Here is a 72089-nt window from a genome sequence, read left to right on the forward strand (position 1 = left end):
TGTGCCTTCTAATCCTTCTCTGTAGTACCACTTCCTGAAGAATAAGCTTTCAAATATATGAGCCATCAGAGTCATCCTCATTCAAACTACCACAACCATGTGCAGGTGGTTTTAGGAGAAGCAGCTATCACAGTCCTCAACAAAATAATCATATCAATTATTTCATGAATTTGGAAGTCTGATTCTCAAATAATAAGATATCATAGCCAATATTTCCAGGATACCCTGTAATGTAGCAAGTAGATATTGTGCAATTGTGCTCAGACTCATGATCTACTGCTACCCTGAGATCAAAAATAAAAATTGTGCTATCAAATCAATTGCTTAGTCCTTATTAATATGTCATTTTAATTGTTACTTACAGTATGATATCCTCAAGGATTTAAATATATCCAAATTTTTATAAACTTAGGAAATTTAGGACTAATTTTTTCTTTTTCTTTTTGACTGGCAGAAAACATACAGTTCTTAAAAAAAGAAAAAAGAGTGTGTTTTAAGTTCCCAAAGTTGTAGAATTCTTTTGTACAGAAATGTAGGGTTAATGCACATGGTGTATGTAACATTTGGAGCTTAAAGAAAATACTAAATTAGACACATATATAGCAAAAGACACATATACACTTTTATGGATAGTTGAAGCTTTATGAATTTAAAGATTTATATAATGAGTAGTCCAAAGATGGGTTATTACTTTCCAGGTGCTCCCCTAGGGACCATAGAGCCACCATATCATGACTGTGTGAAGATATTATTATGATTTCTAACATCATAGATTATCTTGACTACTCTATTGTTTATAGAATTAAAATCAAATGGTCAGAGCATCTACAGATAACAAATACAGAAATTCACATTAAAACTGGCTTTAATTTTCTATGACTGAGTCACAAGGGTAACTGGGTCAAATGCAGTGACTTTCTTAGATCAAAGAACATCATGAAGAGTGTGATTCTGTTATATTAATTGGTCTAAACTTCACTCTAGGAAATGAGAGTAAGCTATGTAAGCTGATGCTCTTAGCAGCCATGTGAGAAATTGACACAAAAAATTACTGTCAGTTTATAGCTTATCAAATTTCTTTAGTGTCCAAAGAAACTGGAGAATATATAAGAGCATTCCTATTTAGACTGTTGGTTCATTTTAATTGAAGAATATAAAATATTGACTATTTGAAAATAGCAGAATTCTTTTCAATAACATCTCTGAATGTTATAATGATTACTTCAATCTAATAATTTCTTAAAAATTAATAGCAATATTGAACCAAAATATATACAAATGATGGGATAAATTTTACCCTAAAATTAATACATTCTTGTTCTTGGAATAGACATTCCATTCATGAATTTTTAAGTTATGTTAATATTCCAGATATTCAAGTATTTCTTCATACAGCACAAACATTTTTTCATTTTACCAAGGGTCTCATTTGAAGAGATGTTAAGTAACAGACTTCTCTTTGTCATTTAAATTGTGGTAGGTGGCATAAAATTTCCAAAACTTTGCTTTTTCTCTGGGAATATATAATGTCTGCTAAGAGGGTAAGTTGTAAAAAAAAATTGAAGAGGGCACATGTTTCTATTATTTTTATTTATGTAGATTATCTTTCATTATCTTTTCATAAGAGAAAATTAATGGGTAAATTGTCATTTTAATTAACATTATGTATCAGTATTTTCTTTCTTTTGCTGCATACATAACAAAATAGTACATGAGATAATTGATTTATTGATTTTTTAAATATGTGATACAATCTTGTGCTTTGGCAGCAAAAATACCTTAGCTTTTAAATTACTCAAGGTTATGGGCAAAGTTAATATTTCATTTATCTTAAGAGGATTTATTTCAAGATTTAATTATTTTCTTCAGATTTTATCAGAAATATTTTTTAAATGAGAAGCACATTTTTTAAATTCTCAAAATTGTGCCTCTAAATTTTCAGTTCATGTCTAAAGCTATAGCAGTATAATGAGTCATGTATAGACCACTATTCTCTCTGTGCTCATGTGGTAATTTACTGATTAATACTAATTAATGATGTGTCACTGTTCATTTAAAATGAATGATGAAGATGGTTATTCAACCCAGATAGAAAGACACTCAGCAACTTGGCTCCAAATATGAATGTCAGGTGGCAATGCCAGGCTCAAGAGGACTCAGTGTTATTTTAACTCTCTCATACAGTAATCTGATGTTAAATGTTTGCTTTCAGGTAGCCTAGACCCCTGAATGGACTATTTAGCTTCTTTGTGGCTGCTGTTTGATTTATTTATAAATGGCTTTGGTTGAGAAATTAGGTACATTGCATATTCTCAGAAAGAGAAGAAGGATTTGCTTAACAAGTGATTCAGATATGAGATTCCCTCTTAAACATTACTTTTCCCCATCTTTATCATCTGCTGTAGTGTGTGTGTGTGTGTGTGTTTTCAAGGATTCAAGGATTCTGTTCAATCAAGATTAGGATTCTCACTATGCAAAGTTAAAACACCCAGAGAGGTGTTAGAATTATGCCAATTACCTTACCTGTTTCTTTAAACTTTTTTCTAATTATAATGACAATCATTGTAAATTTTAGAAGTAACACTACTCTTTGCAGTCATTCGTTAGCCAGGGCTGCAAAACAGATCTAGTTGTCAAGTGCTCAATGCAGGTCTATATTGTAGGTGACCCTTGCCATATTGATAGACATTTAGATTTGTACATGAGCTAATTTTTTTAATGCTGAGAATTTGTTGTGTTATTTTTGTAATTTAGAATCTTGGAGAATACCATTTCAAAACTGAAGAAGGATACTGGGAAGAATTAAGGAGACTTGAGTTTGACTTTAAGCCAGAAGTCACCATTAAGATCCCAGAAATAATTATAGTGACAATAATTTCATGGACATACCATAGTATTCTACTTGAAAGGACATTGCTATGTTTTGGATGAGAGTCTTGTAAACTTTCTGAATATCAAGTATCAGCTATTTAAATATTGTTAGTTATTTGAATGCATATTTTTTTGCACAAGAAGGAAATGGCAGAATAAAAAAGTCATCAAAAATTGTGTGGACAGAAATTATCTGTCAAGCAAGATAACATATCTCTCTTCAAGTTAGTTACACTATGTAGGTTTTGAGATGAGAATGCATGTCTCAATCTTGGCAGCATCCAAGGATCAGTTTGCCTTAAATATTGGATTGCTTCTACAAGAGTTGTTTGGTATGAAAACAGGGAATGATAATAAAGAGCATGAAGTGGATGTAGACTAGAAGAAAATGTGGTTAGATGGCTCTAATGGGATTTATGAAAATTAGGCACCTTGACTAATGCATTTCAGCACTTACTTCTTCATAAAAGTCTTTCAATGAATTCTCTATTACTATGTCAAACTCTGGAAAGTACCTCCTGGTTTTTATTTTGTTGTTATTTTGGTTTTTTTTTTTTTTTTTTGGTTTTTGTTTGTTGTTTTTTTTTTGGTGTGTTTTTGGTTTTGTTTTGTGGTGTTTTATTGAGAAAGAAAGTACCAATGTTAGAAATCATTTGACAGGGAATTTAGTTAGGTCTTTGGTCTACTGCAGCATTTGTCACTTAGTGTCTAAATACAAATACATAAATAACTAAGTGATAATATGCCTGGAAAAATAGAAACAGTTCACATTTAACTTCATTGTCTGTTTTGACCCAATTATGGCTAATAAATATCACACGAAAATCAGCTATTGGTTGAGCTATGATGAGATGAATGACAGGTATATTACTGGAGCAATAGTGAAGGAGATGTAACCATCTCAGCTATCTACAGCCTTAAATCAAAAGAGAAAACAAATAACTGTCTAGGACTGACTGAGTTATTATTCAGTTTAAGGAAGATTACTTGCATTCCTTATCCTCTATATTATATTATACAAATTTTGAGTAGAGATTGTTGAAGTCTCTTGATTTTTGACCAAAATATGAAATCCTATAGCCATTTTTATATAAAGAAAATTCTGGAGTAAATTGTCTAACTTAGGAAGTGATTTCTTTCTGGAAAATGACTGGTGATCCTTATCTTGAAGTCATCTCTGACTGTATTGAAGGAATCAGACTGCTGAGATTGTAGAGACTGGGCCAAAGTAAAATTTGTTGACAGTTTGATAACTGTATATTTACTTTCCAGCTCTTGAAAATATTTTTTCTAGTAAGGTCCCATGAAGCCTGTCTATGTTAATGTTCTAAAACCACTAAACATTTAGGTTGAAGGTTAGATAGTAACATACAGTAAAACTTGTGAGATCATAGCTTTAACTTATGGAAAACATTATTGTGGGAAAATTCTGCTAATTAAGTTAAAAGTCTATCATTTTTCAGATAGCCTTCTGGGGCTTAGTACAATGTGTAGGAGTCCATTCATTGGCAGGCTTCTCCTTCTCTGACTTTGAGGAATTCAACCCCCTTCCAAATGTGTCTACCTGCAGAATATTACTTAGCATTGGATTACAGGTTCAACTTCCTTCCTCCTGATAAGAACCCATTCAGCTAGCACATGAGAGTCCTGAAATGCTTCCTCATCCAAATGAGGCATTGCCAGTACCCTAAGCCACCAGCCTTGCCCATCCTGGATGTTTATACCCCATGTCCCCTGAAATTAAATAAGCCTTAGATCACTCCAAGTAAAGTTCATCTACCTACCTAGAGCTGGTTCTAGTGTGTTTTCATCACTGTATGTATTTACAAGGCTTCCAAACCCCCAGGTTGTCATCTCTGCTCCCTTTGTCCATATAAACCAATACTGGCTGACAATCCATGAGGGCAGGAAAAGCCACATATTATATAATAAATTAGCCTTTTATACTATTGCTCAAGTAGGTATGAAGAAGTTTCAAGGCCATGATATATGAGGTTATTTTCATTTGATTCACAGATTTTCTAGAATTGTTTTCATAATAGTAGCATTTTCTTTTCTTGATTGGAATTTCCAAGAATAAGTTTATATGTTTGCTTTATCTTGCATATGTCAATAGTTAAGTATTTGAGCATCATTAACCCTAGAGCTTATAGAATAAGACCATTCTCAATGAAGTGCTTAGAATTTGAAGCTGAATTGTAAGCCTTTATAGTGCATTCTGGAATATTACATAGATCTAGCAGTCATTTGTGAGTGACAGCTTTATGATTACCTATGTGAGAAGAGCTGGATTTTAATAATGATTATCCAAGATATTTCTAGGAGCCTTGGTGTCTCATATGTTAGTCACTAATCGCATCTATCCATTGAACACTGGCATTTGGCTGCTCTGAAAGAAACTATATTTTAAAGAATTATTTATTTATTTTAAGTATATGAGTACAATGTAACTGTCTTCAGATATACCAGAAGAGGACATCGGATCTCATTAGATGTGGTTGCTGGGAATTAAAGTCAGGATCTCTGGAAGACCAATCATTACTCTTAATTGCTCAGCCAGCTCTCCAGCCTAGAGTTTTCAGTTTTAATTCAGAAAATGAATTAAAAATGAATTAAAAAGAAATTAAAAATTTAATTTCTGCATTCATCAATGTAGAAATTAAAATTTTCTTTATATTTTTACTATTATAGTAGATTGGAGGTATGGTTTTAACTGGCACATTTAAAAAAACTCATTATATGACATATTTTTGGATGCTTCTCATTCATATAACTTTCTGAAGTTGTTACTGAATTCTTTTGATCTTTTTTACTGCATGATTATCTATTGTATTTTTCTTTTATGCTTTTGAGATAGGTTCTTGTGTACCATATATCTTACCCAAACTTCCTTTGTGGCCATAGATACCCTTAAGCTGTCAATCTTCTGTTGCCACCATGACCAATGCTGAGATTACAGCTCTGTACCACCATGACCAGGCATTGATTGACTGTGAGTTGTGTGGAGATGGGATATGGTCTTATATTTTTAAAAAATAATTTGAGGATCAGAAGTTTTATCCAAGATACATTTTTAAAAATTTCACCTACTCTGTAGTTTACCTTATCTTTTTTTTTACCTTATTAGTATTTTATAGTAAATTAAAGCTTTGATTTTGATAAAGTGTAGACTATTGATATTTTTGTTTACTATTTGTACTTCTGTGTCAGATTGAAAAGTCTTTTTGTGTACTCATGATTACAGTGGAATTCCAGTTACTTTTATTTTTAATTTTTGTTTATTGAAAAAAATATTCTTTTCTCATAAAATATATTTTGATTACAATCTCTCTCTCCCCATCTCTCATCCCATCCAGAACCACCCCTTTTCTATCTCTCATTAGTAAGGAATAGGCTTTTAGGAGATAACAACAAAACATAACAAATTAAATATAATAAAACAAAGTCATCACACTGAGACTGGACAAGGCAAACCAACAGAAGAAAAAGTGCCCCAGCATAGGCACAAGAATCGGAGTTCTACTTGTTCACACACCAAGAAGTCCCATAGAAATACTAAGCTCAAAGCTGTAATATATAAGTAGAAGGCCTGGTACAGAACTGTGTAGGCTGTTCTTATTGCTTCAATCTCTCAGAGTTTATATGATCCTTTAAGTTACTCTTAACTGGATGTGTTTTATAGTTTTTCTTTATTTGTTGTTCTGTGATTGTATTTTAATTTTGAGTTAGATCTCCTCTTGTAAGCATTGTTCATTTTGTATTAGTCTCCATTATATCCAGTTGCATTATCAATACTGTGGGAAATTTCCTTTCTGTATTTGTTTAGTAACAAAATTAGTTTGTGGTGTGTGTGTGTACATGTTGGTTTATTTTCATGCCTCCAAACTTGGTTTCATTGATTTATATGTTTATCTTCATGCCAGTACCAATACCACATTACATGTTGATTGTAAGGCCAGAGATTGTATAACATTTTTTTTTTGTTTTATTTAATTCCTCAACATTTTAAAACATTTTAAGGACTTTGAATACTTCTGTAAATAAATCAGCCAACTAGTAGCTCTGAGTTTTACAATTAGTAGCTGAGACTCCATGACCATGACAAGTTTTATAAGGAACAACATTTAATTGGGGCTGGCTTATAGTTTCAGAGGTTCAGTCCATTATCCTCATGGTAATTATCCTCATGGTAATGTCACAGCAATTATGCTGATGGAGAAGGATCTGAGAGTTCTATATCTTAATTCAAAGGCAACCAGGAAGCCTCTTTCTCTTCCAAAGAACCTTCAAATTCCACCTACACAGTGACATACTTTCTCCAACAAAGCACAAACATTGTTTCAGGTATTCTTGTTAGGGAAAACAAGCATTAATAACTTGGGTTAAAGGTCTCAGGTGTGCTTCTTTATTGTCCTTGGCTGGTTCAGAAGCAGTGGGGGAGAGTCCTCTTCTGCCACGTGGTAGCTGGATACTCTAGCAGAGAGGTCTCCTCTATTCCCTGTTTGTTTTTCTTAGCTAGTAAATCTTAAATGTAGAGAAGGAGAAGAAAGGCCAACCTTAAAGAACAGCTTAAAGGAAGAAGCTTAGAGGCTTGATAGGAGAGTCAGAGCCAGAAGGAGTGAAAGGCTGTGTAAAAGACTGAGCCATGGGGGAGACACGTAGAAGCTGGGTTGGAGCCAGCAGCTCCTGGGAGCAGTTCCTCTAGGTTCGGCCTGGGGTTCTCAGTGGTGAGAAAGAAACTGTCTCAAAAGAAAAGAGGATGTCTCACCCAAGAGAAAGAATCTTGGAATGGGGCACTGGGCCTGAAAGGCAGCTGTTACCTGTAAAGGAGCCCTGTCTGTGGGGCTAGGGGACGGGCAGAGAGTGGAGGTTAGGGAGTTGCTGTCATCTTGCCCTTGAGTTGGAGGCTGTAGTTAAAGATCAAAGGGAAGAAGCTGGCCAGGAATACAGAGAGAGAGAGAGAGAGAGAGAGAGAGAGAGAGAGAGAGAGAGAGAGAGAGAGAGAGAGAGAGAGTCTTTTGAATTAGGCAGGAGTTAGACTGTAGTTAAGAGTCAAAGGAAAGAAGCTGGCCAGGAACACATGGAGAGAAAAATAGAGTGGGGGACAGAGAGAGGCCTAGGCTTTTGAACTAGGCTGGGAGTTATTCACTGTCCTTGAGTTCCATGGAGTGGTTCTTCATGGGTGCCAGTAGGGATACACTTGGAGCTGGCTTTGTTCACATTCTCCACCTGTTGTAGGGCTGTAGCTCACGCATGGGCATGGGTCCTGTTGGTCTGAGTTGTGGTTCCTGTGTGTCTCTTGCCCCAGGCAGCTGGAACCATGGCTCAGGGAGCAGAAGTGCAGAAACTTGACTGAGTTCACTCCACATGCAGCACAGGGTGGGAGATGGGTGCTCTCTGTCCTTGGGAAGAACTGAGACACAGGGACATATGAGCTGGACCAGCCCACAGCCAAGAGGGGTGAGGGAGAGAAGCTCTGGTGACAGCCCTCAGGGTAGAAACTCTTGGTCATGGTGACTCACTTGGCTGGGTCAAGGCTGGCTCTGCTAGCTTGCTTGAATTGGCACACCTCCGTGGCTGGAATGCAGAAAGGTCCTACATGGGAGATCAGACAGCGGCTTGGTAATCAAAGGCCCCCCTTCCATGGTTTTCCAGGATGGGCCCCAATTACAGAAAGTCCATGGTTTTAAAAGGTTTATTGTCATGACAGAAAAATGGATATAACTGTACCCCATGTCCTCAGGGCATGCCTGAGGTTAAATACTGCTTGTAAGGAGGAGGGTCTGGGAAAGAATACTTAATTGGCTATGCCCTCTGCCCTTTAAGTACCTCATTAATATGGAGATCTTTTGAAGTTCTATGGCCTGTAGTCACGCCCTCTACCTGTGGAGAAGCTGGTAGGGGCATTGCCCTATGTGACTGAAAGGCACTGATCAATGAAGGTCTTTGGCTTCGTGTCAGGAGCCTGGAGTCTGGGAGCATGGCAAAATGTATGCCATTCCTTTCAGGGATACCTATTGGCCATCTCTAGCCAGTGCTCCACCAGAAACGATGCTATCCTTTCACAGTCCCACAGGTCATACCTATTCCAACAAGGTCAGACCTCCTAATAGTACCATTTACCATGAATCAAGCATATTCAAACCACCACAGTACCCCTTGGTTTTATGTATCTATGAAACTGAAAATGGTACTTAGGCATGAATGACTAGGGGGAAATGACCACCATAAGTAGGTAGATTTCAACAAAAAAATCAAATTGTCTTTCAATTAAATCCTAAAATATTCTTGAAGAATCAATGTTTGGGATGTTAGATGAATGGAGGCACAGACATTACTACATAAAAATTGTAGCTCATATATTTCTTGCTGGGAAGCTTTCAACAAAGACCCTAGGAAAAACCCCAGATAGTAGTGGGTCAAAAAATTGTTTTGAAGTACTAGAGATAGTCCAAATATAAAGAGCTCATTCATGAAAGTAAGATTATGAATAGGTCACAACTGGCTCTCTACAAAGATCACTAGGGAAACTCACCAAAAGCAAATGGGTTTTATTAATAGTCCTTACAAAAAAAGCAAGGGGTTTGGAAAGAGCAGTTACAAAAGATTTGTAGTACTAAAAATAACACACATTTGATCTGGGGTGATGTTTCTAACAGAGACTATAAGGAGGAACCATAAGCAGGTAACTTGAAGTAACTTTTACTTTTCTAGAGTTGGCAGAGCAGGGCATTTAAGGAGACAGGCTACTGAAACTTTTCTGTTCAAAAAATTTTTTTTTTCCAAAACAGCTCTGGCAATGGATCAAGTTAGGCTTGGTTTGCAATTTTAGTGAATTCCATTTCTTAGGTTCTTTAGATCAATTTTCATTACTCAGATTGTGTTGTTAGATTGCCTTGTATTTCATAGACAGCTATAAGACCATCTCCACACAATTTGCAATCACTCAAATTAACTGAGATATAACATTACAGCTTACTTAAAGTGATTTGGATATAGACTAAAACTAAACACTATTTAGAACCTCTGGAAAGTAAATTTACATTAATTTGTTTAGCATAATATACTAGCTAGAAGATGTAGATCCTTGCTAAAATTGATACAAGAACATAAAATCTAATGTTGAACTTATGCAGGAAGACATCTGTAGAACTTACCTGAGAACTCTGGGAGATATTTGAATATGGGAACAAAACTTGTGACCTGGTAGTTACACTAGGAAACATTAAGACAGCCACTTAAGAATGTTTGTATTTTCCCATGCTCCTACTATACTTGCTGAAGGCCAGGCCAAATTTGTAAGTCCATGGCAGTTAAATGCCAATACTATTGTTCTTAAAATCAGAAAGCAAAGGAAAGAAAATGGAATACAAAACACAGTAATTGTTGTTGCCTAGTTTTCAGAACTGCTATTATAACTCTATTTGGGTAAACACCATCATCTTTATAGTACTATAGCTTCTTGCAACTTATCAAACTTATTTTTCTGGGTAATAAAATTATATTTCACTTTTTTTACATGTATTTCAGTAGAAACTGAGAGAGATGAAATTACTTTTTCAAAAATCACTGGGTTGGGAGGCATGAGGTTTAGAATCAGAGCATATTCACTGCAAATTAGATTTTCATGTTATTATATAATAATATGAAACACAGCAAATCTTTCCTAGAGTAATTACATAAGCTCTATTTTTTCATTGAACAATTACCTGCGTTTGAATCATTTTACTCTGATAATACTTATATACATTAATCTTCTATCCTTAAGATAGAAGACAAATTCAATATTATTTTAAGATTACTCCACTGATGTTACTACTAGTATGACTCATCTGGTCTGTTATCATGTAGACTGTTGTTCATATAACTTTGACATACTTGGAAATATTACCAGATATTTAAAAAGAGACATACTATGAAATAAGCAACAACACTGTTTAACCTAAGATATTTGTCTTAGTTTGAGTAAGCTAGACAAAAATACTGTATACCATAAGAACACACTTTTTATAAACTTGGACTAAAAAAAAAAAATCAGAAAAATATTTGTCCTTTTCAAGGGAATGAAAACATATTTTTCCTGAAATGAATATTTCCTACAGCTGATAAAGGCATGGATTATGGGTACATACATGCATCTGAAATGTTGAGTTCAGAATAATAATTTGTGTGTTTGTATAAATTTTACTTTCCAAAGAGATTTTTTTTGTAACATAAGTAAAGGAGTTGCTTCATTCAGTGGCATGTGCTATAGTTACATAAGTTGCTTTGCTGCTTATTATACCCCCCATACTTAAATCAATTAATAAAGAAGTCAAGTACAATGAAAACTGAAAGTAACAGTATTAATAAGTATTTATACATGTTATTTACACTACGTGCCCATTGGTACTCTCTTTGGACTCAAGTTTCTTATAAATGCTATACTTATGTTGAAAATTGTGTAGACTGACTAAATAGAACATCCTGATCATGTAGAATAGTAATGTTTCCAGCAAAAGAACAAAATTATTTTGGGCAGTCTTTAATATTTTAAATAATAAATTATCATCCACTTTTATATTTGAATCACATCTTTCTATTTGGCATAATGATGTCCTGTCAAGAGTATATCACCTGATTTTTACAAGAAAAATGTATTAGGGCTTCCGGTCCCAGGCGCTGCGGAAGCCACAGCTTACCGTGCAGACATGGCCAAGTCCAAGAACCACACTACACACAACCAGTCCCGCAAATGGCACAGAAATGGCATCAAGAAACCCCCGTCACAAAGATACGAATCTCTTAAGGAGGTTGACCCCAAGTTCCTGAGGAACATGCGCTTTGCCAAGAAGCACAACAAGAAAGGCCTGAAGAAGATGCAGGCCAACAATGCAAAGGCAGTGAGTGCACGCGCAGAGGCCATCAAGGCCCTTGTGAAGCCTCAGGTCACCAAGCCCAAGATGCCAAAGGGCCCCAGCTGCAAACTCAGCCGCCTGGCTTTCATCGCTCACTCCAAGCTTGGGAAGCGGATTCGAAGCTACATGGCCAAGGGTCGTAGGCTCTGCCAACCAAAGCCCAAGGTTCAAACCAAGGCAGAGGCCAAAGCTCCAGCTAAGGCCCAGGCCAAAGCTCCAGCCCAGGCTCCTAAAGGTGCCCAGGCCCCTGTGAAGGCCCCATAGAAAAGGCTCCTGCCAACATGAAGACAGATGGACTGCCGTGACACACCTACCCACACACTATTTGCAGATAACCAGCGTCCTAGGCTGTTTTTACAAATAAACTCGAGGCAAGATCAAAAAAAAAAAATGTATTGGGTAATTAAAACTAATTTCTATATAATAATTAGCACCTCAGCTTCTCAAAAATGTTTGTACATGGGATTACGCTCTTCAAACTGGGTTACCTTGTCTGGACTCAGTGGAAGAGTAAGTGCCTAGCCTCAAAGAGCTTTGAAGTACAGGGATAGAGGGATTCCTGGGAGTTGGGGCGGGGGGAGCATGCTCAGGTCTTACTGACTAGCAGGATGGCAGTGAGCAGGATATAAAGTAAATAAGTAAAAAAATAAAAAAATAAATTACAAAAAGGAGAAAAGACCAATGAAAAACAACAAAGGCCGGTATTGGATCAGTTAGTGAAATTTGATTATGGACTATGATTTAAATGATGATATTAAATCAAAGTTGCATTTTATTTCCATTCTTATTTATTGAATTATGCTTAAATGAATGTTCTTGTCTTTATAACATGTTCACTAAAACAATGAGGAGAAAGTAGATATGGTGTCTCAATAATATTCTTTGAAGCTTAGAAGGAACTATGTGTGCATATGTGTATTTTGGTGCCTACTTATGCAGCCTGGATAAATGAAATATATGACTGAAGAAGAAGAAGAAATGAAGAGTGATAGTAATGCGAACACATTGAAAAAAATCACGATTGAATATTGGTGCAAACTGTGACAAACGTATTGTGCTATTCTTTCCATTTTCTTGTATGAAATTATATCAACATATAGCAATGTAGACATGCACATACAAAATAGGAAATACTTCAAAAAGTGTATTTAGGAGTAAGACATCTCTGTTGACAAATGTTTACTCCCATCTTTTCTCTTTACAGCTATGTGTTTTTTCTTTTTTAATTATCGATTTCATTATGTTAAGTATAATATCTTTTTTTGTCAGTCTATCCCAAATGTTTTAATATTCTTTGTCAAGTCAAAGTTGTACAATGTAATATTCCATATTCAAATTCTGGCAAAAGATAACTCACTAGGCAGGATGAAGGGATGAGAGTAAATACATTTGTGTATTAGCCACTGAATTCAAGCCACTATACTTTGCAGGATGCTCTAAAGGCTCAGAGAGTGACTACCAGTGATAAGGCATACAAGCCCTTGTTTCTTTAAGAAAGGGATGTAGGGATAAAACACTGCTTTGTCCTTCGCACATGGTTGAATAAGTAGATAGAAATTTTCAACTGGAAGAAAGGTTTATAAAAGAACCTTATCTTATTCTTTTAATGAATAATTTCAGTTGTTCTTTTATAGTAAATTATGTTCATTATTTTAAGAAGTCATTCGTTTTTTTTTCTTTTACACAAGTGCAAAGAAAAGGTTTTCAGGCTTCCATTTTCCCTGGAGAATTAATCAAACAGAAAATAATCTCGTTACTAGGGCATTTTATATTCAGATACAGAAAAATAGTCTAAATTAGAGATTCAAGACTATTGCTTTTTGTGATCTGATAGCATATATCTAATTCTCTAGCTTTGGCAATAAAAGTAATGAATAATAACTAGCTAAAGATTCTAGCTCTAATATTAAAAAAGCTCAAGGATTATGTGGTAAAATACAAAATGTAGAAATATATACTACTAAAACCTCTGTTCTAATTTTAAGAGAACAGTATGTCATATGCCATTATTTCAATTAATGATGTATCTCATATGTGACACTGCACACATGATATTGTAACATAGTGGGATTTTAATTTCTCTTGTCTGGTGACATCTCAGCTATCATAGTATAGTACGTTGCTCATATATACTCCCTTTATTTTATTTTTTAAATAGATCTTGTTATATATAATGTAGCCTTGAAGTTATTATGTAGTTCAGGGTATGTTGCCAGTTTCCATGTTATCCGGACAGGCCAAAACTCAAATTTAAGGTCCTCTCATCTCAGTCTCTGAGCACTGGAATTACAGGTGTTTACCACCTTGTTCATCCCTTAAAACTTTATAATATCAAAAGGTGCACTTGGCTATGGATATGGTTCATGGTAATGTGCTTACTGTACTCTGTTTTCTGTAATTACTTTAACCTGTTTATTTCTCTCTCTCTCTCTCTCTCTCTCTCTCTCTCTCTCTCTCTCTCTCTTCCTCTCTCACTCTCTCTTCCTCCCACTCTTCTTCCCCCTCTCTCTCTTGCCCTCTCTGTATATGCAGTGTGTGATAAGAGCAGCACACTTTATACATCTTGTACATTGAAATGTATAAATTGATTGTGTGATGTCTGAGTAATGATGAAAATCTAATGACCCAGTTCTCAAAAAGTTTCCCCAGCTGGAAGCAATTCATAACTATAATAATAAATTGATGCTTAGTATATTTTAATTGAAATTAGATTGTGTTAACTGATGTCTCAACTTGACTCTATAATTTATTATAGCAGAAAACACAAATTGGAAATGACTGGGTGATTATGACTGTGTATTAAAAGCTACTAACATTTAAATTATGCATAAACATATCCATGTGATTGTGCTATTGCATGTTGGTAATAATAATAATAATAATATAATAATAATAAATACTTTTACTATAAATGAGCTAGTAAATTTTTATTTCCTTATTTTCTCAAACAGTCCCTGTTCTTCTTTTTTTTTTCTTTTTTTTTTTCTTTTTTTGGGACAGGGTTTCTCTCTGTGTAGCCCTGGCTGTCCTGGAACTCACTTTGTAGACCAGGCTGGCCTTGAACTCAGAAATCTGCCTGCCTCTGCCTTCCAAGTGCTGTCCCTGTTCTTTTATCTATTATAATTTCTATATTGACATATAATGTTTGTTATAGTCTGATATTTTTATGTCTATACATAGGTATTTACAAGTATAGTGAATAGAAGTGTTTCCATAGAAACAAACAGTGAAATATGATTGTTTGAATCACAACACGATCATGTCTAAGAGCTTTACTTAGACTTATATCTGCCCAAGGCCATAGAAAAGTTCATTGCAATCAAGTGTATCCTATATCATTCAAGTCTAGGTTTTGAATACTTTGAATGTTGGAAGTAACCACTCAACTACATGTATTTCAGATTTGAGGAATGTGTCAATAAGAAGATCCTAAAAATGTCCCGAGAGTTAACTAAATCTTGTTGCTTTAGTGTGCTACTTTTCTGCGACATTTCTTCAGCTTTTTGGGACTAATGAGCATTTGAGCATGGTGCTTCTGTATCAGCTTCAGTGCTGCACAGACATTCCAAATTCATACTGTCTACCTTTCCCCTACCTCCTGAATATTCTAACCAAATATTCCACAGATTTTTACCATAAAAATTTTTCTGGGAACTTTTTGTTGTGTGGACATTTCAGTCTTAATTATTGCTAAAGAGCAACAAATATATATATATATATATATATATATATATATATATATATATATAACAATTTATATGTATAACAATTTATATGTAGTGATAAACTGTAAAGACATATAAAGACTATTGATATGACTAGTCTACCATAAATTAGGAAAAATTACTCATATATTTTGTTTATTGGTTATAATCCAGAATTTCCTAAACAATTGAAAATAATAACATTTTGGCTTCTGTAATTGAAAACACCCTAAAATTATTACAAGCATAAAGATATAATACTGTGAGCTATTAATTGAGTGTATATACACAATGACTTTCAATTTCTCTTCTTATCCTTCATAGTACATTTTTAAAGCCCTACATTGCTCAAGATTTTTGGAGATCAGAAATAATAAATTTTTATCACTTCAAGTAGTAAGTGGGTTGTTGGAGTTCAGAGGTTGTGTTAGTTGAGATTTTCTATAGGAATAAACATATCATACTAAGGGCATTGATTAGATTGGCTTGTTTGGCTGTTTGCATTATGGACAGACTGTGAACCCTTAGTCTACAAATTGTTCCATCCACTATCAAAATGCCTGTACAATTCCAATCTGATGCTGAGCCACATTTTTTTTTCAGCTCACTTTAGAAGGCTGATGACAATGAACTCTGGTATCAGGGAAGGGCAGCATCAGTAGCAATGCTGGTGCACTTACCACCAAGGAGAGTAGGCAAGAAGCACTGCTGCTCTATGATCTTTTCTTGGAATGCCTTACCTTTGGACTGTGTCTACAAGTGTCCCATATGGAGAGAGGGATGACCCTCAGTTATTATTGTCCAAGAAAATAATACCCTTACAGATCTGCTCCGAGCCTTGTGCCTAAACTGGTTTCAGATCCATGGAAGACAATGAACAAGACTAACATATAAGTGGGAGATATTTTGCCCCAGTTAGTTTCCAATACTGTAGCAGCAACAGAACTTACAGGTTATTGTTTGGTTCTTACCAAGAACTGGTGTCTCCTTGTAGAGCTCAACCTTTCTTTTCAACATGACTTAATTTCCTCTAGAGAAAGTTTTCCTGACCCATTCTTTTGTTTTTTGTTTCTACTGTGCCTTTCTTCTTTTGCTTATGAAAATCATCCAAAAGACTGCTGTGCTCTGTTCACTGTTTGGTGCACTGAGAACTCAGAAAATGCACATATTCATATGGTCATTTGTAAGATTTTCACCAAGATATAAAAGGTGATTTCTGTAATAATGATTTCTACAAAGTCAGTGTGCTCTTATGTTTAAAAAAAAAAACAATCATTTTTGGAGAAGCAACCGACTGTCTTTATACCCAGTGATTGTCATAGACTAAGAATATAGGACCCTCTTAGGACTATTTCTGTACTGCCTTCCTGATTGATGCAGGTGGAGAGATTTGTTTGTGTGTTGTAAACAGAAATACTTAAAATATTTTGGGCAAGTATGCATTTCCTGCACATTACAATATCTTAACATTATAAAATTTAAATGTGTTCTTTGAAAACAGGCCATACAAGTAGAAAGAAGTCTGGTCAAGAAGAAGAGAGAGGAACAGGAAAGAGGGTATTAGGAACAAATGTGATCTAAGTATGGTATGCACAGGTGTAAAAACAGACAAAGCCATGATTGTGTACAACTAACAGAAGTTAAAAAAAAATCTGATTCATTTTAATAAAGGTAATATGTATACATTTTATAGGACTTTGTTCATGCATGAGTATCATTAATATTTGGCTTTTGATACCTTTTTTCATCTTTCTAATATGTTTATTTTTATGTGAAGAGAGAAATCCATATAGAAGAGAAATTAACTCAAGACACTGATGTGGATGCCAGGAAGTGCATTTTGACAGAAGCCTGATATAGCTGTCTCCTTAGAGGTATGCCAGAGCCTGACATATGCAGAGGTGGATGCTCACAGCTAACCATTGAACTTGTGATCATGGGGTTCCCAATGAAGGAGTGAAGACTGAAGGAGCTAAAAGGTTTGTGGCCCCATGGGGAGAGCAACAATACCAACCAAGCAGAGCTCCCAGGGTCTAAACCACCAGCCTGGGAGCACATAGAGAGTAACCCATGCCTCCAACTGTATTTGTAGGGAAGATGAGATTGTAGGGCATAGGTGGAGAAGAAGTCCTTGGTCTAGTGAAGGCTAGATGCCCCAGTGTGGGGGAATTTCTGGGTGTGGAGGTGGGAGTGGGTGGGTGGGTGGGGGCACATCCTCATAGAAGCAGAAGGAGAAGGGATGGGATAGGGAGGTCCTGGGTTGGAAGGAAATGGGGAAAGGGGATCACATCTGAGATGTAAATAAAGTATCCAATTAAAAAAATAATGTAATAACCCCCATCTTTTGCTAGTTACACTGATATATATCCTGGTCATATTTTCCAACTTACCTTCTTTGATTCCAAGCCCCATTTTTGTCTCTCCTCACATCTCAGTAATGTATTACCTTTTATTTGAAATAGTTTTATTTGAAATATGGTTTTGTAATTATAATTTTGGTGGTATAGTTCAGTGGTAGAGCATTTGACTGCAGTGTCAACCTTTGGTGACAGCACATGGGATGAATACCCAGGTGGGACATTCTTCAGATGACTCCTCCTTCAGTTTCTGTCCCACGCTTTGTCTCCATATTTGCTCCCATGAATATTTTGTTACTCTTTCTAAGAAGGATCTAAGCACCCACACTTTGGTCTTCCTTCACTATGGGCTTCATGTGGTCTGTGAGTTGTATCTTGAATTTTGTGAGTTTTTGGGCTAATGACCACTTATCAGTGAGTGCATACCATATGTGTTCTTTTCTGATTGGGATGATATTTTCTAGTTCCATCCATTTGCCTATTTTGTGAATTCATTGTTTTTAATAGCTGAGTAATATTCCATTGTGTAAATATACCATATTTTCTGTATTCATTACTCTGTTGAAGGACATCTGGGTTCTTTCCAGCTTCTGACTATTATAAATAAGGCTGAACATAGAACAAGAACATAGTGGAGCATGTGTTCTTGTTATATGTTAGAGTATCTTCTGGGTACATGACCAGGAGTGGTATAGCTGGGTCCTCAGGTAATGCTATGTCCAATTTTCCGAAGAACCACCAGACTGATTTCCATATTGGTTGCACCAGCTTGCAATCTCATCAACAAAGGAAGAGTGTACCTCTTTCTCCACATTCTCACTAGCATCTACTATCATGTGAGTTTGTAATCTTAGCCATTCTGACTGGTGGGAGGTGGAATCTCAGGGTTGTTTTCATTTGCATTTCCCTGATGACTAAGGATGCTGAACATTTCTTAGTCACTTCTTGGCCATTCGAATTTCCTCAGTTGAGATTTCTTTGTTTAGGTCTGTACTCCATTTTTAATAGGGTTATTTGCTTGTCTGGAGTCTAATTTCTTGAGTTCTTTGTATATATTGGATATTAGCCCTCTAAGGGATGTGGGATGTGTAAAGATCTTTTCTCAATCTGTTGGTTGCAGTTTTGTCCTACTGACAGTGTACTTTGCCTTACAGAAGAAGCTTTGCAATTTTATGAGGTCCCATTTGTCAATTTTTGATCTTAGAGTATAAGCCATTGGGGTTCTGTTCAGGAACATTTCCTCTGTGCCCAGGTATTCAAGGTTCTTGCCTACCTTCTCTTTTATTAGTTTCAGTGTATCTGGTTTTATGTGAAGGTCCTTTATCCACTTGGACTTGATCATTGTACAAGGAGATAAGAATGGATCTATTTGCATTCTTCTACATGCTGACCTCCAGTTGAACCATAACCATATGTTGAAAATGCTGTTCTTTTTCCACTGGACCTTTTTAGCTTCTTTGTCAAAGATTAAGTGACCATAGGTGTGTGGGTTCATTTCTGGGTCTTCAATTCTATTCCATTGATCTTCCTGCTTGTCTCTGTACAAATACCATGCAGTTTTTTTAATCACTATTGCTCTGTAGTACAGCTTGAGGTCAGAGATGGTAATGCTCCTATAAATTCTTTTATTGTTGAAAATAGTTTTCCCTATCCTGGGCTTTTTGTTATTCCAAATGAATTTGAGAATTGCTCTTTCTAACTCTGTGAATAATTGAGTTGGGATTTTAATGGGGATTGTACTGAATCTGTAGATTGCTTTCAGTAAGATGGCCATTTTTACTATATTAATTCTGTCAATCCATGAACAAGGGAAATCTTTCCATCTTCTGAGATCTTCGATTTCTTTCTTCAGTGACTTGAAGTTCTTGTAATACAGATATTCACATGCTTGGTTAGATTCACACCAAGGTATTTTATATTATTTGTGACTATTTTGAAGGGTGCCATTTCACTAACTTCTTTTGAAACCTAATTATCTTTTGAGTAGAGGAAGGCTACTGATTTGTTTGAGTTGATTTTGTAACCAGTCAATTTGCTGAAGTTTTTTTTCCAGGTTTAGGAATTCTCTGGTAGAAGTTTTAGAGTCACTTAAGTATACTATCATACCAATTTTGACTCCTTCCTTTCTTATTTATATCCCTTTGACTTCCTTTTGTTGTCTGATTGCTCTGGCTAGGACTTCCAGTACTATATTGAATAGGTAGGTGACTGTGGGTGTGTTTGTGTTATTACTGAAGACCAGTCTTAGTCTGTGTTGATCTGATAGGATGCAAGGGATTATTTCAATCATTTTGTATCTATTGAGGCCTGTTTTGTAACTAATTATGTGGTCTATTTTGGAGAAGGTTCTATGAGGTGCTCAGAAAAAGGTATATTCTTTTGTTTTAGGATAAAATGTTTTATAGATATCTGTTAAATCCATTTGTTTCATACCTTCTGTTAATTTCATTGTGTCTCTGTTTAGTTTCTGTTTCCATGATCTGTCCATTGCTGAGAGTGGGGTGTTGAAATTCCTCACTATTATTGTGTGAGGTGCAATGTGTGCTTTGAGATTTAGTAAAGTTTTGTTTATGAAAGTTGGTTCCATTGCATTTGGAGCATAGATTTTCAGAATTGAGAGTTCATCTTGGTATAGTTTTCCTTTGAGGAGTATGAAGTGTCCTTCCTTATCTTTTTTGATTACTTTTGGTTGAAAGTTGATTTTATTTGGTATAAAAATGGCTACTCCAGATTGTTTCTTGGGGCCATTTGCTTGGAAAATTGTTTTCCATCCTTTTACTCTGAGGTAGTGTCTGTCTTTGTCACTGAGGTGCATTTCCTGTATGCAGCAAAATTCTTAGTCCAGTTTACATAATATGTCTGTTAGTCTATGTCTTTTTAGTAGGGAATTGAATTCATTGATTTTAAGAGATATTAGGGAAATGTTATTGTTGCTTTCAGTTATTTTTGTTTTTAGAGTGGAATTATGTTTGTGTGGCTAACTTCTTTTTGTTTTTTTTTTTTTTAAGAATACTACTTTTTTGCTTTTTCTAGGTTATACTTTCCCTCCTTGTGTTGGAGTTTTCCATATATTATCCTTTGAAGTGCTTGGTTTTTAGGAAGATATTGTGTAATTTTGGGTTTGTCATAGAATGTCTTGGTTTCTCTATCTATAGTGATTGAGAGTTTTGCTGGGCATAGTAGTCTTAACTGCCCTTCTGGTCTGGATCCGAGCACTGAGCAGATCCCGGACAGCAGCTTTGCCCCCAATCGCACAGAACCCAGAGGAAGTGGGGCTCCCAGGAGCTCTAACTTGGGAAGTATCTAAGGTAAACAGACAGCAACACCCGCCCCAAACAGGGAGTAACTGGGACCCACAAGGACCCAAGAAGTCACTCCTGGCCCAGAGCACTGGTTCCTTCCAGTCTGGGTCTGAGCACTGAGCAGATCTTGGGTGGCAGTTCTGCCCTCAGTCTCTAAGAAGCCAGAGGAAGCAGGGCTCCCAGGAGCTCTAACCCAGGCAGTATCTTGTTTGTGCCTGAGCACTAAGCATATTTGGGGCCCCAACTCTTACCCCAGTAGTAAAACTCACCCTACACAGTTCTGATACAACTAAGATAATAGAAAAGACAGGCTCCAGTCAGGGACAGGGCAGGTAGCACTAAGGTGATCCAGATGGCTAAAGGGAAGTACAAGAATATAAGCATCAGCAACACAGGGTACTTGGCATCATTAGAACCTAGTTCTCCCACAGAAGAAAGTTCTGAATTCCCTGTATTTCTAAGAAAGCAAGATTCAGATTTAAAATCTCTTCTAATGAAGATGATAGAGCACTTTAAGAAGGACATAAACAACACTCTCAAAGAATTTGAGGAGAACACAGGTAAACAGGTAGAAGCCCTTAAAGTGGAAACACGAAAATCCCTTCAAGAATTACAAGAGAACACAACCAAACAGGTGAAGGAATTGAACAAAACCATCCAGGACATAAAAACGGAAGTAGAAACAATAAAGAAATTACAAAGAAATTACCCTGAAGATAGAAAACCTAGGAAAGAAATCAGAAGTCATAGACACAAGCATCACCAACAGAATACAAGAGATAGAAGAGAGAATCTCAGGTGCAAAAGATACTGAAGAAAATATTGACACAGTTGTCAAAGAAAACGCAAAATGCAAAAAGTTCTTAACACAAAATATCCAGAAAATCAAGGACACAATGAGGAGACCAAACCTAAGGATAATAGGTATAGATGAGAGTGAAGATTCCCAACTTAAAGGGCCAATAAATATCTTCAACAAAATTATAGAAGAAAACTTCTCCAATCTAAAGTAGTCTGGGCTGACATTTGTGTTCTCTTGGGGTCTGTATGATATTAGTCAAGAATATTCTGGCTTTTATAGTCTTAGATGAGAAGTCAGGTGTAATTCTTATAGGTCTTCCTTTATATGTTACTTGGCCTTTTTCCCTTACTGCTTTTAGTATTTTTATTTGTTTTGTGCATTTGGTGTTTTGATTATTATGTGATGGGAGGAATTTCTTTTCTGGTCTAGTCTATTTGGGGTTCTGTAGGCTTCTTGTATGTTCATGGGCATCCCTTTCTTTAGGTTAGGAAAGTTTTCCTCTATAATTTTGTTGAAGATGTTTACTGGTCCTTTCATTTGGGAATCTTCACTCTCATCTATACCTGTTAGGAGCCGCGTGAGCGTGACAACATTCGCCATTACAAGATGGCGCGGGCACCCTGTCCTCCCACTAGTGAACAACTGACTGCGCAGGTGCAAAAGGCAAAAAGCACGCCAAAGTCACTGCCCATCCCGAGGCGTATTATGGGTAATGAGTGAACAGCCAATCAGAAGTGAACATGTCACTCTAGGGTGTATATAAACAGTGCCTTTCCCAGGCTTTGGGTCTTTCTGCTTCTGCTGATACAAGAATAAAGCCTCATTGTAGTAACCACCTGAACAATGCCTCACGTGTCTCTTTAGAGGGCGAAGGGAACTCAAAAAGGGGTGCGGAACATCTGGCGTCGAAACCCGGGATCTTCAAGGCGCCGTGGAAGAACCCCCGATACTCGGGGAGGGTTAAAAAACTATAGGAACGAGGTATGTCTCTGAGAGATATGCCTGGGGTGGAAGCCTTTGTTGTGAGCATACTTTCACTCACCACCACCGCTCCACTAGCTAGCCTCTTGTTTGCGTTGCTTTTGCTTTCAGCTATTAGTGCAAGTCAAGAGGTTTCAGGAGAGGGCCACCCTAGCATACCAGAAACAGAGCGTGTTAGCCGGCATCAGGCCAAGGAGCCTGGAGATTAGGCCAAAGAGCCTGGAGATCAGGCCAAAGAACCTGGAGAAACAGATAAGGCCAAACAGCCTGGAGAAAGAAAAGAGTACTCAAAAGAAACAAGGGCTACTGCAGAGCCTGTTAAGGTTAAGGACCCTCCACTGGTTGGTGGAGAGAGAGTGGAGGACAAAAGGACCCTCCTTTATGGCAGAATCTTTGGGGAACCAGAGCAAGCAATGCCAGTGATAGAACAGATGATCTTTGAAAATGCCACAGCTGAATGGTGTGCAGCCATTGTCCCTTATAGGAACAAGGGGCTACAAGACTGGCTGAGAGCCTGTTGCGGCCCAGGGAGGGGAGCTGTTTGTGTTTATTCCACAGGTGAAGACAATCCAATTTGGGTCCCTACGCGGCTGGTGCAGATTGTGAAGAATGAAGCTAGATTGCAAGATGACGGCTCTGATTCTCCTGATACTGATGTTCGATTTGGGGATAAGTATATCACTATGGGCCATAGTTAGATCTTGGCCTGTTCCCATGCCAGTACATTCAAATTCTGCAGTGCTGCCGTTGTTTATAGCTATTGAGTGTTACTTGGTTGCCCTGTCCTCCAGCAGCCTGAGTTATATAATGCTACAAGTTTTCCATTAAATTTTACACTTTGTTTTGTGGCAGCAAAACTTTATAGCATAAAGGTGTTGATTTTAGAGAAAATAGATTGCTTACATCATTAAAGATTGGTTTTGTTTCTCAAAAATATGGTTATACTCTAATATTACAAAAGAGGCTTAAAAACATAGTTAAACTGCCAATGTTCCATTGGCTACAGTTGGTAGTTCAACCGAGAGTTTGAAAATTTTTGAATTGCCTATGTTTATAGAGAAAAGATACAACACGTGTCTTTTAAAGTTTACAGTTTAAATTTAAGGTTTACAGTTAAAGTTAAAGTCAAAATCACACAATTCAGGCCTAGCCAAGCCTCAGAGAACAGGCTGGAGGGAGGTTAAGCGCATTTACATTTGAATTAAGACAATGCAGACTGAGCTCTGCAGCTCAGGCGCCAAAAGTTCCTTTTGTCCTGGGTCTTCAAGACCAGGTCCTAGAAATGTGTTTACCGGAATTCATCTTTTGTCTTCATTGTTTCTTGTGAGAAGAGGGATAAATCTAAGACCCAAAGACTTTACAACAGTCTGTGGGCTAAAAGTTATGATTAGGCTGGAGACATTAATATTATGCCTACTTACCTCCATGAGTATAACTGTACCTGCTGATAAAATATCGTTCAAATTGTTTTAATTCCTTTTTATTCAAAGTTGTTAAAAATGAGATGCTTTGGATTCCTCTAATATATGTAACAATTATTAGAGAATAAGGTTGGCTTTTATCCTATACATTCATTGGACTTAAAAAGATTGGTTATTAAATTAATCCAAAATAAAGTTCAAATTTAAGAATTATACAGCCTAACTTGCCTACTCCAGCTGCCATTTCAGTAAATGCTTATAGAATTATTATAGATATAAAAGATGTTTTTATACCATCCCTTTACGTTTCTGGTAAAGGTGAGAGGTTTACAGTCAATAAATTTATTCATAATTTTTAAGAGCCCATGAAGCGATATTTGTTAGAAATAATTGCTTCAGAAAATGGTTAATTGTTTTACATTTTATATATATAAATATTGTTGTTGCTTTAATACAAAAAATTAAGAGGTTAAATCTTTTAGTGTATATTATTCATTGTGTGATACTTTATTAGTGGATTTCTCTAAAGAAGTTTTTTTGGCAAGCCTTTGCTCCAATATAACGAGCTTTAAAAAATTTTTTTGAGTACTTGTTGCTCCAAAAAGATTCAAAGACAGTGTCTTTCAATATTTGAGACCTCAGTTATATCCTAATCAGATTGTGACACAGAAAATTCTAATAAAAATAGATAGTTGGGGCTAGAGAGATGGCTCAGCCATTAAAGGCTAGACTTGTAATTTAAAATATAAAAGCTGAACTCCCAGCAACCACATGGTGGCTCACAACCATTTGTGGTGGGGATCTAACGCCATCTTCTGGCTTGTGAGTGTACATGCAAAAAGAAAATGGTTTACTTTTAATCTTGATTTGCTCTTAGTGATTTTTAAAAGTTGTTTAGTGATATTGATTGGCTAAAGCCTCATTTTAAGCTTACCATAGGAGGATTTAAACCTCTGTTTGATATTTTCAAAGGGATGCAAGTCCTAATTCCCCTTGACAATTAACTAATAAAAGATAGATAGCTTTGCTGAAAATAAAGTAAGCTGTTAGTTATCAACAGATAAATTATATAGACTATAATACATTGTTGGCTGTTTGTGTTATTACTACTCATATGTCCACAACAGCCCTTTGACAAAAGAAACCATTGATATGGATTTGTCTTTCTTCATTTACAAATAAAGTTTATATGATAAAATCCTAAAAACATTTTAGATAAAAGGTTTATTCTTTAGTCCACATAACAATTAAATTGGTTATTGAATTATTAAATTTGGCCTATTACATGACAAACATTTTAGACAAATTTGATAATCATATGTTACAGTTTTTCTCTATACATGCTTTTATATTTCCTAAAATTTACTATGCATGCAGACCATAGAAAAGATGTTTGCTATATTTACTATATTTACAGATGCCTCATCTATTGAGAAGACAGTATATATAATTAAATCATATGTGTATTTTCTTTAGTTTACCCTGCTTCAACACAATTAAATTATGTGTTGTAGCCACTGTTTAGAATGTTTAAAAAAGGTGTATCTACCTTTGTCTTGTTGAATGGTATATTTCATGAAGTACAAAATGTTTCAGCTACACTATCTAATATCTCTAGCCATTTGAATAACATTAAAATTAATAAGGTGTTTAGGAATGCATCTGCACAACCGGTGTTGGTGTGTGTGGACCCCCCATTTTTCTTTATGTTATCCAACTTTCAAAATAATTCTGATATCTTGGATTATTAGAATGTTACATGCCTTTTGGCACAATGCTGGAATGGATCACTAGACCTAGATTGTGCACGTGCCTACCTTTGTGCCCATCCCAGTAGAAGCTGATCCTGAAACTTTCCCTACTACATCATTATTGAGACATAAAAGAGACTTTGGCATTACTGCAGCCATTATCACTGCTATTACCATTTCTGCAGCTGCAGCTGTGATGGCCGGCACAGGCATGGTTAATAAAGTTACAGCAGCTACTGTTGTTAATCAAATCTCAGAAAAGACCTCTGAGGCTTTGACCACTCTACAGAAAGTAGATGCATAATTGGCATCAGACATTCTGTTGGTCAATCAGAGAGTTGATTTGCTCCAAGCCCATGTGGAGGAGCTCACGGATGTGGTTCAAATGAGCTGTGTGTCAGCAACCCCACATCTAGGTATTACACCTCTGAGATTTATGAATGATACATTTATTCAAAGCCATAATCTTTCTGCTTATCTAAAAGGGAATTGGACTGGGGAGTTGGACCAGGTGCAGCAGCAATTGCAGATCCGGATCTTGAGCCTTGACGGAACACGAGTGGACCCTGTTACCCCTGGCAATTTTACTTCTTGGCTTACCTCTGCCTTTTCCTTCTTTCTTAAAGGGTGGGGATAGGCCCGTTTGGTGCAGCCCTATGTTGTGGATTAGTGTTCATGTTATGATTGGTCTGCAAGCTCAGAGCCCAACAAAAACATGACAAGGTCGCTATCGCCCAAGCACTGGTAGCCTTGAGCAAGCATCTCCCCCTGAAATTTGGCTGTCTAGGCTAAGAAAGTAGCTGATGACTGAGACCCTCAGTCAATGAACCCCAAGGGTTCAGCCCATTGCACTGGGTCGATGAGAGGTCTAAGTCTAGCCAGCCCTTGCCTGAATAACTGTGGTACCTGAATATCTAGAGATGTTGTGAGTAGGTACTCGACAGGGAATGTTCCACGAGTGCAGATAGATTTCCCGAAAGTATGCCTGATTGCACAAAGGTTTGATGCCAATAAACCTCCCCTGGTGGCGCCCCAGGGTGGATGCTCCCTTTCCCCACCAAAAGGCATCGAGATGGGTATGGGAATTATTCCTCATTGCACGACTATGAGAGAAGAAACCCATTACAATATCTCGTTTTGCACAGGGGATCAGGTCTCTGCTTTCCCTCACTGAGTTGGTGCCGCGCTTGATAGGCAAAAGGCTGTTCCATCTTAATAAAATTGATAGGGGGAGATGTTAGGAGCCGCGTGAGCATGACAGCATTCACCATTACAAGATGGCGCGGGCATCCTGTCCTCCCACTAGTAAACAACTGACTGCACAGGTGCAAAAGGCAAAAAAGTGCGCCAAAGTCACTGCCCATCCCGAGGCGTATTATGGGTAATGAGTGAACAGCCAATCAGAAGTGAACATGTCACTCTAGGGTGTATATAAACAGTGTCTTTCCCAGGCTTTGGGTCTTTCTGCTTCTGCTGATACAAGAATAAAGCCTCGCTGTAGTAACCACCCGAACACTGCCTCACATGTCTCTTTGGCGGGCGAAGGGGACTCGAAAAGGGGTGCCGGAACATATACCAATTATCTTTAGGTTTGGCCTTCTCATTGTGTTCTAGATTTCCTGGATGTTTTGGGTTAGGAGCTTTTTGCATTTTGCATTTTCTTTGACAGTTGTATCAATGTTTTCCATGGTATCTTCTGCTCATGAGAGTCTCTCTTCTATCTCTTGTATTCTGTTGGTGATGCTTGTATCTATGACTCCTGATTTTTTTCCCTAGGTTTTCTATCTCCAGGGTAGTCTCCCTTTGTAACTTCTTTATTGTTTCTGCTTCCATTTTTAGATCCTGGATGGTTTTGTTTAATTCCTTTACTTGTTTGGTTATGTTTTCTTCCAGTTCTTTAAGATATTTTTTTGTGTTTCCTCTTTAAGGGCTTCTACTTGTTTATCTGTGTTCTTCTGTATTTCTTTAAGTGAGTTATTTATGTCCTTCTTAAAGTCCTCTATCATCACCATGAGAAGTGATTTTAAGTCTTAATCCTGCTTTTCCAGTGTGATGGGGTGTCCAGGACTTGCTATGGTAGGAGAACTGGGTTCTCATGATGCCAAGTAACGTTGGTTTCTGTTGCTTATGTTCTTGTGCTTGGCTTTTGCCATCTGGCTAACTCTAGTGCTACCTGCAATCACTGTCTCTGACTGGAGCTTGTCTTTCTAGTTATCTTGCTTGTATCAGAACTCCTCAGAATCCAGATGTTTCTGTGATCCTATGATCCTGGGCCCCTGGTCGGAAGAACTCCTGGGTTTCAGGCTGCCTCTTAGATCCTGAAATCCTGCTGCTCTGATTGCAGTGGCTCCTTTAGTATGGCTCAGGGTATGGTGTCTTCATTGCAGCAGATCAGCTAAGAGCCTGCCCCAGCTAAAAGATGGAGGGAAGGGGAGATGTATTCCAGAGGGGTGGGGTTTGGGTGGCTGATGCATCCTGAGTGCCCTAGGCTCCCAGTTGTGGCTCTGGGGCTTATGGTTGTGCAGGAGGGTTCTTACCTGTTGCTCTGAGTGCAGTGGCTCCTCTAGGATGGCTCAGGATATAATGTTTTCTTGGGAACAGATCAGCTAGGTTTCTGCACCATCCAAAAGGACCAAGTGAGTGGTGGCTTTTGATATCTTTAAACTTCATTTTATATCACTAAAAAAGTTAGTGAAATGGGTAAGTTCAAATTCAGATTCAAATTGAGATTTTTTTTGTTTCATTGGTAATTTGATAATTTTTCTCTATTCAATACTTTAATTGTTTTTAATAGGTGATATGATAATCTATGGTTATTGTATCATAGAGTTCATTCCTGTATTTCATAATTTCTCTGTTGCAGTAATCCATTCATTTCAGGAATTAAACTCTTTTCTTCTTGATGATTTATATTACAAAATTTCAAGGAATTATTTTGTTTTCTGTTTTTCCCTACTATCTATATTGTAGGTATAGAAACAGCTTTTCTAAGGTTTCTGTCAGAGCAAAACCACTGAATTGGCAGTGTCTTTACAACATGTTTATTTCTTCCACATTTACATGTCATGTGTGAATCTATATCCTCTTAGCTAGATCTGCCATCCTGCATCCAGTGTGAAGTTGCCTGGTATGGTTTGGGTTAAGAGACTTTTCTGGATCAACCTGATGGCCACTGTGAATTCTTTTCTAGTGTGACATTTGTGCCTGCCTTTTGCTGAGGCACAGCCTGATATTTCCTTTGGAAATTCCAAGAGAGGTGCATTGAGTAAAATGCTCTCAACTATTTTATGTACAGGTCTCTCTTCAGAATATTCCTTTTACTCTTGCCATTGATGGCATAAAACTGGGTAACATCATAGATGTAGAATGGGTATATGAATAAGAGGGGATGCTACACACAGTGTGCAAACCCTAATTACTCTCCTGGTTTCAGAATTTCCTTTGAAACCCTGCTCATATCTGCCATGGAACATTGATTCAGACTAGACTAGCTGTTGATTGAAAGCTCTGGGGCATCTGCTGCTTTCTTGTGGTAGCAGGTGGGTGGAAATCTAGCTGTGCAACTGCCTAACTTTTAAATTACACTACTGTGTTGGGCATACATTGTTACCCCAGATGCTTTTGATAAAAATCAGCTTTCTTTACCTTATCCTTCCCCTACACTTTGCATGCAGGTATATGTCAGCTTTCTCCTGATGATTCTGAACACATATTTCCTAAAATAAAATGCCTTGATTTATAATAAATTTGTAGTTAAACTCTATTGTAAAGTATGTGGCACAGCTCCTTAGTTGATAATTGCGTATCAGAGAAGAGTAGCTCTTTGCTGTAACACATCTGTAACAGTGTTGCAAGTTGTTCTGGAGACTATACATTTCTTAATCTTTGTCCTCTTTTATTTTATATGACAATTTGGAGGACAAGATATTTGATCACCAATGAATATTTCTTTCTTTGTGTTGATTCTAAAACAGAGTTCTTTTTATTCTTTTGAAATTTAAACTTATCCCTGTGTCAATGTAATACACTTTAGAGGGCCACTGAATTTTTCTGTGACATACTTTGTGACAGAGATGATCATTAAAGTAATCCAAGAAAGGCTGCGGCTGATGAAAAAGGTGGTGTATGGTTTTAGCGTAAATGTAGTTAGGCTAATACCTACTATTTCCAGGTAGGGTATTGCTTTTCTAACAGCAAACTATGATTACACCAATAGTGTCATCATTATAAGGATTTTAAGGGTTCAATATTTTAAATGGGATACATATGAAAGACAGTTCATGTTATGTAAAGTATATTAAAGATAATTAAAGTCTTGATGCAATCCTTCTGTAAAGTTTTTCGGAACATGGAACAAGAATCCAGGATGAATCATAATTCTTACAAAAAGCCCCATTAGCTCCTTACTAAAATGGAACTAAACTGTGTACATACACACATGCTATAAACATTTCAGATTACAGGTCAGTTTGTGTATGTCCTTGCAAAAGCAAGTACAAAAAAAAAAAAAAAAAAAAAAAAAAAAAAGAACTTCCTGACTTCTGTTTTATATTTTTCACTAATAAGAGTCAAGAATTTTACAGAACTAACTGATCAAGTCACATCAAAGCAGACTGAAGAAGAACTACACTCTATTTTCTGAGAAATAGGGCAACAGAAGTATTAAAGCCGCTGTAGGCTTAGATTTTCTTTCTTTTTTCTTTTTTCTTTTTTTGTTGGATATTCTATTTATTTACAACACAGATGTCATCTCCTTTCCCCATTTCCCCTCCATAGAATCCCCTATCCCATTTCCCCTCCTCCTTTATGTTTTTATACCATTTTGATTACATGCATGTATTAAGGTCAGTTCTAGGTTGAGGGTCTAGCAATACAATAGATGCAAATAGTTGAGGAACAAGCAAGACAATAAACACAAATAGTCAAAGAAAAAGCAAGGCATTTAACCCAGTTATGTGAACACTCCTGTGATCACTGTTTCTAAAGGCTTATCAGGATGATCAAAGTATCTGATCCTTCTTCCCTATCCTAGCACAAGGTCATTTTCATGTCTGAAGCTTCCTTCCTTGTTCTAGCCTAAAATTTAGATTCCTGTCTGAGATTACTTTGTTATAGCCTACGATTTTGATTCCTACCTGAAATTACATCTTTGTTCTAGACTAATGTCAGATTCCTGCTTGGAGCCTATTTCCTTGTCCTTGGCCAATGTCATATTCCTGCTAAGGCTTAGATTTTCAAAACCCACTATTATTAAGGGTTCTCACATGCTTTAATCTTCCTCCTAGCCCACTACCCATCAGCGGTAGTAGAAAGAAAAGTTTAAGAGAGCAAACGAAGATGTGGACCTGTGTTGGACCCTGGTTCTGGAGGGTGTCCTACGACAGTCTCCCGGCTGGGGGCAGGGTGCGAGCAGGGAGGGGAGATTGCCTGCCCCTGCCACTGCCTCTGGCACCCTGTCTCTGACTAGTCTCTTCCAGGTTGTTTTCAAGCATTACAGCTCTCTGTTAAGCTGGGAAATGCTGGCTTGGTAGTGGAAGAGCCCAGTGGGCTCTGAAGCATTATAGTTCTTTGCCAAGTGCCAGCCAGGTAGCAGGGAAAGGCGGCGGGTCCATGACGGAAATTCTCCGACAACAGGATGGTTCTTGTGCGCACTTTACTTCTCAATTAAGCTCAATATACACAGTTTGGGGTGGGTGAAGGCTTTAGCAGCAGGTAACCTCATTGGCTTAGTCTGAGGTTTTTGGGGATGCCTCATATGCATGTGAGGAGAGCCTGGGGCACCATTCCTACTGTGACTCGATGGTCTACTGTCCCTAAAAGGGTCTCCGGGGTTCGGAAGCTTGTTCGACCAGACACCTGGTTGTCTCCCAGCTCAGTGCCGTACAGACCTGTTTATAAATAAACCTGTTTTTGGAGCAAATCCAGTATGTGTTGTCAGGAATCAGCAATGGCAGCTTGATCCACTCACAAACACCATTCATAAATCAACAGTAGAGGCTGATCCAGACCTATCAGACTGAGTATGCAGAAGTGGCAAGAAGCCACCAGAAAACAGAACAGAGTACTGTTCTTTGGTGGAGTTTCTCTCTATAAAGTCACAACAAACAATGACCAGCAAAGAATGGTAAGGCATACCAATAACACACAATATTGTACATTGTCTGTTGGGTTATATCTATATCATATCCATACATTATGTGTCTCTCAAGCATCTGTCAAAGCAAAACATCACATGCCTTTTTTCCAGGCGGCTTCCAGAAAAACACTGCATGTTCTTAGCAAAATATCCTCCCATGTGTCTGCTTTAGCAAAAACATCCTCTCATAAGACAGTTTCCAGAAAAAAAAATCACATGACACAACTGAGTCTCCAGAAATTTCTACTTCAAGCAGCACAATAACAAAAAAACCAACACACACACAAAACAGAACACAAACAAAAGAAACAAACAAAAAGAACAACAAAACCATTCATGCTTTACATCAAACATGTATCTCAGAGTTTGTGACCAATCTTCTCATCACTCTTTCCTCACTTATAAAATACTAGGGTGTACCTCATAAAATGTTTCACAATTTTATTTACAAAAGAAATCCTGTGAGATAAGAGAAATAAGTAACAAGCTCATTTTAAATTTAATTTTAACTTTTAAAATCCTTATACTTACATAATATAGATTTCATCCTTTGAATAGTGTGGATTCAAAAGGCACTGAATGAAGTAGAATAAGACACAGCAATATATATCTTTCTTCGCATCTGTACTCTGTTCTGTCTTCTTGAATCTACTCTGGTTGATAAACCACAACATTGTTTCATAATGATCCTTCCTAAAGAAACATTTCATTGCTGCCTTAAACTCAAATAAGAAACTTCCTACCTGTCTAGACATTGTTATTCTGGAGTAATCTATGCTATCATGGTACAGGTGATGTGTGTGTGTATGTGTGTTGTGTGTGTGTGTGTGTGTATGGACTATATATTGTATCTTCATAAAAGATGCATCTGTAATGCAAATCATGAGGATGAGTCTGCCTTCTCTAGGAGCAAACCCCACAACCCTGGTCCACTTCTGAAATTAGAGTCATTTAAGTTAAATACTTGTTGCTTCTGCTGGAGGTCAGGAGGGAAAAATTTATCTCTTCAGGGGAAATTAAAGCTACAACTGACTTAAAGAGCCAAGGACTCTGAGCTTTACAATGAATTTGAAAATGGTGTTGCTGTTTTCTGGAAAATTATGTCCTATTTTTCCAATACTGTGTAAAAATATAACAAAACATGTTTTACCCAGTACTGTGTTCTCATCAAGTGGGCAATAGGTAAACATATAGTTCTTGAGCATGGTAAAAATTTCTAATCGATGGTTTTGTTTTATAGAATCTTCTTTCTTTAGTACATAAAAGAACACATGGTCAATAATACTCTAGTGGCAGAAACCCTTGGTGATATCGTGGAAGTTTGCAAATATTGATAAAATAATTTCAACAGCATTGTAAAATCACTCAGGCAACAAACAGTTCCCAGAGACAACTTGGGGAGGTAATTGCAGCTACATGGTTAGCTGATTGTTTTTAACCAGAGTCTCAAACAATCTAATGACATATATTTTTATGCCAAATACTAAAGCAACCATCACCCATCTCCATTTTATATTAACACTAGTTAGACACAAGACATTTTCCAATTTTCCCTATAAATGACTTGTTAAATTTTTTTCTAGGAGCTTATCTCACGCATATTTTTTAATTATGAATATGCCTTATTATTTGAATATACTGGGCAAAATCCTCTGTGAATAACAATTGGTCATTTCATTTCATATGCTGGTCTGATTATATTTATAAGGCTTCCAGTACATCAGATCTGTGGCTTTGGCTGTCCTGGTTCTTGCATTTGTGGCTTGATTCTCTTGGTTAAACAGAGAATATGACAGAAGTGATCATACAATATAGGTATAATAATATATATAATAATAGTATATAATAATATATATTATATAGTATACATAACAATAATATATATTACATATAATAATCATTTTTGAAGAATGATTGTAATTGATGCAGTGTCAAATGCTATTCTCTCTATAGAAAAAGTATTTTTCTTTTTACTATTGCTGAATTTGAGAATTTATAAAAGAAAATGCCACATACATTTATAAGAATATATAAGTATGTATATGCATGTTGAAATATCATTAAAATCACAAAACATGCAGGAAAATGGATGACATTATTATAATATTATGTAAGGTCACAAAATCTGTGAAAAACTTCTATGTTTACATTTGAATATAGAATCTAGTCAATAATCTATGTATATATGAAAAATGTACGTGTGGTACAATATAACATGTAGAAAAGAGAGAAAGAAAGGCACAATATTAGCAGAGGAGGGAAGACTGAATGCAGTTATTGGTTATGAGTTAAATAACAATTAATATCAATACCTATTTCTGCAATGTTAACTGAGCACACAGTACATGCATGTGTGCTGTTTTGAGAAAACTTAAGACCTAGAAAGTTTTGCATTGGTAGAGGTATTATAACTCTATCACATTATTTTATCTTGTTGCAAATATTAAATAAGTAAATTTAGTAGAAAATTTAAACAAGGTTTATCTGTATTCTTCATCAGGCAAGGAGGTGAGATTTAAATTTGTCATAAATATTTTTCTTTGAAAGAATAAAAATAACTTCATCATAAAGCTGGTTGTAACCTTAAGCTTTGGTACCAGAAACACTTGATTTGTTTAAGTCCGGCCTGCTATATACAAGTTGGATTTGTGGAAAGTTTCGAAAATTTTGCAAATTTGTGTTATCTTATATGAACAACAGCCTCCAGTATCTCAGGAAGCGTCTGTCCTTGAGCTAGGGGCTTACAGGTAAGAGGCATTTTTGTCATATATATATATATATATATATATATATATATATATATATATGTGTGTGTGTGTGTGTGTGTGTGTGTGTGTGTGTGTGTGTGTGTGTGTGTGTGTGTGTGTATGTGTATATGTATACATATATATGTATATACATATATATGTATGTATATGTGTTTATGTGTATGTGTGTGTGTGTAATTAAAACTTAAAACTTAAAATCTAACTTTGGCTCTCACAGTTTGGGTTTTTAACTGATCAGTACTATTGATAACAACTCTCCACTGGACCCTAAACAGACTATTCTGGCCATGTCAAGGCCTGTCTTTAAATGAAGGAATTCCAGTTCAGTTTTAGCTGGATTGCTGCTTTTTTAAAAAATTGATTTTACATCCTGCTACTGCCTTCCTCCCCAGCCACCCCCTCCCACAATCCTTCACCCTAACCCCTTCCCCTTCTCCTCTAAGCAGGTGCTCCCCCCCCCCCCGTATCCCCTCACCCTGGCACATCAAGTCTCTGAGGGGCTAGTTCGATCCTCTCCTACTGAAGCCAGACAGGCAGCCCAGCTAGAAGAACATAACCCACATACAGGCAACAGTTTTGACATAGCTCCCACTCCAGTTGTTTGGGACCCACATGAGACCATGCTGTATATCTACATATGTGTGGGAGGCCTAGGCCCAGCCCTTTTATGTTCTTTGGTTGGTGACACAGTCTCTGGGAGCCCCCAAGAGTCCATGTTAGTTGACTCTTCATCTTCCTGTGGAGTTCCTATCCCCTTTGGTCCCACAATCCCCCTCTTTTCTTTCATAGGAGTCCCCAGGCTGCATCTACTGTCTTGCTTTGGGTATATGCATCTATCTGAGTCAGCTGCTGAGTGGTACCTCTCAGAGGACAGCCATTCTAGTCTCTTGTCTCCAAGTATAACAGTATCATTGATAGTATCATGGATTGGTGCTTGCCCATGGAATGTGTCTCAAGTTTGTCCAGTTAGTGGTTGGTTTGGCCATTTCACCAGTCTCACCTCCATCTCTCTGTCTCTGCATTTCTTGTAGACAAGATAAACTTTGGATCGAAAAATTTGTGAGTGGGTTAGTATTCCTGTTGCTCCACTGGGGTTCTTGCCTGGCTACTGGATGTGGCCTCTTCAGGTTTTATATCCCAAATGTTGTGAGAAATAGCTAAGGTTACTCCAATTGATTCTTGGGTGCCTCCCTTGTCCCAGGTCTCTGTCAGGTCCTGGAGATGTCCCCTACCTCCAGCCCCCTGTCAGTTGCAGACTTTCATTCATTCTCATGGCCATCTGGCCATCCATTCTGTTCCTGACCACACCTGATACTTAAACAAAAGCACAGGAACTTACCATCTCAAGTCATGCAGCCAACCTTTGTTTTGCTGGGCCTCTAGAGCCTTCTGGTCAATAATTCACAGGGAAGTAATCTGCTGTGACATTGGAGCTATGGAACTGCTCCTCCTCAACAAACCTTAGTTCTGTTGAGACAAGTTTAGGCTCTAATTATGTTGCTTCACTTTTCTGGGAACTCCTTTTCTATTTACTCCAGGCAGAAGATTGACAAGTCAGTGAAGTGATTCTATTGGATGCTAGCTTGGTTACCTAATGAGTTTATTGCGATTATTTATTGAGAGAGAGAGAGAGAGAGAGAGAGAGAGAGAGAGAGAGAGAGAGAGAGAGAGAGAGAGAGAGAGACTTGGGCAGCTACAGAATAGTAATGTTCACTCTAACCTGGGTAGAGCAAAGCTTCTTTATAAAAGATTCTCCTCTTCCTCAGTATTTTTGTTCATTATTCGAATAACATTGTGGAGATGTTTCTTGAATCCTGTTACTTTCTTGTGAGTTAAATCAGCTTTATGAACCCTTCCTTGCCCTCTGAAGGAATGTTTCAATCTGGAATAAACAGCTGCAGAACATATAAATTGACCTTGAGTCACCTAATGTAGCAAGTAACATGAATGGAATTTAAGTCTTGTGTGCTACAAACCTGAAGAACTTTCGTTTTCTTTTTCTTGCTGTAACTTGAAATCAAGTTCATCTGCTTCAAGTGATTGTTGTTCATTCAATTGTAAATCAGGATAGTGATTTGTTGCTTTCCTGACTTTAGTCTTAATAGTTTTATTTAGTCTGTTTCTTAATGGGAGTAAATATTCAAAAAGAAGTTTAGTTATACCTGCTGTGATCAAAAGTAATTTTATAATATTTTTACGATGATAAATTGGAAAAGAAGAAAAGAATCTTACTCATTTCCTTGTTTCCAACATCTCCTTTGTTATGAACAACCAGCTTCAGTCTTGTACCTCTCATACTCTGTAGATGAATACAGCAGAGCTTTGTAAGAAAAAGCAAACTTACCCTGATTCTGCTTCATCGGTTATTTTAATTTTCAGTGTGATGGGTGTGAGGAAGTTGCTTTCAGAAATATGATGATTTTACTTCTCAAATTTTTTTTAAAAAAGAAACACTCTGTGGTTTTTGCTGCAAAGAAAAAGAAACCCAGCAACCCGAGAACTCAATAATTCCAGAGTTTTGTTTAATTTTTGTTTTTTACTTCAAAAGCAATAAATGCTTTAAATAGCTTGCTTCCAAAAATATTTGATGGAAATTTTCATTTTCATCTACTGATAAAATTCATTTCTCAGTAAGGTATAGGCTTAATATAGCAACCGTTTCTTTTGTTTATGACATTTTCACACCTACATATATTTGTAGACACATGGACAGATGAATTTCTCTTCTTGAATTTAGCTCAGTACAAATATAGACAAGCACCTGAGAATAACATGTTTGGAAGTGAAAATTCCAAAGTATAAGTCTGCTTTATAAATAAAACATTCGTAGTCTTTCAATATATTTTTCTCTTAATATATTTAATAAATTCAATTGATTGTTCAATTATCACTTAAATTAAAAAAAAATAACTTTAAAAACCCATCTTAATTTTGTTAGAAGATGAACCATGGAAAATTAATAGGTCCAGGAAAAAATAAACACTTCAAAATGAGAAATATTTTGTTTTTACAAAAAAAGAATCTCATCAACACATGTGTTCTCACAATTAATTAGTGTGAAATTTGATGTTAAATTTTGGCTTTGCAACAAGGATAGGGCTTGATTTCTTATAGTAAAGGTTACACTGTCACATGAACTATTTCTGTTTGCTTTGGAAAAATAATGCTGAAAAGTCTAGAGAGGCTTTGCCTAGAAATGTTAAAAAAACAACCTACTTTATAGGTCTCATACTTCTATGATATTTTGATACCAAATTTATACTGCTATATAGCTTGAAATATAATATCTAAACATAAATGTTTGTGTTGCTTCAAGGGAAAAGACGTTACGAGTACCTGGATAGTCAATACTGGCAATGAGAAATGTCCAAAAATTAGATAATAAGCCTTTTCTCTTTTCCATCATGATATATTCATGGAATAAATAGATTATGCAACAGCAATTCTCATGTGCTTTAAATATGTGGGATCTTGCTATATGTTCATTTACTATATTCTATTGAACATAAATAATTTATTACAATCACATGGACTTCACATCTAGAGAGTATATTCAGACCTTTTGACATTCTACTAATTACCAGCAGATAGTCACTGTGAACATAACATTCAAAACTTGTGTTTTTGATTCATCTTATATAGACTATCACATGTCCCTTTCAAGCTCCAAGGGTCACTGTTGACACTAGGCACTGTATTTGTTCATTGTCTGCCATCTTATGACAGAACTGTTTGAGAAATGTGAACTGGCTATTTGAGTTCTAACTGGTAATGGTTCACTGTGAAAAGTTAATTTTATAAAAAATGACTGTTAACATTATTTCAGTCAAACAGCAATTATAAGAAGCGTTTAAACTGAAATGTGGAGGTATTTCCTACTGTGTCCATATGGCAACTGAAAATGGAATCTTTGCCTTTAACACCTTTTTCATCCCACCTTTATTTTTGGTTTGTTAGTTTCCTGTAATTGTGGAGTGAATTCTCCACATGGTCATTGTAACAGTGTTCATGATGCATCCATAAAACTCTAAAAGTTATGAGACAGTGTTCATGTTGTAACAGTGTTCATGATGCATCCATAAAACTCTAAAAGTTATGAGACACATCTATCCTGTGCTCATGTAATATGTGTTGTGTCTATCATGTGTTATGAGATGTGTCTACCCTGTTCTCATGGGTTGTGTTTATCCTGTGCTCATGTAATATGAGCATGTGTTATGAGATGTGTTATCATGTGTTATGAGATGTTGTCTACCCTGTTCTCATGAGTTGTGTTTATCCTGTGCTCATGTAATATGAGTTGTGTCTATCCTGTGCTCATGTGCTATCTCATATGATGACATTACTTGGCTCTAAGAGTACTTGGATGTGGTTTCTTTGTTTTATTTATCTGTGAGAATGTCTTAACATAACAAAAATGTCCTTCTATTAGTTTTCTAGAGATGTTATAATAAAATATTAGAAACTAGATGACTTAAAACAAACTGTATTCTGTCAGGACTGTAGGAATTAACTCTAATGTTAAGATGTCAAGAGAGAAGTAGCTTAAGCAGAGTTAGGACCCTTGTAAACAATGGGATGAGTAGTAAACATCTGTGATTCTAAGGCTGGGGATTTCAAGAGAGAATTCCTGGTGAGTAACCAGTTCAGTAAGAGTTCCAGTCTCAAAAAACAAAGTGAAGGTACTCATTGACTTTTGGATATCATAAGCACTTCTCAACAAGCATACAGAACACACAAACATACACATTCACATGTACACACACACACACACACACACACACTTTAACAAAAACACATTCACACATATTCACACACATATAACATTCATAAACACATTACACACATACTCATTTACTCACACATACACACATTCACACACACATACACACACCCACACATACTTACACACATTCAAATAAACACATACAACTCACACACACTCAAACACACTCTCATAGTTACACATATTCAAACACATACACATAGACACACACAGACACACATACACCACAAACACACACACATACACACTCATACATACACTAACAAGGTACTAGCAGAGCCATGACTCTTCTGATGGTGGTAAAGAGCCTTCCTTGACTTTTATATATCTGATTTTCCTGATCACTCAGGAGTAAACTATAAAAGTATTACTCCAAAATTTAATAGTCACATAACCCTCTTCCCTGTGTATCTATTTTTTCATGTATATTTTTTTAGCCTCAAAGTATTTTAGACATATGTTTATATCAATTGACACATGTTTATACCTATGTAGAATATGTTGTTTAAAATATTTATGGCTTATGTAGTGCTCAATTGAATCAATTAACTTATGCAATGTATCACATAGTCACCATTTGTATGGTAGGAACAATTATATCACAAAGTTACTTAGCTATTCCCAAGGGCTTGGGATATCTACTCTTTTAAGAAAAATGCAAATATTCCTGTTAAAATTAATTCTAAATTATATAGTTATATAAATTTAGCATTAAGATATCATAGAAAGGAGATCTATCTAGAATAAATTATAACAAATACTTTTCAAATTTTCAAGAATAGAATATATTGCTAACTATAGTCGTTAGGATATAAAATAGATGTCTTAAATATCATCCTGTCTGATGGAAGTTTTTAGCCTTTGGTCCTTAGCTCCCTTCTATGTTTCATCCAACCACCTTTCTACTCTCTTTTCTGGACTCACCTCTTTTATGTAGAAGGATTATATGGGCTTTCTTTTTCTGTGTGAGTCTTATCTTATTCTAGTTAATACAATATATTCTATATTTATAGTGCTGTCAAAGGTGATCTGGCCTCTGTTTGAAAAAAAAAAAAAGCTTATATGTCTAGGTCTCTGCTATAATGAGTTTAAATTTTATTATGCTTCTGTTTTTAAAAGATTTTTTATCTTGTCATAAGACATGCTATTTTAAAAAATCATCCAAAATGAAATACCATCTATATATCACTGATAATTGCCTTTTCTCATTTCTTTCTGTAAAGTTCTCTTCACCATCAGACAATGTACTTATGGCATGTGTTGTGTGGAAGAATGTGTGTATCTGACATTGTGTCTGTGCTGTGTGTTGTATGTGCTGTGTGTAAGAATGCATGTGCCTGACACAGTGACTCTGTGGGTTGTATGTGCTGTGTATGAGTCTGTTTGTGCTGGACATTGTGAATGTAGTGTGTGTTGTATGTGCTGTATGTATGTATGGATGTGTGAGATACAGTGCTTGTGGTGTGTGTTTTATGTGCCCTGTATGGGCATGTGTGTGCTGGACACTGTGTCTGTGATGTGTGTTGTATGTGCTGTGTGGGGAATGTGTGTGTGTGTGTGTGTGTGTGTGTGTGTGTGTGTGTGTGACAGAGCTTGTGGTGTATGTTGTATGTGCCCTCTATGGGCATGTGTATACTGGACACTGTATCTGTGATGATGAGTTTGTATATGTGGAAGCCAGAGAAGACTTTACTTGTTTTTATTTATCACTCTTTGCTTTATTCCCCTGAGACAAGGTTTCCGAGCGAGCCTGGAATTAGGATAGGGACCAGCAAACCCAAATGATCCTCCTGTCCCTGTCCCCCAGCACTGAGGTTATATGTCTGCTATATAGCCATAAATACTTTTCCCCCTATGGGAGCTGGGCATCTGAACTAAGGTTATCATGCTTACCGCATAAGTGCTCTTACCCACTATGCATGTCTCCAACCCTGGCATTGTATTTCCATTCTTTACAAATTTTCTCTTTCCCTACACTGCTACAAGATGTAGATCCCTGGATGAACCCGAGACAAATAGAGTCTTTGATGCCAAGAAATCTATAGTACTGTCCCAGTAGAACCTACAGATTTTCACAGAGCAGTTTTTTTTTTAATCTTTAAAAGATTTTCTCTGATACAAATTATATGGTTGTAACTAAACAAAGGAGATTTTCATAAACCACACAAAGAAAAGTAAAGTCAATAGGAGCAGAAAATGAAGCATTATTTCAGACAGCAGCTGTAATTCTGCACTGATATAAATACAAACTCCCAGATCTTGTATTTGCATGCTGTTTTTTAAGCAAATATTTTTAACAACAGATGACAATGCAAAGCTTACACCATCATTTTCAGAGTGGTGCTTAATTAGAACATTTCCAAGTATAGAATCACAGAGATGATTTCAACTTTGTTATGGAATCAAGAAAGAAATGTGCAGAGTTATTGATAGGCTTAGAAAAGGCAAATTGTCCACAGTGTAATGACATCTATAACGACTTGGGAAGAATGTAGAAACTCTGTTATAGGTTCTTTAAAGTAATTATCAAATGCAAATACAGTTGCTTACAGATCCTTGTTTCTATGAGATAGTCAATTTTCTTTTCCCACATTCATTTATTTTTATAAAAAATTGAAATATAGGTCAGAAAATATATGTTAACATTAACCATGGCTAACTCACTCTCAACTGTAACCAAAACATTCCCATTTTAGAGCAATGAAGGCAAAGACAACGAGGACTGATTAATTTTGGAAATGGAAAACATCAAATTGCCTAAGCTTATTCAGATTCTTCTAAAGGGGAGAGTACAGCACTTTAGTTTAGAATATTTCATGTTGAACTTTTATAACAGTGACATTACTTGGAGCCTTTAGATCTGTTGTAGCATTAAACTTGAAATTGTTTTGTGGACACATTATTGAAATATATACTCCAAATGTATTAATATTTATTAGCACTATTTATTTATTATTTATTTATTATTTATTAGTATTTATTTTTATTTACATACTATTTTCAAAATTACACGCATAGGTATTGGAGTAAATAATATGAACACTAATAAACAAAATATTCAAAATAAATGTACAACTGACAAAAATTTTCAGGAGTGAATTTACATTTACCTTGAAATATTAATATTTAAGTCTTATAAGATCCACTCTAATTTTATGAGTGGCAAATGTACTTTAGAACTGTAGTTCTTAAATTTATGCATAATGGGTTTACTCTTTATGTCAAAAGTGCTCTATATAATCTAGCATTGATAGGATTACATCATTTTTTAATTAATCATTCCATTTGTTTACATTTTAAATAATATCTCACTTCCCAGTTACCCAACTACAACCCCCCATCCCACATCTGCCTTCTCCTTTTTGCCTCTATGAGGGTGCTTCCCACCCACCCACCCCCTCCTGCCTCATTGCTCCAGCATCCCCCTAGGCTGGGGCATCAAATCTCCACAGGTCCAAGGGATTTCCTTCCCATTGACATCAGACAAGGCCATCCTCTGCTACATATGTATCTGGAGCCATGGATACCTCCCTGTACACTCCTTGGTTAATGGTCTAGTCCCTGGGAGCACTGGATTGTCTGGCTATCCTACACTGTTCTTCCTACAGGGATTCAATCCTCCTTCACTTCTCCAGTCCTTCTGCCAGCTCCCCTATCAGGGTCCCCAAGCTCAGTCTGTTGTTTGGCTTGGCCAGTTGGTGGCAAAACCTCCAAAGGAACAGCCACACCAGGTTTCTGTCTGTCAGCAATCACCTCTTGGCAACAGCAATAGTGTCAGGGTCTGGTGTCTGTAGACAGGATGGATCTCCAGATGGGGCAGTCCCTGGATGGCCCTTCCTTCAGTCTCTGCTTCATTTTTGCCCCTGTCTTTTCTTTGGACAGGACAACTTCTGGGTTAAAAACATTAAGATGGGTGGGTGGCTCCACCGGGGGCTATGCCTATCTACTGGAGGTGGTCTCTACAATTTCTATCTCTCCTTTGCTTTGCATTTCAGCTAAAGTTATCCCTGTTGGATCCTGGGAGCCTGTGCTTCCCAGGCATCCAGAAACCTCCAGTGGCTATCCTCAGTTCCTCATCCCCTACTGCTACATATTTTTATTCGATTTCCTGACCCTCTCTTTCTTGTCCCCTCCAGTACCTGATATTGGCACCCCTTATTTTCTTGCCATCCTCTGTCTCTCCCATGTCTTCCCTCCCTCCACCTTTTGCAATCAGACAGAACATCTTAACATATACATTTGTAGTCATTATTTTATTCTAAAAACATCTGATTAATATTGAATTTTATATTAATCTTATAAGGATTCAAAGGGAGTAGTATACAAGGAGTAGATGACATTTGAAATTAAGTGTTTAAGAGATCTTCTCCTTTTCCTAGTCTTTGAGTCATGAGCTCTACCACCTTTTGAGGCTAACACTTGGGTTTGATTAGAACTCATCTGCTTCAGGGGCACTAGATTTTTTTGTTATTCGCTTTATTGCATCCATCTATCCCTCTATCATTCAGTCACATTTTCTGAGGAGTAATTTAAATTATAATGTGAATGGGGCATATGTAAACATTTGTCAAATTCTTTTATGGGTTTGTTTGGGAGATAAAAAACAATGGTTTGAGGACATAATATTCTGTACCTAAAAAAGAATTGACAAGTATTCTAAATTCTTTTTGGAATTTCAAAGTACAAATAACATATGAAAGTTTCTGCCAGTGAAGTAAGAAATGAGTTATGTGGGATTTTTTGTACAGGTAAATAAGCCAGCACACACACACACACACACACACACACACACACACACACATACATATATAATTTAAAAATTTTTTAAAATTATTTTTGCTAAAGGGAAGAACAACTTAGCACCCTCTATTCCTTTGAGTAGATGGTTCTTTTTAAATAGCTTAAGAGGGACTCACAATTATTGAGGGATATCTTGATGATGATAGAATATAGAAAGCTTTTGATCCTTCATACCTGTTTTTATAAATTCCCTCTAATTGAATACCACACAATTTCTGCTAAAGTTAGAAACTTTTCTTCATGTGTGCATGCTTGTTATTATAGGCTGTCATCTCGGATTCAATAGGGTTCATCATAGAAAATCTTATAAGGACTTTAAAATTTATTTGATATTCACTACAAAGTTTGTTTCATTGAAATTCCCATTGAGTAATGGGAATACACTACCATGCCAAGCTCACCAACAGTTTTCAAAGGGAAATTAGAAGCATATTAGTGTCGAAACTCAGTGAGGTAGTAGGACAGAAGTGGTACAGAAAGTAGAAACTTGACCCCAGTAACCAATTTGTGGTGATTACTACTAGTGGAAATGTTAAGGTCCTAAAGTATGATCATGGCAATGGAAAAGATTGGAGAAACACATAATATACTTTACAGATTTGGAGAAACACATTTGTGGAAGGTTTATTAAAGAAAATAAAGAGTTATGTGCTATCAAAAATGTTTTCTAGATTAGTTTCTTCAGTGGAAATTTCTGGATTCTTTGGAGACTCGGTTGTGTCATATGATTTTTTTTTCTGGAAGTTGTCTTATGAGAGGATATTTTGCTGAAGCAAATGTATGAGGATACTTTGCTGAAGCAGACACATGAGAGGATGTTTTGCTGAGGCAGACACTTGAAAAGATATGATGTTTCAAAAGAGTATATATAGCATCCAATGAATGACTTTCTTATATTGGTTCACCTTGTAAGGCTTTGCTGGTCTTCACTGATCTTTGCTTATCTTGACTTCATAGAGAAAAATGTACCACAGAACTTCTTCACAGTATTCATGACCATGCCACCAATCCCATGAAACTCACTCGTCGGGTCCTACTTCTTTAAGTCTTCAACACTTCTCAAGAGCACCAAGGCAGGACTGAAAATTTAGCACATGTGCTTTGGTTGAACATTCAAGATTTGAACTTGAACAGTTAATATAATTTAAAAAATCAAAATTAACTGGCATGTATGTGTCTTTCATTAGCAAATCCAGATACCTCTTGGGTGCATGTGCACATGCGACTGATTGGGAGCACAGAATGGGATAACTGACACTACAGATGGCCCAAACATGGTAGGCAAGAAGAACACACTTTTAAATATTATTTAGAGATTCCTGAGTAGAATACATATACAATATGAGATAAGTTTAGTAGGAAGAGAGAATTGGTTTCTCAGTGAGCAGGAGCTGAGTCATATGGTTCCTGACTTTTTCAGGGATTTACCCTGGGCTCTTCTAAAAGGATTCTAGCAGCCTCTGAGCTTTGATTCAGAGACATTGGGAGCCCCTGCTGTGTAAAGAGACAGGATGGCTGCTCTGAGATAGAGAGTCAGATGGTAGACACAACCTGTGGCAAGAATTTACTGTCCAATATATTTGCAGCAGAGCTCTGTCATTGGATATGGAAAAGGGAGGTGGAGCTAGGAGTTTGGAGAAGAGAAGAAGAGAGAGAGAGGGAGAAGAGAAGGAAGAAGAGAGGAGATATCAACAGACATACATGTCTCTAGCAATCCTGGGTAGTTAATCATATCAAGGTTAGGTAATTGGGATAACAATTCTAATTGTGTTGGTATCTTGTGGATTGAGTATTTTCTGATATATAAATCTATTTGGTTAATCTTTAAGCATTGAGAGTCTTCTTTCTACCAGATACCACAAGGATGGTGGTTATTGTCTGGGGTTGAGCTGAGCACTATGAGGGTGGTGAAGTTGGCCCAGTGGCCATGACTAGAGCCATGGAGTCCATGGAACTTACCAGTGGAGGCAACAGCCACACAACATACAGGCTGGCACCACTGGCCAGCCCTTGCAGCCATTAGTGCATGAATTTAGAGCAGGAACATGGCAGCCAGGCGGCCACCACTTTTTCTAATACTTCCTGCTACAACAACCTGCTTCCTACAAGCAAATAATCAAAGTATAGAGATAAATAAAGTTTGATTTGCTTTTAAGAATAGAAGGGAGTATAATGGTAATTGTTTAAATGTTCTTAAGTATACATGTAATAAAGAAATCCAAGACTTTGATTTCAAATGTAGGAAACAAAATAAGAAGGGAGAATTAAGGGAGATTTAATAAAAAAAAAAAAGATTTAAAGAAATTTAAAAGTCTTGGGGGGCAAATACAGGATCTTTGAATATGGTGTACATGGGATTTCTGGGATTGCTTTGCCTGTTATGACAAATAGTAAAAAGGAATTTAATTAAAGTTAAATACATAAGAAACATATGTAAATTCAAGTTACATTAAGAGAAAGAGAATGTATACCCACCAAGATACTAATCTCCCTAGAAGGGTGGATTTAAGTATACATAGATGCATAAATAATTGAGGACTTTGATCTTAAATTATAGGTCATAAGAAGAGGGTAGGTACCCTAAACTGACCTCAGTTGGTAGAAACTTAGGCCTCGATCTCACTAATAAAAATTAATCGTCTAAGAAGAAAATGGTGGAAAATCATCTAAGAAGATGGTGGAAAAGTACTATCTCAACAGATTATAATATTTGTTTATATTTCTTAATTGTTTTAATTATTGAAATGTGTGTGATTATCAATTTGGTGGTTATATTAAAATTCCTCTGGGAGAGAGGACAAGGTATTAAATTAATTCCATCCATACCTTTAATGATTTCTAGTTACTGGACTAAGGACATACTATTTTGGGAGAAAGGCTCTGTATTTGTGTTGACAAGAAAGGAGAAAGGCCTTCGGACCTTTCCCAGAGTGATAAAGATCAGATAGGACAAGGGAAAACCCCCTGAAGAATCTTGGCTACAGAAAAAATAATTGAGAAAATCAAATAGGACAGGTAACTTGATCTGCTGAATCTTCAACATGGTAACCACCCAATAACTGTCTTAGACATAATAATGTCTCTACCCAAAACTTCAGCTAAAATTAGACTATAAATCTTGTTAGTTATGGAATGGTTAAGATTCTTTGTGCACTCTTTTATATGGCATGAATGAAGGTTTATCACAATTGGCTATTGACCAAATTAACTCATAAAAGGGTGGTTGTCTTTCCCCTGCTCAAAGAAGGAGCAAAAAATTCATTCTTAACTTATCTGTGCACTTTGCACAATCCATACAAGTATATTAATATTACTAAAAGTTTTCTTGTTAAGATTTATATATTGCAGAATTTACAGCTCTGAAAAGAGCCATCCATTGAAATGACCTGCTGTTCCATCCCTCTGCTTCCTGATGCTATCCAGAGACTTGCTTTCAGAACAGCTTCAGGAATTGCTGCTTATTCCAGATGATCTCACTTCATCCCACCCTTCAGATGGATACAGTCAAATAGAACTTCAGTCAAGCTCTGAGCCTTCTGAGCATAAAAAGACTTGATAGCAGATGTTATCGCTAGCTTTCTTAAGTCTTACCAGTTTTTCTAATATTCCTTCCCCTCCTGACCCCTTAAAAATTTCTAGTCACCTCTATTTAGCAGGAAGATGCCATGAAGAGTTGTCATCCTGATCCCTTAGGTTTATGGTTATTTTATAAATTATATATAGGTTGTCATTTTAAGGGATAATTTGAAAATGGTCATAATTTTGAGCCAGAAGAAAATAGATGGGGTGAACCACTAATTTTATTTTTTGAACAAAGCATTATATAGCCACAATCTTACATTGGTAGAAACCTTTATAACTGATAAAAATTGAAGTTATGATTTTGTATTGATACAGAATTTATAGATGCAAGTTTTTCACTGGTATAAATTTCTATATTGATAAAAAATTGAAATTAATATTGTTACTCTTAGATAGGCATTGTACCTATGCTACTCACTTTACAACACAAGACTTAGACCCAGTCCTTCTAAGAGCTGCTATTACAACCTATTTAGTATGATTAAATAACACAAGTTAAGGGCCAGATAGTATACTTATGGTTATAGTAGATTCTGACTTAATTATAATAAAGTGATTTTAATTTACTCAAATAGCAGTTCATATTATATATACATTCTTCAAAAACATCAGTAATCCACAGAATCTGACATTTAATCATTTCATTATTATTAGAAATTTTGACTAGAGACATGTATGCTCCTGACAGTAACCTCTTCACAGTTCAAAGAAGAAACTGAGTGTCAAAACCTCCACATGGAGTTGCTCCAATAATAGCAAGGTAGCCACAAGACAAAAATTGTTCTATTTATCTGCAAGAGAAAATACTTTCCAAAGTGGACAAACAGACGTTAGATAGTCAACTGCTAACCTCTGACAAGACAAGATAAGCTAGTCCTTCATATTCCTGCTTCATTTCAAGGTCTGTCAAATGGTTCTGGGCCAGAAGGCTGAAGACAGATGCTCCAACATTATAAAAAATTAAGTGCTGTCGAGATAGTCAGTTGTCTTTATAATTTGTTTAATTTAGATTTTGAAAGAATAGTTTTCAGATAGTAATGCAAACTAAAATCAGAATATAACTTGTTGGGGGCCAACTTTTAGCAGAAAGCGGCTATCAGCTTTGCAGCCATCTTGAGCCATTATACGCTGACATGTGACTTGGATTACAATAGCCTACAGCAGCTGAGCACACTCCGATAATCTCAGTTTAGATACCTTTTGAGATTAAAGGTGCGTGAGATTAAAGGTGTGTGAGATTAAAGGTGTGTGACTTAAGAGTATGACTTAGAAGTGTAGAAATCAGATTTAGAGACAAGACCTAAGGGCATGATTAAAGGTGTAACTTAGAGGCATGGCTTAGAAGTAAGACATATAAAAGGCAGAGGCAGACAGTAGACACATCAGACACAGAAGACAGAATCAGACACATCAGACATTAAGTAGAAGACACTTGGCTTTAGAGAGAATCAGACGAATCAGACATTAGGGAGACACTTTTAGGAGACACTTCAGAGAGTACAACTTGGAGTACAACTTGGAGTAGGAATTAGACATTAGGCACTTGGAACTTGGAAGAAGTAACTTGGAACTTGGAGGCACTAGGAACTAGGAACTAGGAACTCAAGACTTGGGACTTAGACCAGGAAGACAGACTGAAGAATAAATGGGATTGAATCATACTCTGTCTGGTCTCCATTCTTCGAGTCTGCCCTCACTCTCTCACTCTTGCTGAACCCTGACCCGCAGACCGGACTGGCAGCTTGGGCTGGGATACAGTAGCAGGCAAAGGCGGGGCGGCCCAGTCCTCAACATTTTGCTTGGGCCACGACATTTTTTGGCCACCCCAATGTGGGGCTAGTGTGGACCCCAACATTTTTTTGGTGCCCGAACAGGGACTAGTGCGGGGGGGGGGGGGGAGGGGAGGGCCAACAATAACTCATGTATAGAATTGTAAGCTTTTTACAGTAGGATAGATGATAGAATACTTTTTTAATTGACACACATGATGGACTGGATGTTAATTGTATATCATACTTTGTAATTAACATAATTGTTATGGTTGTGCTCAATTTATGTCTTAGAGAAAAGAGCCCTTCTAATTGGATAAAAAGGAGGAAGTGAAGTGGGTTTCATCTAATGCTGCTTGTGTTACAATGTAATTTGGGGCCCTTACTTGGTCCTTTTGGCTGGGGTAGGCACCTAGCTGGTCTGCTCCTGTGAAAACACCATATCCTGAGCCATACTATAGGAACCACTGCACTCAGAGCAGTGGGTAAAAATCCTTTCCCACCACCCTACACCCCAGAGCTACAACTGGGAGCCTGGGGTGCTCAGGATCCATCAGCCACCCAAACCCACTCCTTCAGAACACCACTCTTCTTCCGCCCCTCACTTGGTCCTTTTGGCTGGGACTGACACCTAGCTTGTCTGCGCCTGTGAAGACACCATATCCTGAGCCATCCTAGAGGAACCACTGCACTCGGAGCAGTGGAGGAACCACTGCACTCGAGCTGCAGATACCATATCCTGAGCCATTCTAGAGGAACCAGGGCACTCAGACCAGAGAAGGAACCTCCACACCCAGAGCAGCAGGATTTCAGAATCCCACAGACAGCCTGAGTCCCAAAAGTTCTTCCACCCAGGAGCTCAGAATCAAGGAGACATCTGGATTCTGAGGCGTTCTGATACAAGCAAGATAACTGGAAAGACAGGCTCTAGTCAAAGACAGTGAGTTCAGGTAGCACTAGAGTTAACCAGATAGTGAAAACCAAGCACAAGAACATAAGCAACAGAAACCAAAGTTACTTGGCATCATCAGAACCCAGTTCTCTCACCATAGCAAGCCCCGGGGACACCACATCACACCGGAAAAGCAGGATTCAGACTTAAAATCACTTCTCATGATGCTGATAGAGGACTTTAAAAAGGACATAAATCTCCCTTAAAGAAGTACAAGAGAACACAGGTAAACAGGTAGAAGCCCTTAAAGAGAAAACACAATAATCCCTTAAAGAACTGGAGGAAAACACAACCGAACAGGTGAAGGAATTAAACAAAACCATCCAGGATCTAAAAATGAAAGTAGAAACAATAAAGGGAGACTACAGTGTAGGTAGAAACCTATCAGAGAAATCATGAGTCATAGATGCAAGCATCACCACAGAATACAAGAGATAGAAGAGAGAATCTCATGTGCAGAAGATACCATGGAAAACATTGACACAACATTAAAAAAAAAAATGAAAAATGTAAAAAGTTCCTAATCAAAAACATCCAGGAAATCTAGGACACAATAAGACCAAACCTAAGGATAATAAATATAGATGAGAGTGAAGATTCCCAACTTAAAGGACAGTAAATATCCTCAACAAAATTATAGAAGAAAAATTATCTAACGTAAAGAAAGAGATGTACATGAATATACAAAAAGCCTACTGAACCCCAAATAGACTAGACCAGAAAACAAATTCCTCCCATAACATAAAAATCAAAACAACAAATGCACAAAACAAAGAAAAAAATACTAAAAGCTGTAAGGGAAATAGGTAAAGTAACATATTAAGGCAGACCTATAAGAATTACACCAAATTTCTCACCAGAGACTCTAAAAGCCAGAAGATCCTGAACAGATATCATACAGACCCTAAAAGAACACAAATGCCAACCCAGACTACTATACCCAGCAAAAATCTCAATTATCATAGATGGAGAAACCAAGGTATTCCATGACAAAACCAAATTTACACAATATCTTCCTAAAAACCAAGCACTTCAAAAGATAATTGATAGAAAACTCCAACACAAGTAGGGAAACTACAACCTAGAAAAAGCAAGAAAGTAATCTTCCAACAAACTTAAACGAAGATAGCTACACAAACATAAGGCCACCCCTAATAACAAAAATAACAGGAAGCAACAGTCATTTTTTCTTAATATCTCTTAATATCAATGGACTTAATTTCCTAATAAAAAGACACAGACTATCAGACTAGATACATAAACAGGATCCAGAATTTTGCTGCATACAGGAAACACACCTCAGTGACAAAAACAGATACTACCTCAGAGTAAAAGTATGGAAAACAGTTTTCCAAGCAAATGGCCCCAAGAAACAATCTGGAATAGCCATTTTTATATCAACTTTCAACCAAAAGTAATCAAGAAAGATAAGGATGGACACTTCGTAGTTATCAAAGAAAAAAATCTACTAAGATGAACTCTCAATTCTGAACATCTATGTTCCCAATGCAAGGGTACCCACAGACATAAAAGAAACTTTACTAAAGCTCAAAGCACACATTGCACCTCACACAATAATAGTGGGGGATTTAAACACCCTACTCTCAGCAATGGACAGGAGTTGGTTCTTTGTTAAAATCAACAAGATAGATAAATCCTAACCAGACTAACCAGAGGGCACAGAGACAGTAACCAAATTAATAAAATCAGAACTGAAAAGGGAGACTTAACAACAGAAACTGAGGAAATTCAAAAAATCATCAGATCCTACTACAAAAGTCTATATTCAACAAAACTGGAAAATACGGATGAAATGGATAACTTTCTAGACAGATACAAGGTACCAATTTAAATCAGGAGCAGATAAACCATCTAAACAGTCCCATAAACACTAAAGAAATAGCAGCAGTCATTAAAAATCTCCCCACCAAGAAGAGCCCAGGACCAGGTGGTTTCAGTGCAGAATTCTATCAGACCTTCAAGGAAGACTTAATACCAATTCTCTTCAAAGTATTCCACAAAAATAGAAACAGAAGGAACATTACCCAATTCATTCTATGAAGCCACAATTACAGTCATACCTAAACCACACAAAGACCCAACAAAGAAAGAGAACTTCATACCAATCTCCCTTATGAATAACAATGCAAAAATACTCAATAAAATTCTGGCAAACCAAATCCAAGAACACATCAAAACAATCATCCATCATGATCAAGTAGGCTTTATCCCAGTAGTGCAGGGATGGTTCAGTATTTGGAAATCTGTCAGTGTAATCCACTATATATTGACAGATTTCCAAACACTGAACCATATATACATATATATATATATATATATATATATATATATATATATATATATAAACTCAAAGGAAAAAAAACACATGAACATATCACTAGATGCTGAGAAAGCATTTGACAAAATTCAACATCCCTTCATGGTAAAAGTCTTGGAAAGATCAGGAATTCAAGGCCCATACCTAAACATAGTAAAAGCAATAACAAGTCAGTAGCCAACATCAAACTATATGGAGAGAAACTTGAAGCATTCCCACTAAAATCAGGTACTAGACAAGGCTGCCCACTCTCTCCCTACCTATTTATTCAATATAGTACTGAAAGTTCTAGCCAGAGCAATTAGACAACAAAAGGAAGTCAAAGGGATACAAATAGGAAAGGGAGAAGTCAAATTTTACTACTTGCAGGTGATGTGATAGTATACTTAAGTGACCCTAAAACTTCCACCAGAGAACTCCTAAACCTGATAAACAACTTCAGCAAAGTGGCTGGATAAAAAATCAACTCAAACAAATCAGTAGCCTTCCTCTACTCAAAGGATAAACAGGTGAGAAAGAAATTAGTGAAATGACACCCTTCACAATAGTCACAGATAATATAAAATACCTTTGTGTGAATCTAACCAAGCAAGTGAATGATCTGTATGACAAGAACTTCAAGTCTCTGAAGAAAAAAATCAAAGATCTCAGAAGATGGAAACATCTCCCTTGTTCGTGGATTGGCAGGATCAATATAGTAAAAATGGCCATCTTAACAAAATCAATCTACAGATTCAATGCAATCCCCATCAAAATTTGAAATCAATTCTTCATAGAGATAGAAAAAGCAATTTGCAAATTCATTTATAATAACAAAAAACCCAGGATAGGGAGAACTAGACTCAACAATAAAAGAACCTCTGGGGGAATCACCATCCCTGAACTCAAGGTGTACTACAGAGCAATAGTGATAAAAACTGCATGGTATTGGTACAGAGACAGGCAGGAAGATAAATGGAATAGAATTGAAGATCCAGAAATGAACCCACATACCTATGGTCACTTGATCTTTGCCAAAAATGTCCAGCAGAAAATGGATAGCATTTTTAACAAATGGTGCTGGTTCAACTGGAGGTCAACATGTAGAAGAATGCAAATAGATCTATTCTTATCTCCTTGTACAATGATCAAGTCCAAGTGGATAAGGGACCTTCACATAAAACCAGATACACTGAAACTAATAAAAGAGAAGGTGGGCAAGACACTCGAATACCTGGGCACAGGGGAAAATTTCCTGAACAGAACCCCAATGGCTTATGCTCTAAGATCAAGAATTGATAAATGGGACCTCATAAAATTGCAAAGCTTCTGTAAGGCAAAGTACACTGTCAAAGGGAGTAAATGGCAACCAACAGATCGGGAAAAGATCCTTACCAATCCTACATTCTATAGAGAGCTAATACTCAATATATAAAAAGAACACATGAAATTAGACTCCAGACAACCAAATTACTTTATTTAAAAATGTGGTACAGAGCTAAACAAAGAATTCTCAACTGAGGAAACTTGAATGGCCGAAAAGCACCTAAGGAAATGATCAATATCTTTAGCCATCAGGGAAATGCAAATCAAAACAACCCTGAGATTCATCCTCCCACCAGTCAGGATGGCCAAGATATAAAACTCAGGAGATGCTGTCGAGGAGGTGGAGAAAGAGAAACACTCCTCCATTGTTGGTGGGATTGCAAGGTGGTACAACCACTCTGGAAATCAGTCTGGAGGTTCCTTAGAAAATTAAACATAGCATTACCTGAGGACCCAGCTATATCACTCCTGGACATATACCCAGAAGATGCTCCAACATATAGCAAGGACACATGATCCACTATGTTTATAGTAGCCTTATTTATAATAACCAGAAGCTGGAAGGAACTCAGATGTCCTTCAACAAAGGAAATGGATACAGAAAATGTGGTATATTTACACAATGGAAAATTACTCAGCTATTAAAAACAATGAATTTGAGAAATTCTTAGGTAAATGGATGGAACTAGAAAAAACCCTCCAGGGCGAGGTAACCCAATCAGAAAAGAACACAGATGGCATGCACTCACCGATAATTGGATATTATAAGCCCTAAAGCTCGCAATATTCAAGATACAACTCACAGACCACATGAAACTCATGAACAATAAAGACCAAAATGTGTGTGTGTGTCTGTGAGTGTGTGTGTGTGTGTGTGTGTGTGTGTGTATCTGTGTGTCTGTGTGTCTGTATATATCTTTCATTTTTGAATCCAGATAGCTCTTGGGCAGGTATATACATGTGACCTGTTGGGAGCACAGAGAACGATAACTAACTAGTGCTACAGAAATATACATAACTCAGCACCATAAATGCCTGCCTACTGCCATACTTCCTATCATGATGGCCATGAACTCTCACTTTCAGAAACTGAGCCTCAAGAACTATTTTCTTCATAAGTTGCCTTGGTTGAGGCCATACCTTCCCAGAGAGATACATCTTTAACCCCTTGAGGACTCCTTGTTACTTTTCTCCTCTGAGTCTGTGGACTGTAGTATGATTGCCCATTGTTTAGCAGTTAATGTCAACTTTTAAGTGAGTACATAATATGTTTGTATTTCTAAGTCTGGATTACCTCACTCAGGAGGATCTTTTATAGTTTCATCCATTTGCCTGCAAATTTCATGATGTTACTGTTTTTAACAGATGAGTAATGTTCCATTGTGTCAGTGTACCACTCTTTCTTTAGCCATTATTTGGTTGAAGGATATCTAGGTTCTTTCCAGTGTTTGGCTACAGTGAGTAAAGCTTCTATGAACATAGTTGATCAAGTGTCCTTTTGGTATAATGGAGAGTACCCCTTGGGTATATACCCAAGAATGGTTTAGCTGGGTCTTGAGGTAGATAGATTCCCAATTTTCTGAGAAACAACCAAATTGATTTCCAAAGTGGTTGTACTTGTTTCTAGTCCCATCAGCAACGGCAGAGTGTTCCTCTTGTTCCCTAGCCTTACCACCATGATGAGCTGTCACTTGTCTTATTGACCTTATCGTTTCCAACAAGTATAAGATAAAATCTCAAAGGAGTTTTGATTTACATTTCTCTGCTGTGCTATCAGTGTTCAGGAAGTCAACAGCCTACACAATGAGAAAGGATTCTCACCAAACCCACATTTAACAGAGGGCTAATATACAAAATATATTTGAAAAAACTCAAGAAATTAGACATAATAAAACAAATAATCCAGTTTAGAAACTGGGTATGAAGCCAAATGGAGAATTCTCAATAGAAGAATCTCAAATGGCTGAGAAACACTTAAAAGTTCAATATTCTTAGCCAGTATATCTAGGTTGCTGAGAAACACTTAAATGTTCAACATTCTTAGCCAGTATATCTAGGTTGTTTCTAGTTTTTGGCTATAATGAGTAAAGCTTCTATGAGCATAGCTGATCAAGTGTCCTTTTGGTATGATGGCACACATTGCACAGGACTTTGTAAGATGTTTACATTGTGACAGAGGCAATTAGAGCAAGAGCTTATGTAAATTCTGAGGGAAAAGGTGAAATTGTTGGTGTAACATTTGGTTTGTTCTAGCAATTTTATGTCTGCAGACATAATCAGGGCATACGTTCTCTCATTTTCCTCTGCTAATGTGCCAGGCAATATAGGATGTGGTCTTTATGTGTTAGATGAACCAGGGATGTGCCCTATTCTTGAGAGCCTTCTGGATGGATTACATGCAGACATGTATAGGGCTGTTTTGCTCCTTAATATAGGAGGACAGTATATGCAGGACAGCTTGAACTGTATATTGGCCATCTGAGAAAATAGTGACTGGCTCCTGTTAGCAACACTAAAAATTTTCAGCAGTCCAAATAATTCATCCAGTAGCACTGAACCAGGATTAGGAAGAATCCTCCTCCACACCCTCTCCCCATCTTTGGATAAGAACTCCATATCTGGCTTTATTAGTATCACAAAAAGCCATAGTTGCCTTGGGAATGGGGCTGGAGCTAGGTATGCTACGGAGTTTAATTGTAATTGGCAACTGGGACTGAAAGACCCAGGTCTCAGGTCTTTCGCTCTGAGAGACCCCCATCACCAAAGACACCGAGACTAGGTATTCGGATGCAACAGCAAGAGGCTTTATTTCTCCAAATGGGTACCTGGGCGACAGCGTGGAGGACTGCCGCCCGGTGGCCTAGGCGTTGGGGTTTTTATAGAGGTTCAGAGCAGGAAGCGAGGTTTACAGAAGCGAGAAGCATGGTTACAGGGCTCTAATTGGACAATTCAAATAAGGCCAGGTTCAATATGTGGTATCCCTTAGTAGGAGATGACTTCCTCTAACAGTTTCTTTGCAACCACCCTCACAGTCTCATGTTTTGTCGGGTAAACCTCGACCCAGCCTGAAAAGGTATCTACAAAAACCAACAGATACCTGTATCCATAGAGCCCAGGTTTTACCTCTGTGAAGTGGATTTCCCATTGAGTTCCGGGTCGGTTGTCCCGGGCACGGGCTCCACGGGGCACCCTGTTGTGTCCTGCATTAACCTGAGCACAAATGTCACAATTGGCTGTGACTTGCTGGAGAATCTTGTCTTTGCCCAGGAACAGTTGTTTCTCCTCTTCTTTATCTACCAGCATTTTCATTTTCTTCTGACCCAAATGGGTCATCCTGTGTAGGCATTGAATTAGAGCCTTGGTTTGCTGTGTGGGCCAGATTGGCTTTTCCTGGTGGACCCATAGTCTGGAGATGGGGTCATAGGCAGCCCCCATTTTCTTGATCAACTCTAGATCCTCTTGACTATATGTGATTGCCAGTGGGGGTTCATCTTCGGGGTCAGCTCTGACCGGGAGTGCCTCCGCGGACTCCCTCACCGCTGCCTCTCTTGCTGCTTGATCTGCCAAGCGGTTGCCCCGGGCCTCGATGCTGTCTCCTTTCTGATGGCCTGGGGTGTGAATTATGCTCAGGGCTGAGGGTAAAAAGAGGGCTTGGAGGAGTTCAAGGATCTCCGTTTTGTTTTTGATTGCCTTACCCTCTGAAGTCAGCAGTCCTCTTCTCCTATATATTTCACCATGGATGTGGGCCATGGCGAAGGCGTATCAGCTGTCAGTATAGACGTTGAGTCTCTTACCTTCTGCCATGCGGAAGGCCTGGGCCAGGGCAATTAACTCTGCCCTCTGAGCCGACGTTCCCAGCGGCAATGTTTCTGCCCAGATCACCTCTGAGGTGGTGGTAACTGCAGCTCCTGCCTTTTGCAACCCATTGTGTACGAAGCTGCTCCCATCGGTGAACCAGGTGTAGTCCGGAGAGGAGAGGGCCTGATCTGTCAGGTCGGGCGGGTCCCATGTACTTCTGCTAGGATCTGGAGGCAATCATGGGGGTCGGGCTCCCTCCCCAGGGAGGGGGAGCAAAGAGGCCAGATTAGGCACTACCGGGGATCCATAGGTGATTCGTTCAGAGTCCAGCAATAAAGTCTGATAATGTGTCATTCAGGCATTGGAGAGCCACCTTCCTGGGGGTTGCTTCACCAGGGACTCCACTGCATGTGGGGCAAACACCACCACCGGCTGGCCCAATGTTAACTTCATAGAGTCCTTGAGCAAGAGGGCGATGGCCGCTACCATCTTGAGGCACGGTGGCCATCCGGCAGCAACCGGGTCCAACTTCTTTGACAGGTAGGCCACTGGTCATCGCCAGGGCCCCAAGTTCTGTGTCAAGACCCCCTTCGTATATCCCTGTTTCTCATCGTTAGCCAGATGCACCTTGTGCTCAGTGGTCCACTGGTAGGATTTTCCTCCGGTTGCCCCTTGGACCCACGCTGTCTTCTCACTTAGGGGTCCTGGTTGACGGGTGAGAACTGAATGCTGGGCGCTGGTATCGACCAGAAAGGTGACTGGCTGCCCCCCCACTTGAAGGGTTATCCGGGGTTTGGGGGGGGGCTCCTGACCCTGACCTCCCTAGTCTTCTAGGTTTAAGAGGGAGGTCTGCGCCGGCCTGGCCCTACTCGGGCCCCTCGGTCTCTTGGGGCAATCTTTTATCCAGTGGCCCCTTTCCTTGCAGTAGGCACATTGATCTCGATCTACCGCTGGGGCTCTCCTTTCCCGCTCTCCCGGTTTCTGGCTACTCTGTCTCTGCCCTGCTACTACAGTGGCCATTATTTTACTAAGATCTCTGTTGCATTTTCTATCTCTCTGGGCCTCTCTCTCTTCTGTTTCTCTCCTCAGCCTCTCCTCCTTCTCTTCCTGTGTCTCTCTTTTATTGAAAACTTTCTCAGCTTCCTTTAGAATATCCTGAAGGCTACTATCTTTTAGCCCTTCCAGTCTCTCTAACTTCCTTCTAATATCTGGAGCCGACTGCCAGATAAAAGACATGATGAGGTGAGTGGCCTGACTCGGATCCTCTGGGTCATATGGAGTATGTACCCGGTATGCATCCTTCAGATGTTCCATGAACGTAGATGGATGTTCCCCCGGTCCCTGAATGACTGACTTGACCTGGACCAAATTGGTGGGCTTTTTACCTGCCCCTAGGAGACCCGCTACAAGCAACTGGCGATAGAGACGTAGGCTGGCCCTACCTGCAGCTGTGGTGAAGTCCCACTTGGGTCGCTTCAAGGGGAAAGCCTCCTCAATTTCAGCCGGTATCTGGGTGGGGCGTCCATCGTCGCCCGGTACCTGTTTCTGGGCCTCCTGGAAGACCCTCTGCCTCTCCTCAGAGGTGAGGAGCACCTGTAAGAGCTGCTGACAGTCATCCCAAGTGGGCTGGTGGGTAATTAAGACAGATTCAATAAGACTAGTCAGCTTGGAGGGATCCTGTGTAAAAGAGGGGTTATTGTTCTTCCAATTATAAAGGTCTGAGGCGGAGAAGGGCCAATATTGGGGGCGACCATTGTTCCCAGTTCTTAGCGGGAGGGCCTGTGATGACCCCGGGGATTCCCTTCGACCTCTAATCCGACCCGCTACCAGAGAGAAATCGGGGTTCTCAGGGGACGCTTCCTGTCCCCGTGGAGGATCTACCTCGGAGGAGGAGGCCCCACCTGCCATTGCAGACTGGCCCTCCAGTTCCCGCTCTCCATAAGGAGGGGGGTCCTCAGTTAGAAGATCAATAAGAGGGCCCTGATCGGATGGCAGGACCGGGGGACATTTTTTTTGTCCTCCATTTGTTTGACAAGGTCAGGGTAGAGGGCAATGGGAGAGGTAGCAGGAGGGGCAGTTGGGACTATGGCGGGGGCTGGCAAGGGAGGTAGGATCGGAGGAGGAACGGGAGAGAGGAAGGGTTTTACCCATGACGGCGGGTCTACCACCAGCGACTCCCAGGTGATGATATATGAAACCTGATCCGGGTGTCCGCCCGGTCCAGGATTCATCACCCTCTCCTTAACCTGCCGAATAATGGAAAGGTTAAAAGTACCATCCCAAGGCCACCCGACTGAAAAGGTCGGCCACTCAGAGGTACAGAAGGTCTGCCATCTGCCTTTCTTGACGTCCACGGAGTTGTTGTCCATCGCAGACCTCCTTGAAATGCTGTAGAGTCAAACTTAAAGGGGTGACCAGAGTCTGGCCCATAATTTCTCCCAAAGAAACACTTAGGACTAAACAACAAATGACAGAACAGAACACAAACACAGACAAACTCGCTGCGCGGCTCCGATGCCAAAATGAAACCAAAAAACCTGAAGGGGTTTAAGAAGAGGTCGGAGGATCCTCTATCTCCAGAGACACGTATCCGAGGGTCAGGGGTGGTGCCCCGAAAAGTCCCACGGACGCCATGTTTTCAGACTTTACTGGGGGCGCGGAGGAGGAATCTGGGTCCACCAGAATTACAGAGCAATCTAGCTAGATCGTACGGAAGACAGAGACAGAGACGGCCGTCAGACAAACAGATAAGGACGAACTGGGTCAGTGGTCCTGGGGAGGGGAGGGTCTCTGAATCCCGGACGAGCCCCCAAATGAAAGACCCAGGTCTCAGGTCTTTCGCTCTGAGAGACCCCCATCCCCCGTCACCAAAGACACCGAGACCAGGTATTCGGATGCAACAGCAAGAGGCTTTATTTCTCCAAACGGGTACCCGGGCGACAGCATCTCCGTGGAGGACTGCCGCCTGGTGGTCTAGGGGTTGGGGTTTTTATAGAGGTTCAGAGCAGGAAGCGAGGTTTACAGAAGCGAGAAGCATGGTTACAGGGCTCTAATTGGACAATTCAAATAAGGCCAGGTTCAACCTAGGGTCAACACCCTGTTCCAGGAACAAGGTGCTCGGGGCAGTCTCTATTGTTTTTTTGGATCACCTGGTGTTTTTCTGGGTACTTTCCGTCCCCCGCCTGGGGTCAGGTGCACTGCTTTGGCACTATCTTTGACCTGCTCAGGGGCCCAGTATTTTTCCAGCCTTGCAAAACAACTCTGCTGAGCAAAATAACTCTGCTGAACAAAACAACTCTGCTGAACAAAATAACTCTACTGAACAAAACAACTCTGATGAGCTGGGGTCTTTCAGGACAAAGCAGTTAGTCTCTTGTCTTGTGGCCTGGGATTATCCAATGACCCTGTGAGCCCTGCCATCATTTCTTGAAAGCTGATGGAATCTGCCATAATGATTGTGAATATCTTAAGGAGAATGGTAGTGTTTGTTATGAGCGGCCACCACTTCCTCTGGGGAAGAATTCTTAAGACTGGTGATGACTGCAAGGAGGATAGGGACAAAGAACAAGGGAGTGGTATCCCAGACTGTACCTCACACTTGCAGGTGAGGAAGAGCACATGCATACAGAGGTCAGGGTCCCATGTGTTCTCTGGCAATATCCAGAGGGCCAAAATAGTGGCCTCCACCCCTCCACCCCTAGCTCCTATGTCTGGGCCTCCTTGGTCTTTCAGACAGTCCTCAGTTTGGGTCTTGTGTAGAAGATGTCTTTGTGGATACATGGCCCCTGGAGTTTATACAGAGGCAGCAGAGCTGTTCCTTCTACAATTAAGCCCGTAAGTATTCTAGTTGAAGTAGTTAAAAATATTTAAACAAGAAACTAAAATCTAAATAACTGAATTTTAGGAAATTAATGCATTTTTACAAAGAAACAGGTTGTGTAGTATGCAACAGAAGTGGCCCAAAGCAACAATTTTCAGAATTTAAAGGGATAATCTTGTTGAAGCTAATATACATCTAAAGCCTGATACTGAATTCTGAAAAATAATTGGGTTAATGTAACAATGGGGGTAAAATAGTTAAGAGCATGCATCAGATGCCTACAAAATGAAATTGAATGTTGCTTATTAAGGTTTTTTTTTTCCTAGAACTTCCTCAGTGTGTTGCCTCATTGTTATTGTGTTCTTAGACACACACACACACACACACACACACACACTCACACACACAAACACACCACACGGTCCTACACTGTGCTAGTTCTGCTTTTTGAGATGTCTGTGCTTTTTTCTAATTTTACCTTGGGTAGTACAGCTTCAGGGTTCAGTTCAGTAGTCTCTACCTTTTTAGAGCCCAACTGGGATAAAAAAGCTTCATGTTCATCCTGTATGAACCCTGTGCAAACTTTTATCATTGTATTAACTCTATTCCATAGAGTCAGTTAACAACTTATATAATATCTACACAGATCTGGGTTTCTCAGATTTGCACTGAGGACTATAAGAAGATTACATTTCCAGTGAATATATCACAGCATCTACTATTTTAAAAAATTCTCACAAAAAATCCAGAGTCAACTGAATAGAAATTTCTAGAAACTGAAGAATGCCAATATACTACCTTGTAGAAAATTTGAAAGACTCTGGTGGAATAGGAGGCATGTCATTGGGAGAAGAGACAATGGATTTGGAGGCAGCACGTGGGCTCTCAATTTGTATGCTAATGGATCATGGGCCTTTCTCATGTCTGCTTTCATTTGAGATTCATGAGTTCCTTCACTTCTTCACTCAGGAAAATATGCAGCCTTTATTGTGCTTCAGACACTGGAAAGACAAGAGATGAATCTGGAATGGAATATATCTGCAAGACCCTTAAAAATTACTAAAGAAAATATGAAGTACAAATTCCAATGGAAAAAAGGAAGAAAAGAAAAAAAATATGTTCAGAATCACATTACACTTTAATGCAGAGTGTGTGCTCTCAATCTAGCCTAACTGGTTATGATAACTGTCCTCCAGTGTAGAGAGAGGTTAAAGGAGGGAAATTAAGTAACCTCTTCAGGCCTCAGCTTGCTTCTCAGGAATATGGAGCTACTTGCAGAACACATTATTTTTTTTTTTGACTTTGAATATTTTAAAAATTTGTCTTCAATAATGTTATCTTGGTCCTCTCTTCTTGGGGGTTTCTAAATTATTTTCTAAGTCAGTGGAATATTTTTCCCAATGATCATCAAAATATTCCCAGGCTTTTAATATATATGGTTACATTGATTTTGTATTTTTAAAAATTATCGTACTAATTTATTTTTTAACAAAATCTTAATTAGTGTGCATGCAACTCTGCCAATGTTTGCCTTTTGCTCATTTGAATGCAAAAAATAGCATTTCATACTATTTAAAATTTGTATGGACACAGTTGGTATGGTTCGGGCACTGCTTCCTACAGCCTGCTTTATGCATTCATTCCTCTTTTGTGAGTCGTTTACAAGCTTTTATTTTCTCCTTTGGCAGAATGTGGGCAGAACCTGAAGAGCTGCTTCCAATAAGCTATTTGGTTTTCCATAATAGATGGTGAACATTTTTTTTCCCCTTTCAAACAGTTTTTTTTGTGGGTCTCAGCACTATAAATGCTTTTATGTGTCCTCTGCAGTCTCTGTTGGCTACTTGCTCTGAGCATCCTTTGCTGGCTTCTCAGTGGCTACTGAGTATTTATGCTTTATTTTCTCTGCAGAGATCAGCAAGCCTTGTTAAGCTACTGACTTTTGTGTTTATGTCTCCAGATCAGACTTACTTTATTCCAGATGTATTTACTCCAAATCTGGTCAGTCACAAAGGCAGCCAATCATAGCATTGCCTAAAATAAAATTTTGATTCCCTTTCCTCTTCCATCCCTGCTGTTTTTAATTTTTATAATTTCAAGTGACTGGTCCTGATGTGGTTGAAGGAACGCACTGTTGAAAGTGAAGAGCTGATTTAAACCCTGGCTGGCTCATTGCAAAACAAACAAACAAACAAAGAAACAACCCAAAACACTGCAGTTTGCAATGTTTGTTGTTGTTGTTTTGTTTTGCTTTGTTTTGTTGTTGTTGTTGTTTTCCCCATGAAAAGTCTTCTACTTCCTTCTTGGATTTCAATCAGAAATTTATCTGAACTCTGGCGTTTGATTTTCGAGGGTCTCTATGCACCCAGTATAGTAACAATGGTGCGTCGTTTAACTTGTACATGTAGCATACAGGTTTTTCTGCTTATAATTGACACAAATCTGCTGCTGGGACGAAAATAGAGACCACATACTTGAATAGAATTTGGAAAGCTTGGCATATGTGCCTCACCTACTTCATATAGTCATACAGAATCCCCGTCCAGTTATTGGCTATTTTAACCGTGACTACATGGTGGTGGTCCATCTCAGGTTCTAGCCCCAGCAGTTTACTAGACACTGCATCCCTTTAATCAACTAATCCTTTCAGCCAATCATATTCATGTAAGAGAGCCTTTCTTAAAGCTTTGGCTGGACCCCAATAATTCTACTTACTGTGGCTTGACTATCTTCTTCAAAATAGTATTATAATCATAATTAGTGTTTGAGTAATTAAATGACTGACTCTGGTAGATCGTAAACTTAACAAAGAAAAGACTAGATTGATAAAAGAACTAATGATTACTGGTAATTTAAGTGGATTCTTAGCCATTTTGTATCATATTCTTCCTTTTAGAAATTGAAATCTTATCCTGAGTAATGACTAGATTTACTATAAATATAACATCACTTTATATAATTATATGAATTTACAGAATAGACAGTACAAATATTTCAAGTTTATTTAGATAGTGTATTTCCACAAAATGAATATACTATTTGACTATGTACTTGGCTAATGTTTAAAGGCTTAAGTAAAACTTGAAGTTAGTGTTATGTAAGTCCAGCTTGTAAAACAGACTGCTGGATTTTCCTCTTTCTACTATTTTCTATCAGGTTATAGTAATGTGACTATCAAAGCAAAGATCTGAGTATTTGTTTTGTTTAGACTGAATATAACCACGAAGCTTTAGAGAATACATAGACAAAACATTTTTGTTTTTATATTTATTATAAAATATTGGAACTTTAGACTTGCTCTGGGCACTGTGTTGATAAAGTTTCTCAAAGGAAGTAAATACCTTCTCCTATCTTGTTGGTTGTACTCCATGTGGGGAGCATGTGGGCATGGTATGGGAAGAAGAGGACATGGGGGACACTGTATGTTTTTTTTTTTTTTTTTCTGAATCTTCACACTATGTGAAGTCACTACAAGTTAGTGATCTCTGGAATCATGTAGACACCAATAAACTCCATATCACTAGGAGGATGGCAGCCACTGGGATAGGGCATTGTGGCATCCCAGCTTCTGTATGTGGCCTATGTTTGGAGGAAGTGGAGTATAGATGATGAGAAGGATACCCCAGTGTTTTGTTAATGTGTAAGAATGTTGCTAAAGAGAGAGAATAAAATGTTCAAGTAAGAAGAATTAATGCACACTATGTAATGTAATTTAGTTATTTTAAGTTCATGTGCATTGAGTTCTCAATAGGTTCTAACTGTTGCAAGTTATAATTATATATGAATGAGATCCATGATTTTGGAGACCTAAGTATTATTTTCAAGTATACATTACTAATAATATATGTTATATAAATTTATTATGATAATTATTGTTTTATATAGCAAGTACAGATCATGTTTTAAACATGCAGATTTTTACTGTGTGTATGTGTGTATATAATTTACATGATGTCTGTATTTATCTGTCTTTAGTATCATAGAATTTAGGAAGATGCTCAACTCATTAGTCCACTAGTTAATTATACAATTCTAAAGTTGTTAAATGCTACAGAGAGTGCTAATTACAAAGATACTTGGGGAAGAAAAAAATCCAATTTGATTTCAATTACTCTTGGCTTTTGATAATTTTAAACTAAATGTAGAGTGTAATTTCTAAACACTAAATTGAAAGTCTGTGAGATTTTACTGAGAAATTGTTCAACATTGTAGGATGGTTTTGTTATATAATTGTGTTACTTTATTTCTTTTTTTTTCAGGTTTTAAAATTTTTCATTGATATTTTATTTATTTACATTTCATATGTCATCCCTTTTCCCTATTTCCCCTTCCTAAAATCCCTCTATCCCACACCCACTCCTCCTTTTTGCTTTTATACCACTTTAATTACATGAAAGTATTAAGATCAGTTCTAGGTTGAGGAACTAGCAATATAATAGATGCAAATAATCAAGGAACAAGCAAGACAAAAAACACACAAATAACCAAAGAACAAGCAAAGCAATAAAATTCTGTGAACATTCCCATGATCACTGTTTCTAAGGACTTATCAGGATGACTACAACATCTGAGCCAATTTCCCTGTCCTAGCCCAAAGCCATTTTCATGTCTGAAGCCTATTTCCTTGTTTAGAAGGTTTAGATTCCTGCCTGAAATTATGTCTTTGTTCTAGCCTAAGATTTAGATTCCTGCCTGAAATTATTTCTTTGTTCTATCCTAGTGTCAGAATCCTGCCTGAAGCACACTTCCTTGTCCTTGGCCAATGTCACATTCCTGCCAAGCAGCCCATTTCCTTGTCCTTGGCCCATGTCAGATTCTTGCCAAGCAGCCCCAAAGGCTCTCCATCTCTTCTCCTTTTTTATTTCATAAACAAGACTGAGCCTGTTTTAGGTAGTTTATTTCTTACCAAAAGAAAATATATAGTTGTATAAAGTGATGATGTTTGACTTTACATGTATATCATAATTCAGTATTACAAAATGTAAATATAATATAAAAACAACTAACACAAAAATGTTCAAAAAGTTTGAGATTTTTCTATGAGAAGAATATGTTTTCACAAGATACAGAGTAAATAAATGTAGGCAGTATTTTATTGGCTACAACTGAATTACATGTCTACTCTAATTAAAAAGCACAAATAATGGTTAGTTTGTAAAATACTGATATTTAAAAAATCTGCTTTGCTTACTGACCATTTTTTAAATTATTACTTTTATTTGTTTATTTTTTTACAGCCCAATCTTTACCCCTTTCTCAGTTTGCCCTTCCACAGTTTCTCATCCCATTCCTCTTGCCCCCTGTCTCCTAGAGGATGCCCCCTCCACCCCCTGCTAGGCTAGGGGCTTCAAGTCTCTTGAAGGTTAGACAAAAGACTTTTCCCACTAAGGATGGACCAGGCATTTCTCTCCTGTATATATGTAGGAGGTCTCAAACCAGCTAGGTATGCTGCCTGGTTGGTGGCTTAGTGTCTGAAAGATCTCAGGGGTCTGGGATAGCTGTAATTGCTGGTCTTTTGATGGTAGTCACCCTCCTCCTTCTCAGGTTCTTCCAGCCTTTCCCTAATTCAACGACAGGTGTCTTCAGTCCAATGGTTGGGTATAAGTATCTGCATTTGTCTCAGTCAGCTTCTTGTTGGCCCTCTCCAAGGACAGCCATGCTAGTGTCAGCCCTTGAAGCTTCCCCTTCAGATGGATCCCAAGTTGGACCAGTTACTGGACCATTTTTTCCTCATGCTCTTCATACATAGATGACCACAAAAATTCCACCAGAGAACTTTTACGTCGGAGAACTTCAGCAAAGTGGCCAATATAAAATTAACTCAAACAAATCAGTATCCATCCTTTATACAAATGATAAATGGGCTGAGAAAGAAAATGGGGAAACAACACCTTTCATAATAGTCACAAATAATATAAAATATCTTGGCTTAACTCTAATCAAACAAATGCAAGATCTGTATGACAAGAACTTCAAGTCTCTCAAGAAAGAAATCAAAGAAGATCTCAGAAAATGGAGAGGTCTCTCACACTCATGGATTGGTAGGATTCACATAGTAAAAGTGGCCATCCTACCAAAAGCAATCCACAGATTCAGTGCAATCTCCATCAAAATTCCAATGCAATTCTTCAGAGACATGGAAAGAGAAATTCTCAATTTCATATGGAGAAAAAAATCCATGATAGTGAAAACTCTTCTTAATAATAAAAGAACTTCTGGGAGAATCACCACCCTTGACCACAAGCTGTACTACAGAGTGATGAAAACTGCATGATACTGGAACAGAGACAGACAGGTTGATCAATGGAACAGGATTGAAGACCCCAGAAATAAACCGACATACTTAAGGACACTTGACCTTTGATGAAGAAGCCAAAAATGTGCAATGGTAAAAAGAAAGCATCTTCAATAAATGGTGCTGGTCTAACTGGCAGTCAGTATCTAGAAAAGTGGAAATAGATCTGTATTTGTCACCTTGCACAAAGCTCAAGTCCCAGTGGATCAAGGACCTCAACATAAAACCAGATACACTGAATCTAGTAGAAGAGAAAGTGGGAAAGACTCAAAGTCATTGGCACAGGGGAAATTGCCTAAACAGTTCCAATGGCTAAATGAAACCACAGGAAACTGAAAAGCTTCTGTAAGACAAAAGACAAATAGGCAATATATAGATTGGGAAAGAGTCTTCATTAACCCCACATCTGATAGAGAGCTAATATCCAAAATATATAAAGAGCTCAAGAAGCTAACTTCCAAAGAACAAACAACCCAATAAAAATTGGGGTATAGTGCTAAACAGAAAATTCAAAACAAAGGAATCTTGAATGGCTGAAAGGCTCTTAAAGAGATGTTTAAATTCCTTAGTCATCACAGGAATGCATCTTAAAACAGCCCTGAGATTCCACCTTACACCAATCAGAATGGCTGAGATCAAAATCTTAGGAGATAGCACATGCTGGGGAAGATTTGGAGAAAGAGGAACACTATTACATTGCTAGTGAGACTGGAAACTGGCCAACCACTCTGGAAATCAATCTGGAAGTTTCTCAGAAAATAGATCTACCTGAAGAAATAGCTGTACAACTCTTTGGTAGATACCCAAAATATGCGCCACCATACCACAAGGACACCTCCTCCACAATGTTCATTTTGGCTTTAGCTGTGATAGCCAGAAGCTGGAAATAACCCAGATGTCCCACAACAGAAGAATGGATACAGAAAATGTGGTTCATTTATACAATGGGATATTGTTCAGGTATTAAGAATAGAGACATGAGTTTTGCAAGCAAATGGGTGGAATTAGAAAATATAATCGTGAGTGAGGTAACTCAGACCCAAAAGGACATGCATGGTATGTACTCACTAATAAGTGGATATTAGCCAAAAAAAAAGTACAGAATACTTAAGATACAATCCACCAAATTCAAGAAGCTTACTGACAGTTTTAATAATTCATTCTTACTTTAATTATTTTAAAATGTGGAGCCTTTGTTTTTCCTTTGAGATCACTTCTTATATCATCTGTCTACCTTTTATTTGAAAGTACTGGGGCAGTTTCCTTCCTCCCTCCCTGGCCCCTGGCTTCCTTCCTTCCCTCCCTCCCTCCCTCCTTTCCTTCCTTCCTTCCTTCCTTCCTTCCTTCCTTCCTTTCTTCCTTCCTTCCTTTTCCTCTTTATTATTTTCACAGTTTATTTGTTGTGGTGACTAAGCTTGGTCTTGCACACATGAGTCTTTTAGCATTTTACTGGGTTTGGTGTTGCTCTGTCAGGTTTTCATTTTGTTTTGTTTTTTTTCAGTTCCTGGGCAAGGATGCATTGTCCCTTGACATACATTAATTGCTTCCAAAAGGCAGGCAAAGCGATGAGTCAGAATACAGATTTGAAAGAGCCAAATGTCATTTAAAAGTAGCTAGAAATCACAACACTAGAGCAGTGCTTAAAATAAAAAAGGTTTCTATGTTCCCGATTAATAACTCACAATTATCAGATTACTTAAAATACTTTTGTTGACATGAACATTCTGTATGTTTTGGTTGTCCCAAAGAGTTGACAGATTTCTTATTTTCAAGGTAGTGTTGGAGTATAATATTCTGAAAACTTAGTATCTACTTTATTAGAGAACTCATCTTTTGACTAATATCCAACATTTTTATCACAATTTTGAAAGTGATAAATCTCAAGGTGATAGTTTAATACCTGTGAAAGTTTAGGAATTTTTAAAGGACCATGAAGAGAATTCAAGATGAACTCATATAGAGCCAACTACAGATTACAGGGTGGATGATACCTTTTAAGTAATTTTAAAAATCAAATTTAAATTAAAAGGTATATTTAGTGTATATCAAGTCAGTAGATTGTGTGATTTATGTTTAAAGCTTTATTCTTATATATAGGAAAAAGTCAATATAATTTAACCCATTTTTTTATTCCATAGTCATTTATCTACTTTTCCATTATTAAATGTATATGTGGAAAGTTTTAGGATTCTACACTCATTTTTCTTTTATACAATCTACTTTGACATAAAGTTAAAGGAAGGTAATGAAGAAGTGTCTCAGAATATTATGTGTTAAAAATTTTTAAGACAATATTTTATGCTCTAGTGTTAAAAAGTAGAGAATAACTTGTTTTTTTTATTCCCAATAAATAGAAATGGCAACTGGAATTTCCAAAATTTGCTTGCATGCTCATATTTATCTCATCATAATTCATGATGTACAACTTACTGAAGCACTCTAAGTCTCCATTCAAGCAGAATAACTCAAGACAACTATTGGGAGCTGACTCCTAGCAGAAAGTGGCTATCATCTTTGCAGCCATCTCAAGCCATATATCCTGAGAAGAGACTTGTTTTCAACAGCCCCAACAGCTGAGCACACTCTGATAAACATCTTGTTTTTCCCCACATATCTTGTTTTGCTGTTTAGTGCTCCAAGCTGCAAGGCACATGGTATCCACACCTGCAAGGCACATGGCAAAGCTTATAAATACCCAGGATTTCCTTTCAATAAAAGAGACTTATCAGATCCTCTGTCTTGTCTCCATTCTTTATGTCTCCTCTCCTCCATCCCCACTCTCTCTCTTGCTAGACCCTGACCCATGGACTGGAGCAGCAGCTCGGGCCAGGACATAGTGGTGCCTCAACATTGGAGCTCCAGTAAGCTGGATACAGTGAAGGACACTGCAGGAGTTGGAAGTGCGAATCCTCATTCCTGGACTGGAGAACCTGTTGACTGACAGAGCTGGCTTGGCAGTGGTGCTCAATATAAGGCAGTAAGAACAAGAGACCCAGTGAGGGACTTAGTGAAAGAAGGGTCAACCGAAAATTCAGAAGGTGATCACAGTGAGAACCTGTTGCATCGAGACCAGTAAGTCATAGTAATGAAAATGGGACAAGAAATAAGTCAGCCTGAACTCAACTCTCTGTTTTTGTTTTGTTGTTTGCTGTTTACATGTGTCAATTGTCTGCTTTTGTTTCATTGTTTGAATGTTGTGTTTCATGTTCAAAAGGAAAAGAAACACATATATCCAATATTAGAATCCCAAATCCTACCAAAGGGTGATGACAATTTGTCAGAGTCAGACTGGGATGACCTAGAGGAAGAGACAGCCACATATTACTATACTGAATGACCCTCTTCCTGAAGACCCCCTCCCTATGTGCCTCTGCCTCCAGATGCTCCCGCTATGTGGATGGTGGTTATAGATCACAGAAAGGAGTTACAGGACAAAATTATTCTCCTTAAACAACAAACTTATCTTCTTAAACAACAAATAGAGTTAGAGGAAGACTAGCAGGACTTAATAAGCTACAAAAGTTAAAGACAGGGAAGAGGTCTCAAGAAAGCAAGGAAAATTCTCTAGGTTCTCGAGTTCCTCAACCCAGAGTCAAAAGACAGCCCTTGTTCTCTAGCTTTAGTTCAGCCACAGATCAGCCAGAGGAGGGAGAGGCT

At 37.8% G+C, this 72089-nt stretch overlaps 1 protein-coding gene and 1 pseudogene across 1 annotated transcript; one reads left to right on the forward strand and one right to left on the reverse strand.

Moving 5' to 3' along the window:
- Positions 1–11537: 11537 nt before the first annotated feature.
- On the forward strand, positions 11538–12066 carry LOC117706196 (large ribosomal subunit protein eL29 pseudogene; annotated as a pseudogene).
- Positions 12067–59142: 47076 nt separating this feature from the next.
- Positions 59143–60228, reverse strand: LOC143441854 (uncharacterized). Its single transcript, XM_076932060.1, has one exon. The coding sequence runs from the start codon at positions 60226–60228 to the stop codon at positions 59143–59145; it is 1086 nt and encodes a 361-aa protein (XP_076788175.1).
- Between the last annotated feature and the right edge of the window lie 11861 nt (positions 60229–72089).

The sequence above is a fragment of the Arvicanthis niloticus genome, chromosome 3 (genome assembly GCF_011762505.2).
Source record: "Arvicanthis niloticus isolate mArvNil1 chromosome 3, mArvNil1.pat.X, whole genome shotgun sequence".
Lineage (NCBI taxonomy): Eukaryota > Metazoa > Chordata > Mammalia > Rodentia > Muridae > Arvicanthis > Arvicanthis niloticus.

What these genes read in the sequence shown, in the direction of transcription:
- LOC143441854 (XM_076932060.1), bottom strand. Translation starts at nt 60,228, where the DNA reads ATGGCAGGTGGGGCCTCCTCCTCCGAGGTAGATCCTCCACGGGGACAG.